General features: G+C 39.4%; 1 protein-coding gene across 1 annotated transcript; it reads left to right on the top strand.

Annotated features, from left to right (window-relative positions):
• The first annotated feature begins 37,121 nt into the window (after positions 1-37,121).
• On the top strand, positions 37,122-39,455 carry LOC132344553 (heat shock transcription factor, Y-linked-like). Its single transcript, XM_059884235.1, has 3 exons — positions 37,122-37,631; positions 38,062-38,639; positions 39,437-39,455. The coding sequence occupies exons 1-3, from the start codon at positions 37,122-37,124 to the stop codon at positions 39,453-39,455; spliced, it is 1,107 nt and encodes a 368-aa protein (XP_059740218.1).
• The last annotated feature ends 32,634 nt before the right edge of the window (positions 39,456-72,089 follow it).

The following is a 72,089-nucleotide window of genomic DNA, read 5'->3' as shown; positions in this document are numbered from 1 at the left end:
CTGGTGTTTTTGTTTCTGGGTTACTTCAGTCTGTATAATAGGCTCCAGTTCCATCCATCTCATTAGAACTGATTCAAATGTATTATTTTCAATGGCTGAGTAATACTCCATTGTGTATATGTACCACAGCTTTCTTATCCATTTGTCTGCTGATGGTCATGTAGGTTGCTTCCATGCCCTGGCTATTAGAGACAGTGCAGTGATGAACATTTGGGAACACATGTTTCTTTCAAGTCTGGTTTCCTTGGTGTGTATGCCCAGCAGTGGGATTGCTGGGTCATAAGGAAGTTCTATTTCCAGTTTTTTTAAGGAATCTCCACACTGTTCTTCATAGTGGCTATACTAGTTTGCATTCCCACCAACAGTGTAAGAGGGTTCTCTTTTCTCCACACCGTCTCCAGTATGTATTGCTTGCAGACTTTTGGATCGCAACCATTCTGACTGGCATGAAATGGTACCTCACTGTTGTTTTGATTTGCATTTCTCTGATAATGTGTGATGTTGAGTATCTTTTCATGTGTTTGCTAGCCATCTGTATGTCTTCTTTGGAAAAATGTCTATTTAGTTCTTTGGCCCATTATTTGATTAGGTCATTTATTTTTCTGAAATTGCGCTATAGGAATTGCTTCTATATTTTTGATATTAGTTGTTTTTCAGGTGCTTCATTTGCTATTATTTTTCCCATTCTGAAGGTTGTCTTTTCACCTTGCTTATAGTTTCCTTTGTTGTGCAGAAGCTTTTTTTTTCTACAGTTCTTCTGTGTATTCCTGCCACCTTTTCTTAATATCTACTGTTTTTGTTAGGTCCATAATATTTCTGTCCTTTATCGAGCGCATCTTTGCATGAAATGTTCCCTTGGTATCTCTAATTTTCTTGAAGAGATCTCTAGTCTTTCCCATTCTCTTGTTTTCCTTATTTATTTGCATTGATCGCTGAGGAAAGCTTTCTTATCTCTTCTTGCTATTCTTTGGAACTCTGCATTCAGATGTTTCTATCTTTCCTTTTCTCCTCTGCTTTTTGCTTCTCTTCTTTTCACAGCTATTTGTAAGGCCTACTCAGACAGCCATTTTGCTTTTCTGCAGTTCTTTTCTATGGGGATGGTCTTGATCCCTGTCTTCTGTACAGTGTCACGAACCTCTGTCCATAGTTCTTCAGGCACTCTATCTATCAGATCTACTCCATTAAATCTATTTCTCACTTCCACTGTATAATCATAAGTAATTTTGATATAGGTCATACCTGAATGATCTAGTGGTTTTCCTTACTTTCTTCAATTTAAGTCTGAATTTGGTAATAAGCAGTTCATGATCTGAGCCACAGTCAGCTCCTGGTCTTGTTTTTGTTGACAGTATAGAGCTTCTCCATCTTTGGCTACAAAGAATATCAATCTGATTTCGGTGTTGAACATTTGGTGATGTCTATGTGTAGAGTCTTCTCTTGTGTTGACGGAAGAAGGTGTTTGCTATGACCAGTGCATTTTCTTGGCAAAACTCTATTAGTCTTTGCCCTGCTTCATTCTGTATTCCAAGGCCAAATTTGCCTATTCCTCCAGGTGTTTCTTGACTTCCAACTTTTGCATTCCAGTCCCCTATAATGAAAAGGACATCTTTTTTGATTATTAGTTCTAAAAGGTCTCATAGGTCTTCATAGAACCGTTCAACCTCAGCTTCTTCAGCATTACTGATTGGGGCCTAGACTTGGATTACTGTGATATTGAATGGTTTGTCTTGGAAATGAACAGAGAACATTCTGTCGTTTTTGAGATTGCATCCAAGTACTGCATTTTTGGCTCTTTTGTTGACCATGATAGCTACTCCATTTCCTCTAAAGGATTCCTGCCCACCGTAGTAGATATAGTGGTCATCTGAGTTAAATTCACCCATTCCAATCCATTTTAGTTCGCTGATTCCTAGAATGTTGATGTTCACTCTTGCCATCTCTTGTTTGACCGCTTCCAATTTGCCTTGATTCATGGACCTGACATTCCAGGTTCCTATACAATATTGCTCTTTACAGCATTGTATCTTGCTTCTATCACCAGTCACATCCACAACTGGGTATTTTTTTTTTTTTTTGCTTTGGCTCCATCCCTTCATTCTTTCTGGAGTTAGTAATCCACTGATCTCTCCAGTAGCATATTGGGCCCCTACTGACCTGGGGAGTTTCTCTTTCATTATCCTATCAGTTTGCCTTTTCATACTGTTCATGGGTTTCTCAAAGAAAGAATACTGAAGTGGTTTGCCTTTCCCTTTTCCAGTGGACCACATTCTGTCAAACCTCTCCACCATGACCCGTCCATCTTGGGCGGCCCCATGGGCATGGCACAGAGCACCGGCAGTTGCAATGGCGCACAGAGCATGGCGGAGAGGGTACCCCACGTCCGAGGTCAGGGACAGCAGCCGAGAGTGCCAGGTTGCGAAGGTGCAGGGATAGATGAGACAAGCTACCCCACGTCTGAGGTCAGGGGCGGTGGCAGGGAGGAGCTACCCCATGTCCAAGGTCAGGGACGGTGGCCAAGATTCCAAGGCTGCAACAGCGCAGGAGCAGCCCAGAGGAGCTACCCCATGTCCGAGGTCAGGGCCAGCAGCTGAGAGAGCAAGGCTACAACAGCGCTGGAGCAGCCCATAGGAGCTACCCCACGTCTGAGGTCAGGGGCGATGGCTGGGAGGAGCTACCCCACGTCCGAGGTCAGGGGCTGTAGCCGAGAGAAGCTTACCCGTGTCAAAGGTCAGGGGCACAGCAGGGAGGAGCTAAACCGTGTCAGAGGTCAGGGGCTGTGGCGGACAGTGCAAGGCTGCGACAGCACAAGAGCAGCCAAGAGCAGCTACCCCACACCCAAAGTTGGGGCAGCAGCTGAGATGAGTAACCCCAGATCCAAGGAGCGGTGGCTGCATGGGCTCAGGAGGGCCTAGAGGAGCTATTCCATGTTCAATTTCAGGATAGGTGCCGTGAGGAGATACCCCTCATCCAAGGTAAGGAGCAATGGCTGCGCTTTGCTGGAGCAGCCGTGAAGAGATACCCCATGACCAAGGTAAGAGAAATCCAAAAAAGATGGTAGGTGTTGCAAGAGGGCATCAGAGGACAGATACACTGAAACCATAATCACATAAAACTGAAGGCTACATATTCACCTTAATTATAGTTTCCTCGTTGTACACAAGCTATAGAGCTTAATTAGGTTGCTTTTTTTTTTTAAATTTTGTTTTTATTTCCTTTACTCTAGGCAATGGGTCATAGAGGATCTTGCTGTGTCTTATTTTAGAGTGGTTATACCTATGTTTTACTCTAAGGGTTTCATATTTTCTGGTCTTACATTTACATCTGTAATCCATTTTGAGTTTATTTTGAACTTGATGTTAGATACTGTTCTAGTTTCTACACATAGCTGTCCAGTTTTCCCAGTAACACTTTTTGAAGAAAATATATTTTTTGGTTGCATATTTTTTCCTCCATTGTCAAAGATAATGGGTGCATGAATTTATCTTTGGATTTTATATTTTGTTCCATTGGTCTGTATTTCTATGTTTGTGCAAGTTTCATACTCTCTTGATATCTTTGTAGTGTAGTCTTATCAAAAAGTTTGACTCTTCTAGTTTCATTCTTCTTTCTCAAAATTGCTTTGTCTCTTCAAAGTCTTATGTGTTTCCATGCAAATCATAAAATAATTTGTTCTAGTTTTATGAAAAATATTGTAGGTATTGCATTGAATCTATTGATTGTTTTGGGTGGTATACTCATTTTAACTATATCAATTAATCCAATCTAAGAACATGGTATGTTTCTCCATCTATATGTGTTTTGCTTTCTTTCATCAATGCTTATTTTGTATCTCTCTGGGTAAGTGAAAGTTGCTTAGTCATGTCTGACTTTTTGCAATCCCATGGATCATACAGTGTATGGAATTTGTAATTCTTCAGGCCAGAATACTGGAATAGATAGCCTTTCCCTTCTCCAGAGGATCTTCTCAACCCAAGGCTCAAACACATTGTGTGCAGGTCTCACACATTGCAGGAGGATTCTTCACGTGCTTGGCCACAAGGGAAGCCCAAGAATACTACAGTGGGTAGCCTATCCCTTCTTCAGGGGATCTTCCTGACCCAGGAATTGAACAGGAGTCTCCGACATTGAAGGTAGCTTCTTTATCAATTGAGCTATCAGGGAAGCCCTTTGTCTTTTTATGCAAATTTATTTCTAGTTATTTTATTCCTTTCATTGCAATGATGAACAGGATTATTCCTTAATTTCTCTTTCTGAATTTTCATTGTTAGTGTATAGGAATATAAGGGTTTCTGTGTATTAATTTTATACCCTGCACATTTACTCTATTCATTGATTAACTCCAGTAATTTTCTGGTGGCATCTCTTGGGTTTTCTGTGTAAAGGATAATATCATGTGCAAATATAGAGAGTTTTACCTCTTCTTTTCCAATCAGGATTCTTTTTATATCTTTTTCTTCTTTGAAAAGTGTGGCTAGAATTTCCAAAACTAGTAGTGATGAGTATGGGCACCCTTGTCTTAATGCTGATTTTAAAGGAAATGTTATAAGTTTTTGATTATTGATAATAATGTTTGAAGTGGTTTTGTCATATTAGGCTTTCATTATGTTGAGGTATGTTCCATCTATGACTACTTTGGCAGAGTTTTTTTTTTTTTTTTCATAAAAATCTATGAATTTTATTGAATTCAAATTTGAATTTTCTTCTGTTTTGGAGAAGGCAATGACACCCCACTCCAGTACTCTTGCCTGGAAAATCCCATGGACAGAGGAGCCTGGAAGGCTGCAGTCCATGGCATTCCTAAGAGTCGGACACGACTGAGTGACTTCACTTTCACTTCTCACTTTGATGCATTGGAGAAGGAAACGGCAACCCACTCCAGTGTTCTTGCCTGGAGAATCCCAGGGACGGGGAAGCCTGGTGGGCTGCTGTCTATGGGGTCGCACGGAATCAGACATGACTGAAGTGACTTAGCAGCAGCAGCTGTTTAGCCTCCAAATTATTTGTGTTTCCTCTATGTTTTTCTCCTGCAGTTGATATCTGATCTAACAACATTGTGATCAGAAAATATGCTTGAAAATATTATAATTTTTTGAAGTTTACCAAGGTTAGACGTGACCTTGGATGTGATCTGTCTTAAGATAATGTTCCATTTGCACTTGAGAATAAGGAGAAAATGGTGAAATCTGTTCTTTTGGGGTGGGATGCCCTGTAGATATCAATTAGGTCAAACTCGTCTAATGTATCATCTAAAACATGAGTTTTCCTTATTGATTTTCTGTCCGGATGATCTGTCCATGTTATGAGTGAAGTATTAAAATCACCCAATACTATTGGTTAGTGTCTATTTCTGCTCTAATAGTTGTTGGCATTTGTCTCTTGTATTGAGGTGCTCCTACATGGGGTGCATATAGCTTCTTCTTGGATTGATACCTTGATTATTAGGTAATGCAACCTTCTTTGTCTCCTATAGTGGTCTTTGGTTAAAGCCCATTTATCTGATATGAGTATTGCTTCTCCCACTTTCTTTTGCTCTCCATTTTCACAAAATAGCTTTTTCCTGGTCATCACTTTCACTCTGTACGTGTCCCTAATTATGAGGTGGTTTTCTTGCAGGCAGTATATTCTTATATTCATTCAGCCAGTCTTTGTATTTTCATTGGAGCTTTTAGCCCATTTATGTTTAAGGTAGTTGTTGCTAGGTATGATCTTGTTACCATTTACTATATATTTTTGTGGATTTATTTTGTAAAGCTTTTCTGTTTCCAATCTAGATAAGATCCTTCAGCATTTCCTGAAGTGCTGGTTTGGTGGTTCTGAATTCTAATTGCTTTTGTTTGTCTGTTAAGCTTTTGACTCCTCTTTTGAATTAGAATGCTATCCTTGTTGAATAGAGTAATCTTGGCTGTAGGTTTTTGCCTTTCATCACTTTAAGTATATCTTGCCATTCCTTTCTAAGCTGAAGAGTTTCTAGGGTAAGATCAGCTGTTATGCTTATGGGGATTCCCGTCTATGTTATTTGTTGTTATTCCTTTGTTTCCTTGAATATTTGTTCATTGTGTGTATTTATTTGTTTGTTTTTATTTTGATTAATGTGTATTTTGATATGTTTTGTCTTGGATTTATCCCTGTGGAACACTCTGGGGTTTTTCATCTTAGATGTCTATTCCCTTTCCTATTTCAGGGAAGTTTTTAGCTATTTTCTCCTCAAATATTTTCTCATGCCCTTTCCTTTTGTCTTCTTTCTCCAAGAAACCTATGATTTAAATGTGGGGCATTTAACATTGTCCCAGAAGTCTCTGAGGCTGTCTTCATTTCTCTATTTTTTTTTCCTGTTCTGCTTCACTTATTTTCAACATTCTATCTTCCAGCTCACTTCGTCCTTCTTCTGCTTCAGTTACTCTACTGTTTTTGTTGTACAGAGTGATTTCTATCTCAGTTATTGCATTGTTCATTATTGATTGACTATTCATTACTTCTTCTAGGTCCTTTTAAAACACCCCTTTGATCTTCTCAATACATGTCTAAAGTCTATTTATCTGTAGCTCCATTTATTTCCAAGACTTTGACTATTATTATGCTGAATTGTTTTTCCTGTAGACTTCTTATCTCCTCCTCTTTCATTGATTTGTTGATTTTTATTGTGTTCCTTCACTTGCTGGATATGTCTCTGTCTTTTCATGTTGTTTAGATGGCTGTCTTTGAGGTCTATTTTCTGCAAACGGGAGGGTCATCATTGCTGTTAATTGGTTAGACTCCTCCCAGTGAATGTGGTGGGACCAGTGGATTGTGAAGGTTTTCTAGTTGAAGGAATTATTTTGTTGTTGTTATAGAAGATGGCTGTGGATCTCATTTTTTTCTGAGAGGCAATGCAGTGTTCATGAGAGAATTAGGGGGTTCTATTATGGCTTTGATTCCAGTTGAGCTATTTCAAATCCTAGAAGATGATGCTGTGGAAGTGATGCACTCACTATGCCAGGAAATTTGAAAATCTCAGCAGTGGCTCGGGACTGGAAAAGGTCAGTTTTCATTCCAATCTCAAAGAAAGGGAATGCCAAAGAATGCTCAAACTGCCCTACAGTTGCAGTCATCTCACATGCTAGCAAAGTAATGCTCAAAATTCTCCAAGCCACGCTTCAGCAATACATCAAGTGTTAACTTCCAGATGTTCAAGCTTGTTTTAGAAAATACAGAGGAACCAGAGATCAAATTCCCAACATCTGCTGGATCTTTGAAAAAAAAAAAAAAGCAAGTTCCAGGAAAACATCTACTTCTGCAAAAGCCTTTGACTGTGTGGATCAAAATGAACTGGAAAATTCTGAAAGAGATGGGAATACCAGACCACCGGACCTGCCTCTTGAGAAGCCTGTATGCAGGTCAGGAAGCAACAGTTAGGACTGGACATTGAATAACAGACCGGTTCCAAATAGGAAAAGGAGTACCTCAAGGCTACATATTGTCACACTGCTTATTTACCTTCTATGCAGAGAAATGCTGGGCTGGAAGAAACAAAAACTGGAATCAAGATTGCCAGGAGAAATGTCAATAACTTCAGATATGCAGATGAAACCACCCTTATGGCAGAAAGTGAAGAGAAACTGAACAATCTCTTGATGAAAATAAAAGAGGAAAGTGAAGAAGTAGGCTTAACGCTCTACATTAGGAAATCTGAAATCATGACGTCCTGCCCCATCACTTCATGGAAAATATATGCAGAAACAGAGGAAATGGTGGCAGACTTTATTTTGGGGAGGTGGGGGGCTGCAAAATCACTGCAGATAGTGACTACAGCCATGAAATTAAAAGATGCTTACTCCTCCTAGAGAGCATAAAACAAGACCAGGAGCTAACTGTGGCTCAGATCAGGAAATCCTTATTTCCACATATTGACTTAAATTGAAAAAAGTAAGGAAAACCATTAGACCATTCAGGAATTACCTATATCAAATCCCTTATGATTATACAGTGGAAGTGAGAAATAAATTTAAGGGACTAGGTCTGATAGAGTGCCTGATGAACCATGGATGGAGACAGGTATCAAGATCATCCCCAAGAAAAAGAAATGCAAAAACTCAAAATGGGTGCCTGAGAAAGCCTTACAAATAGCTGTGAAATGAAGAGAAGGGAAAGGCAAAGGAGAGAAGGAAAGATATAGCCATTTGAATATAGAGTTGCAAAGAATAGCAAGGAGAGATAAGAAAGCCTTCCTTAGTGATCAGTGCAAAGAAATAGAGGAAAGTAATAGCATGGGAAAGACTAGAGATCACGTCAAGAAAATTTGAGGTTCCAAGGGAATATTTCATGCAAAGATAGGCACAATAAGGACAGAAATGGTATGGACCCAACAGAAGCAGCAGATATTAAGAAGAGTTGGCAAAGATTACACAGAAAAACTGTCCATAAAAGATCTTCACAATCCAAATAATCATGATGATCTGATCTCTCACCTAGGTCCAGACATCTTGGAATGTGAAGTCAAGTGGGCCTTAAGAAGCATCACTATGAACAAAGTTAGTGGAAGTGATAGAATTGCAGTTGAGCTATTTAAAATCCTAAAAGATTATGCTATGGAAGTGCTGCACTCAATATGTCAGCAAATTTGAAAAACTCAGCAGTGGCTCGCGACTGTAAAAGGTTGGTTTTCATTCCAATCCCAAAGTAAGGCAATGCCAGAGAACGTTCAAACTACTGCACAATTGCATTCATCTCACATGCTAGTAAAGTAATGCTAAAAATTCTCCAAGCCATGCTTCAGCAATACATGAACCGTAAACTTCAAGATGTTCAAGCTGGTTTTCGAAAAGTCAGAGGAAACAGAGATCAAATGGCCAACATCCACTGGATCATCAATCAAGCAAGGGAGTTCCAGAAAAAGATCTACTTTTGCTTTATTGACTATTCCAAAGACTTTGACTGCGTGGATTACAATAAACGTTGGGAAATTCTGAAAGAGATGGGAATACCAGAGCAGCTGACCTGCCTCTTGAGAAGCCTCTATGCAGGCTAGAAAACAGCAGTTTGAACGGGACATGGAATGACTAGCTTCACATAGGATAAGGAATATGTCAAAGTTGTATATTGTCACTCTGCTTATTTAATTTCTATGCAGAGTACCTCATGAGAAACATTGTGCTGGATGAAGCACAAGCTGGAATCAAGTTTTCCAGGAGAAATAACCTCAGATATGCAGATGACACCACCCTTATGGCAGAAAGGGAAGAACTAAAGAGTCATTTAATTAAATCAAAAGAGGAGAGTGAAACGTTGGCTTAAAGCTGAAAACTAAGATCATGGCATCTGATCCCACCACTTTATGGCAAATTGAAGGGCAATCAATGTTTGACTTTCTTTTGAAGGGCTCCAGAATCACTGCAGATGGTGATTGAAGCCATGAAATTCAAAGATGCTTACTTCTGGGAAGGAAAGTTATGACCAACCTAGACAGCATACTAAAAAACAGAGACATTATCTTGCCGACAAAGGTCTGTCTAGTCAAAGGTATGGATTTTCTAGTAGTCATGTATGGATGTGAGAGTTGGACTATCATTTATGAAACGAGATGCCAGTCCAGGTTCGATGCACTATACTGGATGCTTGGAGCTACTGCACTGGGACGACCCAGAGGGATGGAATGGGGAGGGAGGAGGGAGGAGGGTTCAGGATGGGGAACACCTGTATACCACTGGTGGATTCATTTTGATATTTGACAAAACTAATACAATTATGTAAAGTTTAAAAATAAAATAAAATTTGAAAAAAAAAAAAAGTTGAGCATCAAAGAATTGATGCTTTTGAACTGTATTGTTGGAGAAGTCTCTTGAGAGGCCCTTGTACTTCAAGGAGATCCGACAAGTCCATCCTAAAGGAGATCAGTCCTGAGTATTCATTGGAAGAACTGATGCTGAAGCTGAAACTCCAATAATTTGGCCACCAGATGCAAAGAGTTGACTCATTTATAATGACCCTGATGCTGGGAGAGATTGAGGTCCAGAGGAGAAAGGTATAACAGAGGATGAGATGGTTGGATGGCATCACTGATTCAGTGGACATGAGTTGAGTAAACTTTGGGAGTTGGTGATTGACAGGGAGGCCTGGTGTGCTGCAGTCCATGGGGTTGCAAAGAGTCAGACACAACTGAGTGACTGAATTTAGAAGAGTGCCTTGTAATTTTCTTGAGTGTGTTCTTGTTTTGCTGGAAGATTAGCATGGGTTGTCTTGCACTGGAGCTGTCTGCTCTTGGATGGAGCTTGCTTTCAGTGTAGGCATATATCCTTTTGGATGGGATCTTGTCTACCACTCTTCCCTGGGGCCAGGGGTTCTATGATGATCCAAAGTTCTGGAGCTGAGCTACCTGCCTCTGGTTTTTGGTCCCCCTCTTGCAGTAACCTCAAGACTACACTTTCAACATTGCACAGAAGACAAAACCCCATGTTAGTGGTGAAATAACTCCACATCCTGGACAGTCAAAGAGATCCACAGCATTATGTATAGAAAAGAAGAGGGAAGAGCTAGATAGAGGTGATCAGGAGGAGAAAAGAAAGTCAAAAGGAAAGAGAGCAATTAAGCCTGTAATCAAATCCCTGAGTGAAAATGGATATTAAAAAATAGACTCTTAATACTACAAAATGCATAACAAATTCCAGAAAGCAAAAATTAAAAAACCTAGACTAGAATTTGAACTCCCAAATGTACAATATAAAATAAACTGAAACATAATTGAACACAAAAATTAGAAAAAATATTCTGGGGTCAGTTCAGTGTCAGGTTATCCCTTGTTCTAGCTTGCACTTTTTCTCAAAGTCCACAATTGTCCTTAAATGCAATTTTACTGCTTAATTTTAATCTGTTGCACCCGCCACTTCTTGAGTGGTTCCCCTGTCTTATCTTTACTTAGGCTGGCCTCCTCTGCTTGCAAGTCTCTTCAATGTCTAATCTGAGCCCTGATAGGAAGAGGTGACAATAGACCCTTATTCACGGTCATTTGCTCTGTTTTGCTGTGGAGAGGCAGGAACACTGCAAACAAATACCACTGGGATTTGTGGGTAGCCTTTGTTGTGAATGGACAGCACAGGGTCTGCCAAAGTCCAAGGTGATGTACACTTCTCAGATCCAGCCATTCAAGCTCCTGGGTGTCCCTTGAGGGCACAGTTACAGAAGGGCCATGGATCTCACGCACTTCCCAGGCCCAAGCTACCTAGGGTCCATCCTGTGCTAGGCGTGAAGTCCCAGGTTGGCCGTGTGTCTCCTGCACTTCCCAAGTCCAAGCTGCTCAGATTCCCAGGTGTTGTATGAAGGCCCAGCCCCAGTTGAACCATGTATCTCTTGCTCTTCCCAGGCCCAAGCAGTCCAGACTCCCCAGTTCTCTGTTTGGGGCACAGTCCCAGGTGGGTTCTTTGTCTCCTGCACTTCCAAGGCCCAAGCTGCTCATATTTCTGGGTGTTCTATGAATGCCCAGTCCCAGTTGAGCCATGCATCTCCTGCTATTCCCAGGCCAAAGTGGCCTGGTGTTCTGCCAGAGCATAGCCCCGGGTGGGCCCTTTATCTAATGCACTTTCCAGGTCCAAGCTTCTCAGGTTCCAGGATGTTCCAGAGTACACTCTTCCAGAGAGCCACTCAGGTTTTCAGGATAGCTGTGATGTCATAGTTCCTGGTGGACCATGTTTTTCGTGCACTGCTCAGGTTCATTCTGGTCAGTTTCTCAGATACTCCACAAGGATACAGTCCATGCATGGTGAGCTGTGCATCTCCTCAGAGGAGTTGCTCTCAGGTTATGACACTCTTGGCAGCCATAAACTGTCCCAGATCTCAGGAAGTCATGGTTAGTGGCTGCTCATGAATAGAGTCTGCTCACAGCTTGGCAGGAGATGCAGTCTCCTGGGCCTAAAAGGTTATGGCCTTCTGCCTCTGGTTGTCAACATTCTGAATCTTTGCCTCCTGGGAGGTCCATAAGGAAAGCTAGCGTGCTCTCCTTCAGTAAATACTAGGGCATCGTCTGTTCTGTAAGCAGGTCAGGGGTTGCAGTGTGGTCTTAGAGCCTTCCCGTGGGAACATTCCTTCTCTTTGTTTATTTTTCTCTCTCTGGCATTATGTGCTTCCGCCTGCTACATCACATTAGTTCTCTCAGAGTGTCTGTAGAGCATTCAAACCCCATCTTTATTCTAAGGACTGAAGATGCAGAGGGCGCCCCTGTACAAAGCCCCCACTCACTGTGGGTGGACACGAGACTGTGAGGCAATTCCCCACTAATAATTGCTTTTTTGGCTTGAATTCTGAGATGGTGGTGTGGGGTGGTTATACCACCCTCTGAGATTCCAAAGAGGCCCACTGAATCAACCTCTGAGAGGGTTTCCTGTGGTATGGAAACTTCTCCTTCTCTAAAAGCTTAAGATGGATAGTGCTGGATTCATGATCTCTGAGAAGAAGATTTAACTTCAGGACTAAGGACCAGGCTTGATCACTCAAGAGTTCTTGTATATCAGAGTTTTATTAAAGTAAGAAAAGGAACAGAGAAAGCTTCTGACATGGACATCAGAAGGGGGCCAGAGAATGCCCCTCCCCCCCCCCCCCCCCGCTAGTGTTAGCCAGGGAGTTACATACATTTTAATTTAGTTATTATAATACATCAAAAGCATGTCTGAAATTTGTGAAAATTTTACCAGACCTACTCCCACAATTTATATTTTAGGATAACAGGATTAGAAGTTAACAATAGAAAGATCCTGCCAGACCCACTCCCATAATATAGCTTCTAAAATATAAGGATTCGTCAGAAGGTTTTCAGGGAGGAGAAACTGTCCTCAAGCATGATACACTGTTGCTATATAATTCTAATTACAGAGTTTAAACTGAATTGTTTGCTGTGTAATCATCATTTCAAGGTTTAAAGAAAAAACAAAACAAAACATTTTCTGTGACTAAGACTAATGAATATAGAGAAAAACAAACAAGCAAGCAATTCTCCTCCTTGAGAATTCCAGAACCCTATCTCCTCCTCAAGAATCCAGATATTTTTCTCTTCTTTGGGTAGGCCAGACTTCTTATCAATCTGCATAGGAATTGACTCTCTCTCCCCAACACAAGTTCAGTTCAGTTTCTCAGTCGTGTCCAACTATTTGTAACCCCAAGGACTGTGACACACCAGACTCCTCTGTTCATCACGAACTTCCATAGCTTGCTCAAACTCATCTCCATTGAGTTAGTGATGGACTCAATCTCATCCTGTCTTCTGCTTCTCCTCCTGCCTTCAATCTTTCTCAACACTGGGGTCATTTGCAAGAGTCAGTTATTTGCATCAGGTGGCCAAATTCAGCTTTAGCATCAGTGCTTCCAATAAATATTCAGGACTGAATGTCTTACTGACTAATTTTATTCCCTGCTGTCCAAGGGACTCTCAAGAGTCTTCTCCAACACCACACTTCAAAAGCATCAATTTTTCAGGGCTCAGCTTTCTGTATAGTCCAACTCTCACATCCATATATGACTACTGGACAAATTATAGCTTGGACTAGAAAGACTTTTGTTGGCAAAGTAATATCTCTGTTTTTAAATATCCTGCCTAGGTTGGTCATAGCTTTTCTTCCAAGAAGCAAGTATCTTTTAATTTTATGCTGCAGCCACCATCTACAGTGATTTTGAAGCCAAGACAACAAAGTCTCTCAGCCTTTCCATTGTTTCCCCATCTGCGGCTGCTACTGTTGCTAAGTCACTTCAGTCGTGTCCGACTCTGTGTGACCCCATAGACGTCAGCCCACCAGGCTCCCCTGCCCCTTGGGTTCTCCAGGCAAGAACACTGGAGTAGGCTGCCATTTCCGTCTCCAATGCAGGAAAGTGAAAAGTGAAAGTGAAATCTCTCAATCATGGGGCCAGAAGCCATGATCTTCGTTTTTGAATGTTGAGCTTTAAGCTGGCTTTTGCACTCTCCTGTTTCACTTTCATCAAGAGGCTCTTTAGTCCCTCTTCACTTTCTGCTATATGGGTTTTGTCATCTATGTATCTCAGGTTATTGCTATTTCTCCCAGCAATTTTGATTCCAGCTTGTGCTTCATCCAGTCTGGCATTTCACATGATGTGCTCTTCATCTAATTTAAATAAGCAGGGTTACAATTCAGAACCAGTCCCTTGTTGCGTATCTGGTTCTAGAATCAGTCTCTATCCCTAAATCCTTTGTCTCTCTTTTCTTGTTTATCTCTTCTCCTCCCTCATTATGAGCAAATTTATTGGCCTTTCTGGTGTCCTCTGCCAGCATATAGAAATGGTTTAGTGAAAGTTACTCCATATCCTGACAATCCGTTGAGGTATTTACTGGGGAAAAATTGAACTCCTTCTCATATGTCACTGCCACCTTAGGACGAGTCTACCGAGTTTATATTCAAAGGTATGCATTCTGCCCCTGTTAAGCAAGTACTCTAAAGTAGGAATACTGTCAATGTAATACCATCGAGTACTATTGAGCTCACAGTGTGAAACATGCATGTAACGAAGCTACTGAGCTCACCCTCTGTAGTATGCATCCAGCAACTACTTGTGCCCCACTCTGTGACAATTATGCTGCAGCTCATGATCTGGCACTCATGAGTGATGAAGCACTACTTCTGATTATGCATGCAGCTACTACTGAGGTTGAAATCAGGACTTTGCATTCTGCTTTTACTGAGAATTGAATTAGAACAGGTATACTAATTAGCTTGCACTCTGGAACATACATTACAACTCTAGAGCATAAGTATCACAACCAAGTGTGCCTGCACTCTGGACCTGGGATGCCGTAACAACTGAAAATGCAAGAAGCTTTTCACAACTACTGACCCCTGATTTCAAACCACTGCTGCTGCTGCTACAAAGTCACTTCAGTAGTGTCCGACTCTGTGTGACCACATAGACAGCAGCCCACCAGGCTTCCGTATCCCTGGGATTCTCCAGACGAGAATACTGGAGGGGGTTGCCACTTCCTTCTCCAATGCATGTATGCATGCTAAGTCGCTTTAGTCTTGTCCGACTCCGTGCGAACCTATGGAGAGCAGCCCAGCAGGTTCCTCTGTCCATGGAATTCTCCAGGCAAGAATATTGGACTGGGTTGCGATTTCCTTCTCCGATTTCAAAGCACACATGCTACAAACAAGACTTTTGCACTCTGGAATATGCGCTTGTCAATACTGAGACCACCATCAGAGGACACACGCTAGAACTACTTAGTTTCTAATCTGGATCACCCTTTCTGCCACTATTGAGATTATTGACAAAATTTAGAACAAGTGCCTTGCTGTCACTGAGACTGCACAGTAGAGCATACATCCCATCACTCCTGAACCCGGGTTATTGAGAATATGGCCTGCCACTACTGAGCCTGTCCCTAAAACATGCCTGTTGTAAGTACACATACACTTTTGGTATATTACACTCTGGATTCTGCATCCCTGCACTACTGAAATTGCCTTCCAGAACAAGAGTTCATTGCCTGCTGAATTTTCACTCTAAACAATAAAAATCACAATAATTAGCTTGTTGCTTTATAGGTAAGTCAGGCCACTACTCAACCTGCGCTGTAGTTCAGGTGTGCCTAAACAATTACTGAACTTGCACTCTGATGTTTGTTTACTTCTGGACACACCTGAGCCAGCACTCTTATAGACATAGTGAGTTTGAACACTGGAGGACATGGTACACCTCTACTGAGCATGAGTTCAAGGGCAGGCATCCGGGCTGTGCAGAGAACATGCTCTAGTTTCACACATTCCACAGTAACTGAACTTGCAATTGGGAGTACAGCTCTCATGACTACAGAGTGCACACATTTTATCATGGGTTTTGCACTACTGCGGTTTACTCAGGAACATATCTCCCATCATGACTGTGTGTGCCTTCAAGAGCCAATGTTCTGACACTACAGAGACTATGCTGTAGAGTAAGAATGCCTGAGCTACACACCTGCACACTGAATCATGCATCCCGGCAGTATCAATCCTAGTACTATAGCACACCTGTCACTTCTGAGTCCTTACACTAAGCAGGCATGGCACAGCTAGTGAGCATGTGGCCTAGAGCATGTGTGTGGCCAATACTAATTTTGCACTCTGAAGCATGTGTCTTGCCACTTGTAAGCAGTTCAGCTACTGATTTTGCACCCTGTTACACTATTTAATCACTGCTGAGCCTGCCTTATAGACCATGAGTTCCACTACTACTAATCTTGCCCCATGGCCTGTGAGCTTAAAGTAGTGATCCCACACTCTGCAGCTGAAATTTGCCAATGACTTGGCTTGCCCGCTGTTGCATATTTCCCCAAACTCTTCTTCCTGTACTCTAGAGCATGTGTCCCAACTACTGAATTTGCACTCTGGAGGACCTATTCCAGGAAAGTGGAGGTTGCATTATAAAACACATATCCTACCCACGAGTGAACCGTCATTCTAGATCAACTGTGTCACCACTAGTGACTTTGAATTCTGAAGCATTAAAGTCACTTCCCTGAAGTATTGCTCTAGAAGGTGTGTGCAACCATCACTCCAGTGGCATTTTATACCAGCCATTATGCTGCTACCCATCCAGCACTCTAGACTGTATAAGTTGTGAGTAGTGTACCTGTGTTCCACAGCTACATCTATGGATGATCTTCCACAACTAGAGACTTGGTGTATACTTCATATTTCCTGCCTCAATTGATCATGTGTCACAACACACATATGCCACAACCCATGTGCTTGCACTGTTGAGGACTTATCTTCCCACTACTGAGCTTGTGTGGCAGAACAGGCATATCACATTTTCTCAGTTTGATCTCTGGATATGCATCCAAAAATAAAAACCCAGCGTTCAAGAGAATATGTCCCTCACTTACTGAGTGTGCACTCTTAAGCAAGTGTACTGCAACTCCTGAGACAACACTCTGAAGCACATGTAATGCAGGCATGCTTCATCTGCTGAACTTAGCTCTTCAGCATGCATCTCAACATTGAAGCACACTTTAGACACACCCCTGGTAATACAGAACCATGATCTAGAGCAAGTATGGTTCGAATACTGAATCTTTGCTTTAGAGAACTTGTTCTTTGTCTCCTGAGATTGTACTTTTGAGGATTCTCCCCACCAGTACTAAGACTGTATTCTAGAGCGGACATGACACAAATAGTAGGATGGCAGTTTGCAGCCTGCATACATCACTACTGTGTCTGAGCTCTAGCATAGAAGTACTGAAACTACTTAGCTTGCAATCTGGAGCATACATTCTGCCACTAGTGTGCTTGCATTTTAGAACAGGCTGTCTGAAGCTATCCCATTGGCAGTGGCAACATGCTTCCAGCCACTACTGAATGAATACTAGAGCACAGTTCCTACCATTACTGAGCATGTACTCTACCACAAGATGACTAAAACGTCTCAGTTGCATTGTGGAGCATACCTCTTTCCACAACTGAACTTGCATTCTACAGCAAATGTTACACAACGACTGATCTTGTGCTCTAGAATTGGCACACCATAAATAATTTTCGTAATATTTGAACCATGTGTCTGGCCAATAGTAAATCAATGCTTTAGATCAGCTGTGCTAAAATCACTGAGCTTGCCCTCAGGTGTATGTCTGAACTCACATTTTATAGCACACCTACTGCCACTGTGGATTCTGTGCTCTAAAACTATCTTGAGATGAGAGAACAAGATGGTGGAGCTGTAGGTAGATGTGGAATACATCTCTCTGTGGATACATCAGGCATACATCTTCAGACACAGACAAGTAATCAAAACATCAGCTGAAAGCAGACAGGAGTGCCTGACCAGTGGAAAAGAATATATAGAATCACGCAAAACTCAGTAGGATGAAAGAACTGGGGGGAAAATCATGAGTCTTATTAGGACTGAATCAGCCCTGAGTGGGTGAAGGAGGGGTCTAATCCCATATTGGGGGGCTTGTCTGAATCATAGAATAAACATTTAAAGCTGAGAGTGGAACAACTGATCTGTGGATAACTAGATGTAATGAGAATCAGTGAGTCCTTGCTACAGCTGTACATACCCCAGCCAAGGATATGTGTCCCCTGAAAGGCACAGTGGCTGGGAGCTGGAATTGAGGGATTCTGGAGCGATTCCTGGGCGAAGGCTGCTGTTTACTGTGGCGAGATGGAGAGAGGGGCTGTGAGGGAGGAAACTGTGCTAGGATATGCCTGTGGAGGAAAGCCAGGCAGCCAAGGAAGCAAGGCAATATCACTGAGTCACATGTATGGGGGTGGAGCAATCACCATAGCCTCTCTCTCTCCACATGATAGCATCAGCAGTTACTACAATAGTGAGGCTGACCCATCAAATGCTGAACACACTGAAATATAGAGCAGGACACCACCCAGGTGCTCCTTTAAGTGCCTGATGCACAAAACTAGAGTCGAACCCTACTCACGATGCTTCTTTAAGTGCCTGATGCACTGATCTACAGAGTAGGACCCCAGCCAGGGAGGTATCTCTATGTGCTGACACATTGAACAACAGGGAAGGATTCCAGGCAACAAAGCCTTCTAAGTGCCTCAATGGGTGGAACTAGGGAGAAAGACTGGCAAAAGAGGCCTTCTGATCGCCAGCTACAAGAAGCTCAAAAAAAGACTCTGATAGGGTCATAACTCCTGTGGTCTAGTCAGTTCTGTGTCCCTGAACCCTGTACACTTGGCACCACCAGGGTCCCTGAAAGCCAAGCACCTGCTCCACTTTCACAATTAACTCTTACTGGAGAAAAGCTGCCACAGGTGAAAACAAAACAAAACAAACAAAAAAAATCTTGCAACATTTTGCACTAGTTTGCTTCAGTCCTGTCTAACACTTTGTGGGACACATTTCACCACTACAGAGAACAAGCTCTAAAATACATATACTGGAACAACTGACCTTTTCCAGTCTTGTTGCCACTGCTGAATTTTCCAAATTTGCTGGCACATTGGATTCAGCACTTTCACAGAACTATCTTTTAGGATTTGAAATCGCTCAACTGGGGTTCCATATCTCCACTAGCTTTGTTTGTATTGATGCTTCCTAAGGCTGACTTGACTTCATGTTTCAGGATGTCTGGCTGTAGGTGAGTGATCACATCATCATGATTATCTGGATCATGAAGATTTTTTCTGTATAGTTCTTCAATCTTTTCTGTATAGATTCTCGCTACCTCTTCTTAATATCTTCTGCTTCTTTTAGGTCCATACAATTTCTGTCCTTTATTGTGTCCATCTTGGCATGAAATATTCCCTTGGTATCTCTAATTTCCTTGAAGAAATCGCTAGTCTTTCTCAACTATTTTTTTCCTCTATTTCTTTGCATTGATCACTGAGGAAGGCTTTTTTATCTCTCCTTGCTATTCTTTGGTAATCTGCAGTCATATGGGTATATCTTCCCTTTTCTCCTTTGCCTTTTGCTTCTCTTCTTTACTTAACTATTTGTAAGGCCTCCTCAGACAACCATTTTGCCTTTTGGCATTACTTTTCTTGGGGATGTTCTTGGTCACTGCCTCCTGTACAATTTCATGAACCTCCACCTGTAGTTCTTCAGGCACTCTATCAAATCTATTCCCTTAAATCTTTTGTCACGTCCACTGTATAATCATAAGGGATCTGATTTAGGTCATACCTGAATCATAAGTAGAGAGTGAAAAAGTTGGCTTAAAGCTCAACATTCAGGAAAAAAAAAAAAAAAAAGATCATGGCCTCCAGTCCCATCACTTCATGGGAAATTGATGGGGAAACTATGGAAACAGTGTCAGACTTTATTTTGGGGGGGGGGGGCTCCAAAATCACTGCAGAGGGTGATTGCAGCCATGAAATTAAAAGATGCTTACTCCTTGGAAGGAAAGTTATGACCAAACTTGATAGCATATTCAAAAGCAGAGATATTACTTTGCCAACAAAGGTCCATCTAGTCAAGGCTATGCTTTTTCCAGTAGTCATGTATGGATGTGAGACTTGGACTGTGAAGAAGGCTGAGCACCAAGGATGGATGCTTTTGAACTCTGGTGTTGGAGAAGACTCTTGAAAATCCCTTGGACTACAAGGAGATCCAACCAATCCATTCTGAGTGAGATCAGCCCTGGGATTTCTTTGGAGGGAATGATGCTGAAGCTGAAACTCCAGTACTTTGGCCACCTCATGTGAAGAGCTGACTCATTGGAAAAGACTCTGATGCTGGGAGGGATTGGGGGCAGGAGGAGAAGGGGACGACAGATGATGAGATGGCTGAATGGCATCACTGACTCGATAGACATAAGTCTGAGTGAACTCCGGGAGTTTGTGATGGACAGGAAGGCCTGGCATACTGCGATTCTTGGGGTCACAAAGAGTCGGACACAACTAAGCGACTGAACTGAACTGAATCATCTAGTGGTCTTCTCTACTTTCTTCAATTGAAGTCTAAGTCTATAACATTAGTCACACAAATACTGAGCTTCCACTCTGAACCTGCCTTCTTACAAGTATTTCCCAACATTTTAGAGCACTTTTGCTGCACCTATTTATCTTCACTCTGAAACACATATACCGTCACTCCTGAAACGACGCTCAAGTGCATGCATTTAACTCCTACTGAACCTCTGTTCCAGAGTAGGCATGCCGATCTACTAAGCTTGCATTCTGCCACATGCATCTTCCACTACTTAGACTATGATACTGAGGTCATGCTGCAAAAACATAGTTGCAATCTCAAGCTTATCTTCTTTGACTTTCAGCCTCTATACCAGCACACATGGTCTGCCCCTCCTACGTCCACTTTCTTTCTTTCTTTATTGTTTTGTTTTTTGGTTTATGCAACTTTAATGAAGAAAAATAAATCAATTACTAGCAGAGCTATTAGTTGGTCACTCATCCATTGACAACTTGCATCATTTATTCAGTGCTATATTAAACAGTGTATTGGAAGATAGATTAACTAATAGCTCCAAGCCTCCTAACAATTTAAATGAAAATTGCAAAATGTTTTGAGACCCTATTTTGGAATACAAAGGGTGTTTGACTTCCAATTTCCATTCTCTGTAGAACAAGAACAGGTCATTCCTTTATTGACATGCATAAAATACATCACATTTTCTGTTCTGCTGATGCTATAAATTCAATACCAATTCTCCAGCCATATCAGTTATGAGCATAAAGTATATCATGTAACCTCAAATCTCTAACAGTGGAAGGCTTAAACAAGAATGGATGCTGTTAGAATAATGCTGCTTCCTTTGATGTGACAACTCAGCATCCATCTCCCTCCCTCTCAGATGATTCTTGAGCATGTTAGAGCAGTGAGGAATGGTTTTAGTCTCATAAGCAAGTTAGAGTGAAGACATTGGCCACATAATACACATGCTCCATTTTTTTTTTTAATTCTGAATCTTGTGCAACTATTCTCTTGTAACTACTTTACAGTTTCTAAAAGCAGTTATTGTCCAAAGCTGGAAGAACTTAAGTCTTCTCAGATGAGCATGTGAATGAATAGAGGGAGGTAAACAAAAAATAAAATTAAAAATGATGAGGTCTGATAAGGGAGCAGCCAGATAAGAAAAAAAAAAAAACAAACAGTAATTTAAAGTTTATTCCAGCTATAATGCAGGTTAGTCTGACTTTAAGCATCACATGGCATACTTCTGAGTCCATTCCCGAGATACTCTGTTGTACTTATCTCTGTCTGTTTTATACATCCGTGCAATCTCTGGCACTAGGGGGTCATCTGGGTTTGGATCACATAGCAGTGAACAAATGGATAAAAGAACTTTAGAAATAATTAAAGCAGGAGACCACTGTGATCTTAGAATATCGAGACAAATGCTGCCATTACTGTTAATATTTGGATGATAAATTCTTGTTGTAAATGCAACCTTAGGTAGTTTGAAGGGGTAGTCTGTAGGAAAATGAATTGTCAAAAAGAATACACCGCCTTGATAAGGGCTGTCATTAGGTCCCATAATTGTGGCTTGCCAATGAAACATATCATCCCCAACTGGACCTGCAGAACATTGTGCTGGAGGGTCACGGGCCAAATCACTAAGTTCCTTATTAATCCATTTCAGCGCCAGAGTCTGTGCTTTTCATCTGGCTCCTCATTATCTCGGTGTGTGCTTGAAGGTCCCGCCAAACTCTTGATTATCCCGGTGGCTGGGAAGGATTGACTCTTCGTCTCACACCAGCTCTGCCATACACAGGCGCCTTCTTATTAAACAGATCGGAGGTTGGACTTGGAGAGCGGGGGCCGGAGGCGGGTCATGGGCAGGGGGGAAGGGCCCTAAGTCCACTTTCTTTTTTTTTTTTTTAATTTTATTTTATTGTTAAATTTTACATAAGTGTATTAGTTTTGCCAAATATCAAAATGAATCCACTACAGGTATACATGTATTCCCCATCCTGAACCCTCCTCCCTCCTCCCTCCCCATACCATCCCTCTGGGTCGTCCCAGTGCACTAGCCACAAGCATCCAGTATCGTGCATCGAACCTGGACTGGCATCTCATTTCTTACAGGATATTTTACATGTTTCAATGCCATTCTCCCAAATCTTCCCACCCTCTCCCTCTCCCACAAAGTCCATAAGACTGTTCTATACATCAGTGTCTCTTTTGCTGTCTCGTACACAGGGTTATTGTTATCATATTTCTAAATTCCATATATATGCATTAGTATACTGTATTGGTGTTTTTCCTTCTGGCTTACTTCACTCTGTATAATAGGCTTCAGTTTCATCCACCTCATTAGAACTGACTGAAATTTATTCTTTCTAATGGCTGAGTAATACTCCATTGTGTATATGTACCACAGCTTTCTTATCCATTCATCTGCTGATGGACACCTAGGTTGCTTCCATGTCCTGGCTATTATAAACAGTGCTGCCCCAATGTTCATCACAGCACTTTCTTGAGTAGGTATAAAACAACTGTTGAGGTTGTATTCTGGATCATGTCCATGCTATTTCTAAATGCATTTTTTTTTAATTTCTTCTAATTTCTTTTTACAAAAATGATTTATTTAATTGGAATAGAATTACTATGTATTACTGTGATGGTTTTTGACATATAGATCAACATGAACCAGCCACATGAAAATATGTATCTCCCTATCCTGAACACAACTCAAACCTTCCTTATTACCCCATGATTCTGGGTTCTTCCACAGCACAAGAGTTGGGTGCATCTTTCATATGCTGAACTTGCACTGATCATCTCTTTTATATATGGTAATATACCTGTTCCAATGCTATGTTCTCAAATCATCCCAGTCTAAGAGTCTGTTATTTATATGTGGATCTTCTTTACTAGCCTTCACGTGGGTAGGGTTATTGTTACTGTCTTCCTAAATCCAATTTATATGCATTAATGTGCAATATTTGCCTCTCTCTAACTTTTTTCACTCTGAACAATAGGCTGTAGGTTGAACTGCCTCATTAAAAGTGACACAAATATATGCCTTTCTGTAGCTGAGTAATATTTTGTTTGTATATATACCACAACTTCCTTATATATTCATCTGCTGATGCGCATCTAGATTACTTCCATGTCATAGCTATTGTAAAGGCAATTTCAATAAACATTGGGGTACATGTGTTATGTTCCATCCTAATTCCCTCTGGGTATATGCAAAGAAGTGGGGTTTCTGGGTCATATGACAGGTCTAGTCCAAGTTTCTCAAGGAATCTCCAAACTGTTCTGAATACAGGTTGTACCAGTTTGTGTTACGGGCAACAGTGTATTAGGGTAAACTTTTCTCCACAGCCTTTCCAGGATTTCTTGCTTGTAGAATTTCTGGTGATGGCCACTCTGAACAGTGTGAGATGACTGCTCATTACAATTTTAATTTTCATTTATCTAATGATGAATGATGTTAAGCATATTTCATGTGTTTATTAGACATCCATATGTCTTCTTTAAAGAAATGTCTATTTAGAGCTATTGGCCCCTTTTAATGATACTGTGAAAGTGCTGCACTCAATATGGCAGCATATTTGGAAAACTCAGCAGTGGCCAAAGGACTCGAAAAGGTCAGTTTTCATTCCAATCCCAAAGAAAGGCAATGCCAAAGAATTCTCACATCACCATGCAATTGCACTCATCTCACATGCTAGTAAAGAAATGCTCAAAATTCTCCAAGCCAGGCTTCAGCAATATGTGAATTGTGAACTTCCAGATGTTCAAGCTGGTTTTACAAAAGGCAGAGGAACCAGAGATCAAGTTGCCAACATCTGCTGGATCATTGAAAAAGCAAGAGAGTTCCAGAAATTCATCTGTTTCTGCTTTATTGTCTATGTGGAAGCCTTTGAGTGTGTGGATCACAATAAACTGTGGAAAATTCTGAAAGAGATGGGAATACCAGACCACCTGACCTGACTCTTGAGAAACCTATATGCAGGTCAGGAAGCAACAGTTAGAACTGTACATGGAACACATACTGGTTCCAAATAGGAAAAGGAGTATGTCTAGGCTGTATATTGTCACCCTGCTTGTTTAACTTATATGCAGAGTACATCATGAGAAACACAGGGCTGGAGGAAGCACAAGGTGGAATCAAGATTGCCAAGAGAAATATCAATAACCTCAGATATGCAGATGATACCATCCTTCTGGCAGAAAGTGAAGAGGAACTAAAATGACTCTTGATCAAAGTGAAAGAGGAGAGTGAAAAAGTTGGCTTCAAGCTCAACATTCAGAAAATGAAAATCATGGCAACTGGTCCCATCATGTCATGGGAAATAGATGGGGAAACAGTGTCAAACTTTATTTTTTTTGGGCTCCAAAATCACTGCAGTTGGTGTCTGCAGCCATGAAATTAAAAGACACTCCTTGGAAGGAACGTTGTGACCCACCTTAATAGCATATTCAAAAGCAGAGACATTACTTTGCCAACAATGGTCCATCTAGTCAGGGCTATGGTTTTTCCTGTAGTCATGTATGGATGTGAGAGTAGGACTGTGAAGAAAGCTGAGCATGGGAGGAGGAGCCAAGATGGCGGAGGAGTAGGACGGGGAGAACACTTTCTCCCCCAGAAATTCATCAAAAGAGCATTTAAACGTTGAGTAAATTCCACAAAACAACTTCTGAATGCCGGCAGAGGACATCAGGCACCCAGAAAAGCAACCCAACTCTTCGAAAGGAGGTAGGAAAAAATATTAAAGACAAAAAAAAGAGACAAAAGAGGGAGGGACGGAGCTCCGTCCCGGGAAGGGAATCTTAAAAAGAGAGAAGTTTCCAAACACCAGGAAACCTTCTCACTGCCGAATCTGTGCCGAGCTTTGGAAGCATAGAGGGCAACATAACAGGGAGAAAAATAAATAAACAATTAAAACTCGCAGATTTCGAGCCCTACGGTAACTCCCCCAGCGGAGAAGCAGCACAGACGCCTGCATCCGCCATTAGCAAGCGGGGGCTGGGCAGGGAGGTGCGGCGTGGGCTGCATCGCTGAGAGTAAGAATCTGACCTGAATACCCTGAGCGCTATCTGAGCGAAATAATTTGGGTTAGCAAACCAGACTGTGGGATATCTACCACGCGAAAAGCCAGTCCTAACCTAAAAACGTCAGGCCCGCGCACGGAACAAAGGACTGAACAGAGATAGCCGGCTGCAGACCTTCCCCCTCCGGTGACAGGCAGCCAGAGCCGGAAGGGGGCAATCGCAGCCCCAGAGAGACATTATCTATAAAACTGTAAGCTGGCTTCTTTGCTAACTAAAACTTCTTGGGGGTCTGGACGGTCAACATCTGCCTGAGAAGGTGCGCCGGTGTTACAACCAGAAAACCGAGTGGCAGGGAGGCGGTAAGTCGCAGCATTGGCGCTCGCCAAATACCTCATCACCTGAGCTGCTCGGACCTGGGAAGAGCACAAAACGCAGGCCCAACTGAGTCTGCGCCTCTGAGGACTACCCGAGTGCCTGAACCTGAGCGGCTTGGACCTGGGAGGTGCATGCAGCCCAGGGCCAGCCTCGGATTGTTCCCGGCGGAACAACCTAGAGCCCGAGCAGTGTGGACAGGGAGGCTACACGCGCCGTGAGTGGGGGCAGACCCAAGGTGGCTGAGGCACTGCGAGCCCACGCCAGTGTTATTTGTTTGCAGCATTCCTCCCTCCCTCCCCACAGCGCGACTGAACAAGTAAGCCTAAAAAAAAAAAAAAAAAAAAGTGTCCTCCACCGTCCCCTTTGTGTCAGGGCGGAAACCAGATACTGAAGAGACTAGCAAACAGAAGAAGATATAACAGAGGGAAACGCCTTGGAAGCTACAGGCAATAGACCAAAACCCGGTGGTTACTACGGACTACATAGGAAGGGGCCTATAGATCTTGAGAAATATAAGTCTGACCAAGGAACTAGCCAAAAATGAACTGAACACACAACACCACCAAGAAAGTCCTAGATATATTTTTATTATTTTTACGATCATTCTTTCTTTTTTTTTTAATTAAAAAAAATTTTTTTTAAGTCCTCTATTGTTCCTTTAATTTTCACTTTTATAACCTATTACTTTGCAAAAAAAAAAAAAAAAAAAGACCCTATTGTTTTCTACTTCAGCAAACTTCATATGTATATATTTTATAATTTTTTGACCTTGTTTTTTTTTTTTTTTTCTTTTCTTTAACATTGTATTTTTGAAATTCTAAACTCTACTCTAGATTTTTAATTTTTGCTTTTTGGTATTTGTTATCAATTTTGTACCTATAGTTTATTTTTATATAATTTCTGTGACTTCTTTTTTTCTTCTTCTTTGTTTCTTTCTCTTCTTCTTCTATATAACATTGTATATCTGAATAATATCAATTTTGTACCTGTATTTTCTTTATAATTTTTGTAACATTGTTTGTTTTCATTTGTCTGTTTTCTCTCTTTATTTTTCTTCTTCTTCTTCTTTTTTTTTTTTTTAACGTTGTATTTTTGAAATTCCAAACTCTACTCTAGATTTTTAATTTTTGCTTTTTGGTATTAGTTATCAATTTTGTACCTGTACTTTCTTTACAATTTTCGCGACCTTGTTTGTTTTTGTTTGTTCGTTTTTTCTCTCTTTCTTTTCCTTCTTCTTTTCTTTAACATCGTATTTTTGAAATTCCAAACTCTACTCTAGATTTTTAATTCTTGCTTTTATGTATTTGTTACCAATTTTGTACCTTTAAGAACCCAATCTTCAGGACCCATTTTTCACTAGGGAGCAAGAATACTGGCTTGACTGCTCTCTCTCCCTTTAGACTCTCCTTTTTCTCCACCAGGTCGCCTGTGTCTCCTCCCTAACCCCTCTACTCTACCCAACTCTATGAATTTCTGTGTGTTCCAGACGGTGGAGAACACTTAGGGAACTGATTACTGGCTGGATCTGTCTCCCTCCTTTTCATTCCCCCCTTTTATCCTTCTGGCCACCTCTTTCACCTTCCTCCTTCTCTTCTCTGTATGACTCCGTGAATATCTCTGAGTGGTCTAGTTGTGGAGTGCACATAAGGAAGTGACTACTGGCTACCCTACTCTCTCCATTATTGATTCACCTCATCTCATTTGGGTCACCTCTAACTCCCTCCTCCCTCTTCTCTTCTCCATGTAACCCTGTGAACCTCTCTGAGTGACCCTCATCGTAGAGAAACTTTTCATCTTTAATGTAAACGTTTTATCAATGGTGCTGTATAGAAGGAGAAGTTTTGAAACTACTGTAAAAATAAGACCGATAACCGGAAGCAGGAGACTTAAGTCCAAACCCTGACTCCAGGGAACTCCTGACTCCAAGGAACATTAATTGACAGGAGCTCATCAAATGCCTCCATACCGACACTGAAACCAAGCACCACACAAGGGCCAATAAGTCCCAGGGCAAGACATACCAAGCAAATTCTCCAGCAACAAAGGAACACAGCCCTGAGCTTCAAGATACAGGCTGCCCAAAGTCACCCCAAAACTATAGACATCTCATAACTCACTACTGGACATTTCATTGCACTCCAGAGAGAAGAAATACAGCTCCATCCACCAGAACACCGACACAAGCTTCCCCAACCAGGAAACCTTGACAAGCCACCTGTACAAACCCACACACAGTGAGGAAATGCCACAATAAAGAGAACTCCACAAACTGCCAGAATACATAAAGGACACCCCAAACTCAGCAATTTAAACAAGATGAAGAGACAGAGGAATAGCCAGCAGATAAAGGAACAGGATAAATGCCCAACAAACCAAACAAAAGAGGAAGAGATAGGGAATCTACCTGATAAAGAATTCCGAATAATGATAGTGAAATTGATCCAAAATCTTGAAACTAAAATGGAATCACAGATAAATAGCCTGGAGACAAGGATTGAAAAGATGCTAGAAGGTTTAACAAGGACCTAGAAGAAATAAAAAAGAGTCAATATATAATGAATAATGCAGTAAATGAAATTAAAAACACTCTGGAGGCAACAAATAGTAGAATAACAGAGGCAGAAGATAGGATTAGTGAATTAGAAGATAGAATGGTAGAAATAAATGAATCAGAGAGGATAAAAGAAAAACGAATTAAAAGAAATGAGGACAATCTCAGAGACCTCCAGGACAATATTAAACGCTACAACATTCGAATAATAGGGGTTCCAGAAGAAGAAGACAAAAAGAAAGACCATGAGAAAATACTTGAGGAGATAATAGTTGAAAACTTCCCTAAAATGGGGAAGGAAATAATCACCCAAGTCCAAGAATCCCAGAGAGTCCCAAACAGGATAAACCCAAGGAGAAACACCCAAGACACATATTAATCAAATTAACAAAGATCAAACACAAAGAACAAATATTAAAAGCAGCAAGGGAAAAACAACAAATAACACACAAGGGAATTCCCATAAGGATAACAGCTGATCTTTCAATAGAAACTCTTAAAGCCAGGAGGGAATGGCAAGACATACTTAAAATGATGAAAGAAAATAACCTACAGCCCAGATTATTGTACCCAGCAAGGACTCATTCAAGTATGAAGGAGAAATCAAAAGCTTTTCAGACAAGCAAAAGCTGAGAGAATTCTGCACCACCAAACCAGCTCTCCAACAAATACTAAAGGATATTCTCTAGACAAAAAACACAAAAACGGTGTATAAACTCGAACCCAAAACAATAAAGTAAATGGCAACGGGATCATACTTATCAGTAATTACCTTAAACGTAAATGGGTTGAATGCCCCAACCAAAAGACAAAGACTGGCTGAATGGATACAAAAACAAGACCCCTACATATGTTGTCTACAGGAGACCCACCTCAAAACAGGGGACACATACAGACTGAAAGTGAAGGGCTGGAAAAAGATTTTCCATGCAAATAGGGACCAAAAGAAAGCAGGAGAGGCAATACTCATATCAGATAAAATAGACTTTAAAACAAAGGCTGTGAAAAGAGACAAAGAAGGTCACTACATAATGATCAAAGGATCAATCCAAGAAGAAGATATAACAATTATAAATATATATGCACCCAACACGGGAGCACCACAGTACGTAAGACAAATGCTAACAAGTATGAAAGGAGAAATTAACAATAACACAATAATAGTGGGAGACTTTAATACCCCACTCACACCTATGGATAGATCAACTAAACAAAAAATTAACAAGGAAACACAAACTTTAAATGATACAATAGACCAGTTAGACCTAATTGATATCTATAGGACATTTCATCCGAAAACAATGAATTTCACATTTTTCTCAAGCGCACATGGAACCTTCTCCAGGATAGATCACATCCTGGGCCATAAAGCTAGCCTTGGTAAATTCAAAAAAATAGAAATCATCCCAAGCATTTTTTCTGACCACAATGCAGTAAGATTAGATCTCAATTACAGGAGAAAAACTATTAAAAATTCCAACATATGGAGGCTGAACAACACGCTGCTGAATAACCAACAAATAACAGAAGAAATCAAAAAAGAAATCAAAATTTGCATAGAAACGAATGAAAATGAAAACACAACAACCCAAAACCTGTGGGACACGGTAAAAGCAGTCCTAAGGGGAAAGTTCATAGCAATACAGGCACACCTCAAGAAACAAGAAAAAAGTCACATAAATAACCTAACTCTACACCTAAAGCAACTAGAAAAGGAAGAAATGAAGAACCCCAGGGTTAGTAGAAGGAAAGAATCTTAAAAATTAGAGCAGAAATAAATGCAAAAGAAACAAAAGAGACCATAGCAAAAATCAACAAAACCAAAAGCTGGTTCTTTGAAAGGATAAATAAAATTGACAAACCATTAGCCAGACTCATCAAGAAACAAAGGGAGAAAAATCAAATCAACAAAATTAGAAACGAAAATGGAGAGATCACAACAGACAACACAGAAATACAAAGGATCATAAGAGACTACTATCAACAATTATATGCCAATAAAATGGACAACGTGGAAGAAATGGACAAATTCTTAGAAAAGTACAACTTTCCAAAACTAGACCAGGAAGAAATAGAAAATCTTAACAGACCCATCACAAGCACGGAAATTGAAACTGTAATCAAAAATCTTCCAGCAAACAAAAGCCCCGGTCCAGATGGCTTCACAGCTGAATTCTACCAAAAATTTAGAGAAGAGCTGACACCTATCCTGCTCAAACTCTTCCAAAAAATTGCAGAGGAAGGTAAACTTCCAAACTCATTCTATGAGGCCACCATCACCCTAATACCAAAACCTGACAAAGATCCCACAAAAAAAGAAAACTACAGGCCAATATCACTGATGAACATAGATGCAAAAATCCTTAACAAAATTCTAGCAATCAGAATCCAACAACACATTAAAAAGATCATACACCATGATCAAGAGGGCTTTATCCCAGGGATGCAAGGATTCTTCAATATCCACAAATCAATCAATGTAATACACCACATTAACAAATTGAAAAATAAAAACCATATGATTATCTCAATAGATGCAGAGAAAGCCTTTGACAAAATTCAACATCCATTTATGATAAAAACTCTCCAGAAAGCAGGAATAGAAGGAACATACCTCAACATAATAAAAGCTATATATGACAAACCCACAGCAAACATTATCCTCAATGGTGAAAAATTGAAAGCATTTCCTCTAAAGTCAGGAACAAGACAAGGGTGCCCACTTTCACCATTACTATTCAACATAGTTTTGGAAGTTTTAGCCACAGCAATCAGAGCAGAAAAAGAAATAAAAGGAATCCAAATTGGAAAAGAAGAAGTAAAACTCTCACTATTTGCAGATGACATGATCCTCTACATAGAAAACCCTAAAGACTCCACCAGAAAATTACTAGAACTAATCAATGATTATAGTAAAGTTGCAGGATATAAAATCAACACACAGAAATCCCTTGCATTCCTATACACTAATAATGAGAAAACAGAGAGAGAAATTAAGGAAACAATTCCATTCACCATTGCAACGGAAAGAATAAAATACTTAGGAATATATCTACCTAAAGAAACTAAAGACCTATATATAAAAAACTATAAAACACTGGTGAAAGAAATCAAAGAGGACACTAATAGATGGAGAAATATACCATGTTCATGGATTGGAAGAATCAATATAGTGAAAATGAGTATACTACCCAAAGCAATTTATAGATTCAACGCAATCCCTATCAAGCTACCAACAGTATTCTTCACAGAGCTGGAACAAATAATTTCACAATTTGTATGGAAAAACAAAAAACCTTGAATAGCCAAAGCGATCTTGAGAAAGAAGAATGGAACTGGAGGAATCAACCTACCTGACTTCAGGCTCTACTACAAAGCCACAGTTATCAAGACAGTATGGTACTGGCACAAAGACAGATATATAGATCAATGGAATAAAATAGAAAGCCCAGAGATAAATCCACGCACATATGGACACCTTATCTTTGACAAAGGAGGCAAGAATATACAATGGATTAAAGGCAATCTCTTTAACAAGTGGTGCTGGGAAATCTGGTCAACCACGTGTAAAAGAATGAAACTAGACCACTTTCTAACACCATACACAAAAATAAACTCAAAATGGATTAAAGATCTAAACGTAAGACCAGAAACTATAAAACTCCTAGAGGAGAACATAGGCAAAACACTCTCTGACATACATCACAGCAGGATCCTCTATGACCCACCTCCCAGAATATTGGAAATAAAAGCAAAAATAAACAAATGGGACCTAATTAACCTTAAAAGCTTCTGCACATCAAAGGAAACTATTAGCAAGGTGAAAAGACAGCCTTCAGAATGGGAGAAAATAGTAGCAAATGAAGCAACTGACAAACAACTCATCTCAAAAATATACAAGCAACTCCTACAGCTCAACTCCAGAAAAATAAATGACCCAATCAAAAAATGGGCCAAAGAACTAAATAGACATTTCTCCAAAGAAGACATACAGATGGCTAACAAACACATGAAAAGATGCTCAACATCACTCATTATCAGAGAAATGCAAATCAAAACCACTATGAGATACCATTTCACACCAGTCAGAATGGCTGCGATCCAAAAGTCTACAAATAATAAGTGCTGGAGAGGGTGTGGAGAAAAGGGAACCCTCTTACACTGTTGCTGGGAATGCAAACTAGTACAGCCACTATGGAGAACAGTGTGGAGATTCCTTAAAAAACTGGAAATAGAACTGCCTTATGATCCAGCAATCCCACTGCTGGGCATACACACTGAGGAAACCAGAAGGGAAAAAGACACGTGTACCCCAATGTTCATCGCAGCACTGTTTATAATAGCCAGGACATGGAAGCAACCTAGATGTCCATCAGCAGATGAATGGATAAGAAAGCTGTGGTACATATACACAATGGAGTATTACTCAGCCATTAAAAAGAATACATTTGAATCAGTTCTAATGAGGTGGATGAAACTGGAGCCTATTATACAGAGTGAAGTAAGCCAGAAGGAAAAACATAAATACAGTATACTAACGCATATATATGGAATTTAGAAAGATGGTAACAATAACCCGGTGTACGAGACAGCAAAAGAGACACTGATGTATAGAACAGTCTTATGGACTCTGTGGGAGAGGGAGAGGGTGGGAAGAGTTGGGAGAGTGACATTGAAACATGTAGAATATCATGCAAGAAACGAGTTGACAGTCCAGGTTCGATGCGCGATACTGGATGCTTGGGGCTGGAGCACTGGGACGACCCAGAGGGATGGTGTGGGGAGGGAGGAGGGTTCAGGATGGGGAACACATGTATGCCTGTGGCGGATTCATTTTGATATTTGGCAAAACTAATACAATTATGTAAATTTTAAAAATAAAATAAAATTAAAAAAAAAAGAAAAAGAAAGCTGAGCATGGAAGAATTGATGCTTTTGAACTGTAGTGCTGGAAAAGACTCTTGATGTAAGAGATCCATCCAGTCCATCCTACAGGAGTTTAGTCCTGGGTGTTCCTTGGAAGGAATGATGCTAAAGCTGAAACTCCAGTACTTTGGCCACCTCCTGTGATGATTTGACTCACTGGTAAAGACTCTGATGCTGGGAGGGATTGAGGTCAGGAGGAGAAGAGGACGAGAGAGGATGAGATGGTGGTTGGCATCACCGAGTCGATGGATGTGAGTTTGTTGAACTCCAGGAGTTGGAGATGGATAGGGAGGCCTGTCGTGCTGCAATTCATGGGGTCGCAAAGAGTCGGACATGACTGAACAACTGAACTGAACTGAACTGAAGCAACTGACAAAGAATTAATGTCAAAAATATACAAGCAACTCCTGAAGCTCAATTCCAGGAAAATAAACGACTCAATGAAAAAATTGGCCAAAGAACTAAACAGACATTTCTTCAAAGAAGACATACAGATAGCTAACAAACACATGAAAAGATGCTCAACATCACTCATTATCAGAGAAATGAAAATCAAAACCACAATGAGGTACCTTTTCATGCCAGTCAAATTGGTTGTGCTCCAAAAGTCTACAAGCAATAAATGCTGGATAAGGTGTGGAGAAAAAGGAACCCTCTTACACTGTTGGTGGGAATGCAAACTAGTACAGCCACTATGGAGAACACTGTTTAGATTCTTTAAAAAAAAAAAAAAAAAAAAAAACCAACCTTCAAATAGAACTGCCATAAGACCCAACAATCCCACTGCTGTGCATACACACCAAGGAAACCAGAATTGAAAGAGACATGTGTACCCTGATGTTCATCACAGCACTGTTTCTAATAGCCAGGACATGGAAGCAACCTAGATGTCCATTAGTGGATGAATGGATAAGAAAGCTGTGGGATATATACATAATGGAGTATTACTCAACCATTAAAAGGAATACATTTCAGTCAGTTCTAATGGGGTGGATGAAACTGGAGCCTATTATACAGAATGAAGTTAGCCAGAAAGAAAAACACCAATAGAATAAACTAACACATATATGTGGAATTTAGAAAGATGATAACGATAACCATGTATGTGAGAATGCAAAAAAGACACAGATGTATAAAACAGTCTTTTGAGCTCTGGGAGACGGCTAGGGTGGTATGATTTGGGAGAATGGCACTGACACATGTATAATAACATAGGTCACCAAACTGGCAGTCCAGGTTCAATGCATGATACAGGATGCTTTGGGGCTGGTGCACTGGGATAACCAGGAGGGATGATATGAGGAGGGAGGTGGCACACATGTATACCTGTGGCAGATTCATATTTATGTATGGCAAAACCAGTACAATATTGTAAAGCAATTAGACTCCAATTAAAATACATATATTTATATTGAAAATAAATAAAATAAAATTGTGTCCAATGTGAGGAGAGCAACAGCGTTCTTTGAACAATATATCTAAGTAAATGAGAGTTGTGATTTTATGCGTTCAAGGTGTCCCCATAAGTATGAGCCCTACCTCTTATTACAGAAAGAATTGTGGAAGATGAGCGAGATTAAAGGAGAGCTTTTCAGCAACAGGATCTGAATTGTTCAGCCAGAAAATTATTAAGTAATGTAAGGCTTCCCAAACAGTTTATTTAAGATCTTGGGAGCAAGCAATGAGTTTGGCCACCTAAATAGTGTTGCATAAAATTATATTTTGACATATATACACCTGTGTGTATGAGTGTGTGTATAAAAAAGGTGCAATGGCTTTTAACTCCTGTTAGATTTAATAGAAATGGAAAAAAATTAAAACCCAAATGAAGAATGATTAAAAAGTCGACTCGGTTGTTGAATATATGTAAGCGGAAATACTTCAAAATATGTTTTCTTGGCTGAATGTAAAATATGAGGACTCTTTTATATCACTCACCTCTCTGCTTTTAATAAAGATCTACCAATTTTCAAATTTTTTGTCCAGTTTTGACAAAAATAGACAGATATAGACTTATATATACATATATATCATATATAAAATATAGAAGTATATTTTCATAAGAGAAAATATTGATGCCAAGCTTAGATTTCAGAATTATTTCCAACTCCAGGCTCCATCTCAACAGGAAATAGCCAAAGTTGTTGCTGATTGAAACACTCCAAGAGCTGGAAAACCTGAAAAAGACATCGAACCTGCAACTGAGATTTTCTGTCACATTTATGATTGAGTTCTAAGTCCAACACTTTATTTCCTTTCGTGTTCTAAGCAGTCCCTTCTTAAGACTGAAAAGTATGAAAACCGAGAGAAAGAGGTAGGAGATTGTAGACCTCCTGGTGTTCAATTTCACACCAGTCAGAATGGGTGCGATCCAAAAGTCCACAAGCAATCAATGTTGGAGAGGATGTGGAGAAAAGGGAACCCTCTTACACTGTTGCTGGGAATGCAAAGTAGTACAGCCACTATGGAGAACAGTGTGGAGATTCCTTAAAAAACTGGAAATAGAACTGCCTTATAATCCAGCAATCCCACTGCTGGGCATACACACTGAGAAAACCAGAATTGAAAGAGACACGTGTACCCCAATGTTCATCGCAGCACTGTTTCTAGTAGCCAGGACATGGAAGCAACCTAGATGTCCATCAGCAGATGAATGAATGAGAAAGCTGTGGTGCATATATACAATGGAGTGTTACTCAGCCATTAAAAAGAATAAATTTCAATCAGTTCTAATGAGGTGGATGAAACTGGAACCTATTATACAGAGTGAAGTAAGCCAGAAAGAAAAACACCAATACAGTATACTAACACATATATATGGAATTTAAAAGATGGTAACAATAACTCTGTATATGAGACAGCAAAAGAGACACTGATGTATAGAACAGTCTTTTGGACTCTTGGGAGAGGTAGAGGGTGAGATGATTTGGTAGAATGACATTGAAGCATGTATAATATCATGTATGAACGAGTCACCAGTTCAGGTTCGATGCACGATACTGGATGTTTGGGGCTGGTGTGCTGGGACGACCCAGAGGGATGGTATGGGGAGGGAGGAGGGAGGAGGTTTCAGGATGGGGAACACATGTATACCTGTGGCGGATTCATGTTGATGTATGGCAAAACCAGGACAATATTGTAAAGTTAAAAAATCAAATAAAAAATAATAAAATAAAATACACACAAAACAATTAAAAAAAAGTAATTTTAAACAGTGAGGCTAGAAAAGACAGAATCTAAGGATAATAATCAAGTGATAGAGAATAATAATGATTTAGCCATTAGTCAAATTCAAGGGTCTTTAGTTCCTCCTCAAGGGCCATCAATAACATCCTGAGCATTATCCTATGAACAGTTTTAGAGATGCCAAAGCCCCAGCCAGGCTGAAAGTTAAGTACAGAGACCACAGAGTAGTTGAAACCAGACAGTTAAAAGATTTTATTGCAGAGGCCAGTAGACCAATTTTGCTTGGGTAACAGTACTGAATATGAAAAATGTGTGTATAGAAGGGTGATAAATCACTTGTATTTCAGAAACCAAGTAGATTTATTGATGTGATTTTTCTGTGTAAAAATTCTTTAGGAATGAGATTTTGCATGCTTCATGGTTTTGGTTACTATTTCTGTAAGCAGGCTGTATTTTTAAGTTGATGCTGAAGTAAAGCCTAGCTGAACATCACCTTTCAATGGCTAGGAGACCAGTGATTTTGTGATGTCACAGCTACCCTTTGATTGCTAGGAGACAAGTGATTTTGTGATGTCACAGCCTTTTGACTTTGAGGACCTCTGCGATGGTCTAGAGAGTTTCTCTCTGTTGGCCAGCCAAGCAATTTTTGAAGTAGTGGTCAGTAAAATCAGACAAATGAGAAAAGGATCTGAAGAAAGATTTCTCTGAGATGGCACATATACCTTCAGAAATTCAAGATGGGCCTCCTAAGGATGAATCAACTGATTCAGAAACCTCCATTAGGTCTTTGTATGATTATACACTTACTAGGGACTCAGTTTTGAGATCTATGATTGAAGAATATGCTTTTCAGGCTTTGTCTGAGGATCTTGTGATAAAAAGGCCATGCTACAAATATTCTGTATCTGAAACAGATGAGGTGACTAATTTTCTTTCACTCACCTTTCCACAAAAACTTTGGAATATAGTTGAAAGTGATCAGTTTGAATCTATTTGGTGGGATGAGAGAGGCACATGTATAGTGATCCACGAAGAACTCTTTAAGAAAGAAGTCTTGGAAAGAAAGGCACCTTTCAGAATATTTGAAACCAAGAGTATGAAGAGTTTAATTCGACAGCTTAACCTTTATGGATTTAGTAAAAAGCGACAAACTTTTCAAAGATCTGCTTCACTACCTGTCTTTCTGGAAGAAGAAAACAACATCTCTCTTTTGAGTAAGGTATTCCAACATTTTCACTTATTGGCAATACGTAAGATGAAATCATGTGACCTAGAAAGCACATTTACATATGTAGCTAAAACCGAATTTAAACTTGAGCTAACAAATCGTTAAAAAGTTTTATTTTTTGAAGTTGAGAACAGCTGGATATGTTAAAATATTGGATGTTTGACAAACTTTCCTAGCACTGTGAAACCAGATATAAGTCCTGAAGCAACTTAAAGTGGTATTTACTGTATATATAAAATATATTTTTCATTGAGGATCATATTCTTTCTAACATGTTACCTGTTAAACTACTAATGGAGGTGTTTTATTTGATGCTATTTAGTTGGTTTCATTAAAGGAATACATTTTTATAACTTAGCTTTGCTTGTCAGTTTTACCTTGGTTTATAAAGAAACTAAATAATGTAATCCTTTGATTTTAGTTACAGACCTACTATAATCCAAATTTCAAAAGAGGTCATCCTCAACTTTTATTAAGAGTGCAAAGAAGAGTTGGGATTAATAATGTGTCTCAAATATCTTCATTAGTGCAAGATAACAAGAAGCATGTTAAAGCAAGTGTCAACGAAGATGATCGTAACTCTGAATTTATTCCAGAAATTAGTAGAGAGAGCGCATTTTCAGCCTCCACACGTTTACCTGTGCCTTTCATACAAAAGCCTCATACCATCCAGATTGTCACTTATACAAATGCCCTATCTCCATGTGACTTACCTAACCACCCATCACCAATATCGGTTAGACAAACAGAACAGATTTTGGTAAATCAACCTGCTGTTTTAAAAAAGTTGAGCATTTTTAATTGGCATTCACATAGCAGCTACACTCAAGTAAATGGCCCCATTGAGGACTTTGCTACTACAACTACATCTACTTCTCAGAACCACATTGTATCCCCATTACAGAGCACTTATTCTGGACTGATGGTGGAGCCTTCTAAATTTCCAGTCAGGCATAGCGATATGTCAGGCCATGACAATCCTTTTCCTAACCTGCAAGAGACAGGCAACTCGTGGTTCTCAGTGCCAACAAGCACTTACACATCTGCTTCCTCTCTTTCAAGTCAACTCATCAACAATCACCATTATATGGAAACCATGCTAATTAAAACTGACCTACCAAATACGTGTCAGATTATGGAGCCTAAGGAAGATTGAACGTTACTTTGGGAGATGTCAACAAATACCTACCATTCCTGTATTTGAACAATAAATTTACATGTTCATCTTCATAGTTTCATTTTCAATTTTTAAACAAAGAAGAGAAAATGAGGCTTTAGTTCATTGGTTTACTATTTTACTGCATGGTATTCCAAACTCTTCAGTTCAAGAAAGCATTCGTTATGCATCCTAGGTAAATGACACCTGATATAATATTTGTAAGCAAGAAAATGAGAAGCAAGGGAAAAGAGGTAATGGATGTAAAGTGATTTCTGAAATCATCCCTGCTGAAATGAAGGGGTGTCTAAATTAGGATGGTATGGGTGAAGAAAGAGATGCAAATAAAATTAGATAAATAAAAATACACAGTATGATCTTCAGCACATTCACATATTATATTCTATTAGTTACTGGTAGAGTCTTAAAGATTAGACAGCAGATTGTTTTCATTATAGAAATTAATTTTGTCCCTGAAAATATAGATATTGTAGTACATCCAAAATCATGATCACAATTATACCATCACTGTGATAGAAAAGATAGCATGATATAATCAGTGACTGGCCCATGGTCAGCACACGTTGTGTACTTTACAAGTAGTATTCTATAGGGTCATATTTGCGCTGCTGTCCTTAAGGTACGTCTTCATTTCCTGACACCAAGATTCCACCCTATAATTTCAAATGCATGTTTAGATGTTGCTTATCTGTCCCCATAGAGACAGAATAAATTCCTGGTCATTACTGCAGCACATCAGCATGGTTACAAAGTTCTTGGAAGACATGATATCTGTTTTCCTTAGTCATTTCATTATCTTTCTCTTCTGAAGCTACAATCACAAATTATTTTCAGTCATGCTAAGCCCTCAGAGAGGGCAATGACACCACGCTCCAGTACTCTTGCCTGGAAAATCCTATGGTCAGAGGAGCCAGGTAGGCTGCAGTCCATGGGGTCGCTAAGAGTTGGACACGACTCAGCGACTTCACTTTCACTTTTCACTTTCATGCATTGGAGAAGAAAATGGCAACCCACTCCAGTGTCCTTGCCTGGAGAATCCCAGGGATGTGGGGGCCTGTTGGGCTGCCGTCTATGGGGTCGCCTAGAGTCAAACACAACTGAAGTGACTTACCTAACCTTACCTTACCTTATGCTAAGCCCCTTCTAACAACTTTGTCTCAACTATTTCTTGCGGTTGGAAGGAACTACTGTTTGCCCTCCTACGAAGGAGAGTACAGATATCTTCAATGTGTTTTGGGTCTACCCTCTTTATGTATCTTTCACAACAGCTGAAACATAGAGCCTGAAAATGACACATTTTAAGTGCTTACTGAATTATCAATAAAGAAATGTAATAACCAATCAAATGCTCTACACATTACTCAACAACATTCTATAACCTGCACTACTATCATAATTCACCTTTCCTATTGACTGAGAAAATTTTCCAAGTTGATAAATATTTATTTTATTTACATGGATGTAAGAATTCTCAGGAGGCATGTATTCCGATGTTTGGAAGAATATTTCACGTTTTGATGTGACTTTTTGTGTGTGTGTTGTTTTGTTGTGTCAGTCAAAGTCTTTGGCATAGTCAAATAAGAGTAGCTGCTTTCCTGGAGTTCTCTTGCCTTTTGGAGGACCCAACGGGTGTTGACAATTGAATCTCGGGTTCCTCTGCCCTTTATAAATCCAGCTTGAACATCTGGGAGCTCATGGTTCACATTCTGTTGAAGCCTGGCTTGGGGAATTCTGAGCAGTTCTGGGCAAGTGTGTCAGACATGTGCAATTAAGTGGTAGTTTGGACATTCTTTGGATTGCCTTTCTTTGTGGTTGGAATGAAAACTGACCATTTCCAGTCCTCTGGCCACTGCTGAGTCTCCCAAATTTGCTGGCATATGGAGGGCAGCACACTCATATCATCATCTTTTAGAATTTGAAATATCTCAACTGAATTCCATCACCTCCACAAGCTTTGTTTGTCGTTATGCTTCCTAAGTCCCACTAGACTTCACATTCCAGGACATCGGGTCCTCAGGTGAACAATCACACCATCGTGCTTAACTGGGTCATGAAGATCTTTTGTGCACATTTCATCCATGTATTCTTCCCACCTCTTCTTAACAGTTTCTGTTTTGGCTACATCCATACCATTTCTGTCCTTTATTGTGCCCATGATTGCATGACATTTTCCCTTGGTATCTGTGATTTTCTTGAAGAGATCAGTAGACTTTCCAGTTCTATTGATTTGCTTTATTTATTGACATTGATAACTGAGGGTGGTTTTACCTCTCCTTGCAATTCTTTGGGGATCTTCATCCAAATGTGTAAAATTTTCTTTTCTTTTCTTTTTATGTGCTATCCAGATTTATTATTATATAAATACAGATTGAGAGGGAGCAGTTAACATTTATTTTCTATTTGAACACATGTTCCAAATTGATTAAAACAATGAATCAAAATATTTTGCATTTTAAAATAAAATAAAAACATTTATAGGTGTTGCAAAATTGTCCTTTAACACGGCTGGCAGGAAGAATGATGAAAACATTCCAGAAATAGTGTCAATAGTTACACAACACTGTGAATGTTCATTTTTCCCTCTAAGGTTTGCTTTATTTTATTTTATTTTTTAATTTTACAATATCATATTAGTTTTGCCATATATCAAAATGAATCTTCCACAGATATACATGTGTTCCCCATCCTGAAACCTCCTCCCTCCTCCATCCCCATACCATCCCTCTGGGTCATCCCAGTGCACCAGCCCCAAGCATCCAGTATTGTGCATGGAACCTGGACTGGTGACTCATTTCATATATGATATTATACATGTTTCAATGCCATTCTCCCAAATCATCCCACCCTCTCCCTCTCCCACAGAGTCCAAAAGACAGTTATATACATCTGTGTCTCTTTTGCTGTCTCCTCTCAGTGAACTCCGGGAATTGGTGATGGACAGAGAGGCCTGCCATGCTGCAATTCATGGAGTCACAAAGAGTTGGACATGACTGAGTGACTGATCTGATCTGATCTGATACAGGGTTATTGTTTTCTTTTTCCCCTTTTTGTTTAGCTTCGCTCCTCTTCTCAGCTCTTTGTGAGGCCTCGTAACTTTACCATTTTTCATTTCTTTTTCATGTGGATGGTCTTGATCACTTTTTCCTATACGATATCACTAACCTCCATCCATAGGTCTTCAGGCACTCATCTGTCAGATAGAATCCCCTGCATCTATTTATCAATTCCACTGTCTAATCATAAGGGTTTTGATTTTACATGTGTAAAGTATATTATTCCCTATTTCTTATAGGGAAATCTTCACCCAGATTTTTATCAAAGAAATACAGAAAACTCTATATGGTATTCAGGATATACATGAAATATAGCTGTTTGATGTTTGCGGTTTAGCTCAGATCTTAATTTCTGAATGACGGGAAATTCTCTTTCATGTGTACAAATCTGGAAAATGTTTCACTTGTGAACAATTGAGAATTCATATTTCATATGAGAACATTTCTCCCCAGATTGTCAAATGGGAAATACACAGAATTCCGAATCTCATATCAGAATACCTTCCAAACATTCTTGATGAAAAGATAGAGAATTTCAGAGCCCAAGCATGAAAATCTGTGGGAAAATTCTATATTTCTTGTAGGAAAATTAACACAGGTTTTTCAAATGGTAAATAGACAGTATTCAATATTTCATGAAGGAAAGACCTCACAAATATTTTCAAATGACAAATATGAAAAAATTCATGTTTCATGTGACCATGTGTGGATATGTGAAACAGACATTTTTGTATTTCCTGTCAAAGAATCTGCATCCATATTTTCATAACTCTAATGTAAAAAAATTCTACATTTTCTGCAGAATATTTCGTGTCCATACATTCATGTATGATGTACAGAGAATTCGTACTTTACGTTGGAAAATCTTTCTCCAGATTTGTATATGTGAATAATGGAGAATTTCATGTTTCACACCCTGAAATCTTTATCTAGGTTTTCATATGTGAAACTGAGAATTTCATCTTTTATGTAGGACTATCTCATTTCAGATGTCTATATTTGAAACAGATAATACTTTCATCAACAGGCGCCTTAATTATTATATTTCTTCTGTCATTTTGGTGTTGTCACTGGGATAACTAAGGTTATTCATATCTCCCACATAAATTCGGTTTCTAACTTGAGATTCATCTAGATTTTTATTTTTTCATGGTGTTCTCTGCACAGAAGTTAAATAATCAGGACAACAATATATAGCTTTGACTTGTTCCTTTCCCAATTTTGAATTAGTTCATTGTCCCCTGTCCAATTCTAACTGCTGCACCTTTACTAGCACACACGATTCCCAGGAGACATATAAGGTATTCTTGTATTCTTATCTCTAATAATTTTACAAAATTATGTTTCTTTCTTTCTTTCTTTCTTTTTTTTTGGTTTGTGTGTGATCCACAGTGTCCAAGTCATTAGCAGAGACAGTTAAGCAGATATAGATGATTGTATGCTATCTCCTTGCTTATTCTGTGATACAAACATCAATTCATGTGTACCTCTTATAATTAAATAACTAACTACACATTCCTGTTTTGTTTTTTTTTTTTTCAATTTTATTTTTTGGTCATTGCTGTCGTTTTCTCTCTTTTTTCAAGTAGTCAAGTACCAACTGGTAATTTCCTATGAACTTGCCATCTTATTATACAATAATTAAATTATGCCCATGGAAGTCTCACCTTTGATATCTACTGAATGGAATTGCGCTTTGAGATCTGAAGTTAGACATTTGTACGCTGGGAAAATGTCAGGAACGTTCAAAAAATAGCTAGAGATATTCAAGTGCTGCCTTTTTGAGCCCAATTTTGCTATTATATTTTATGTGGAAAGTTCTGCATTTCTTCATGCTGATGACAATTCCTCATTAAGAGAAATTTCCAAGGGGGAAAGAAAAAAAGACAACACAATATGCTTGATTGCATATTGAAAGTCAAAGTAGTACCAGTTACGTGTGTAGGTAAGCAATGTCCCATCAAACAGATTGATTCATGGCAACTAATGTTTCATGTTTTTCTGTCAAGGAAAAAAATAATAATTGAGCTTTCCAGGAAAAACTGAGAAGTTCCAAGAAGGCAGAAATGTAGGCAGATGTGAAATGCAACTCTCTCAATAAATGGATCACAAATAATACTTCTGCAAGGACAATAGTTCTCCCACAGCATCAAATAGCAGAAGACCCTGCTCACCAGAGTGTCCCATGTGGGTTCCAGACATACCTGAGTGAAAAGGAATTAAGAAGGGATTTAGAGGGATCCTGGGAGAGGACTGCTGTTGACTATGTGGAAATGGCCTGATGGAGCAGGTACGAGTCATTGTGTAGCAGGGAATACCTTTTGAGAATTCCCAAACTGCCAAAGCGACTGTACTGTGTCACACTCAGGAGGCAGAGATACCTTGGTAGCGCCTCACCTTCCCACCTGTTAACACCTACTATAAGGCAATAGAGAAAGACCAGCAGAAGTACCACTCATGCTCCTGCAAACACAGGCTAGAAAAGGATCCCATTCAGGCAAAACCTCTTCTGTCTATGGCTGCTGGCTCCTATTCATAACTAGCACCACCATGTTTCCAGAATTCCAAGCAGCTGTACCTTAACCTTCTGTGCTCATCATGGCAGACCCCAGTGCACCACAAGTGTCTCAAGTCAGACACATTTGGTGACCACATGTGAGGAAGGATGAAATTTACACCTGAGGCCCAGGGACAGAGCCATTAAGAAAGAGGATTATGAATCTTCCATCCAGTTGTGCATGCTGCAGATTAAATACACAGGATTAATGATGCAGACCCTGTGTCTACGGATTACATCCAAAGCTGAGAAGAGGTCAAAAAAAAAAAAAAAAAAAAATGCCCAGGCTCAGGCAGCTATAAGAACGCACAGGAATTATAGCAGTTTTGAGTCTGAGGTGCCCTTAGAGATATCCAGAATCCAGTTCTCTCCATCTTTGGAGAACTTCCCAAAGAGGTGTAATTGTCCTCTTGCCCATGTTGAGCACTAGGACACTCACAGATGAGACACAAGGAAATATGTATTATTCTTTTGATGCATTGAATTGTTGTGTTGTTTGTGCACTATTTTTCTCAGTTGTATGCTTCTTTGTTACTACACATTGATTTGATCTTGAAGATTATTTCAACTACATTTTTATTTTTTGTATAGCTATTTCTACTTTTACTTTGGTTTCCTATTTTCTGTGCCTTTAGTTGCTGTTGCATCACTTCATTCTTTAACATGGGTATGCATTTCTATATTAACTGTGGTTTTCTGTTATTCTGTGGGGGCTGTCCTGCTCTTCTTGTCAGATTTGCTTTCTTTATTTTTCAGTTGGCACTCTACTCTGGTGGTGTTTTTTGCCTTGAGATTTACTTGATTGGCTCTCATTATGAATCTGTTGTCTTCTCTGTAGTGTTTATTGCTTGTGGCACCTTTTACTTATTTATTTACCATTTATCTATGTTACTTTTTTAATCTCCTCAATCTATCACTATGGTATTGTAGTTCTCTGGGCATAAGTTGGGCCTGATATTTTCTGCTGTCATCATCTGAGAGGGTAACAGGCAGGAAGGCTGGGGTCTCCAAATGAAGGATTTGGCCTGAAAGTATCAGACATTTTTATCTCTCTTAAGTAGCAGGAGGAAACAAACTAGCAATATTTTTTTTTTCTGTCTTTATACAAATTTAAAAGGAGGTTTCTCTTAAAATGTTATATTGCCAGAATGACACCTGGTTTCATCTGAAGTTAACTATTCTCAAACCTTGAGATAACCAATGCATTTTTCTTATGGAAATGTTTGTCTTAAACTATGCTAATGTACTATGCTTTTACCCCAAACTCTGTTCTTAAGTCAGTTCCTCCTAATGGCTCAGAACCTACTTGACAAACCAGTATGTCATACTCGGATAATATTTCCCTAATCTATGTAAATGAATCATTTGTATGATAATCTATCCTTCTTCAAGACAATCATTTTATGGCCCGGGATGAATCATCTGATGCCAAGATTATCCCAAAATGCATCTTATGTGTGAGGGGGCCTGGTACCACTCTGAGTTTTAAAACATTCCTTTCTTTCATTAACAGACTACTAGTGACTATATAATATCCAGCTGAAGACTAGCAGGAGGGTACTCTTTCTGCCCCATTCTGATGCCTATATGAGAAGTTTTCTCTATCTCATTGATATTTTAATAAAATTTTATTATACAAAGCTCTGAGTGATCCAGCCTTATCTCTGGCCCCAGATTGAATTCCTCTCCTCTGGAGGCCAAGAATCCCAGCTCTTTGCATTCCATTACAACCTTTCACACTGAGACCAGGATCATGGGACACTAGAGAATTCCTGTCTACACTGATTATTAACTGGTGACAGTCTCGTTGAAGGCCTCTTTCTTAATGTCAGATGTACGGCACCCAACTGCCTACACAACCCAGGGCTGATGCCTCACACTACACAACAAGCAAGACAGAAAAACGCAACCAATCTTCAGCAAATAGACTGCCTAATGTCAGACTAATTCTATAGACATCTACAAATGACATGAACAGATATGGTATCACCATTAGAGACGGAAGACTCAACTGCAGATTCAAGAACATAGTTGTCAGTCTCTCCAACTGCAAAGCCCACACTAGACACTCAACTAATTTTATCAACTTGGAGTGGAGACGAGGAGCAATAACTATTATGCAGAAGTTTGGGAAGAAATGATGAGGAACGCAGTAGGGAAATGTGAAGTCAGAGAAATATGTTGTAGGCAAAGGAATGTGGTAAAAACTCAAAACATAACGAAAGAAAAAGTAGGCAGGCTCCTTGAAAATAACTTGGATGTTGTGGTAGTAAAGGTGATAAAACATTCTAGAAATGGAATGGGGAAAAGACAATAAACATTTCTATAGGGACTAGAAAAATGAATAAGTAACAGACACTCAACAACACACACACACAAAAAGACTTTGGCCTCCTATATGCTAATACACACTGTTGTACAGCAGAAGCCAACACAACACTGGAAAGAAACTATCCTCCAATTTAGAAATAAAGTTTAAAATGAAACACAAGTGTTCAAAGGCACACGAGACCAGACAAAGTTAATTGATACGTATAGTACATTTCACTGAAGCAGAGCAGAATACACACTTTTTCTAAAGTGAAAATAAAATATCTTCAAGATATATCACAAAATGGATCTCAAATCAAGCCTTGATAAATTTGAGATAGTGGTAATGGTATTAATCTTTTTTTTTTTTTTTTTAACCACAATGTTATGATTTACATAGCAGAATTTGCAGGTGAGGACTGTGAGAAACATGAATCCATGTAGATGAATAAATACAACTGTACATGGCCAAGAGATCACTCATGAAATGTGAGAGAAAATGAAAGAAAAATCTTAGAAGAAAATAATATTTAAAACATGATTATCCAAAAGTTATGGAGCATGCTAAAGCAGTAAAAGAGTGAAGTTGATAAATTGTACACATCTCAAGTAATCAACATAACCTACAATCTAAAGCATTTAGAGAAAGAAGAAAAATCAGGCAAAATTCCCCAAAGTGAATAGAAGGGGAAAAAATGATAAAAATCAAAGCAGAAATTTAAAAAAAAAGAAATGATTAAAAAAAAAAATAGCCAAAATCAGTATCACTAAAAAGGGTCTCTTGGAGAGGAGAAGTAAAATAGACAAATCATGATACAGACTTATCAAGACAAAGAGGACAACAAATCCATCAATTTGACATGACAAAGGATGACATTATGACTGATATAACAGAAATAACAAAGAGTCATAAGGGACTACAGCAAACAACTATAAGTCAATAAAATTTAGAATTTGAGCCATGGACAAATACTAAGAAATTCAGCTAAATTTTTTTTAGCTGAAAAAAAAAAAAAAAACAGAAAATATGAACAGAGCAATTACAAGCACTAAGATTGAAACTGTGATGAAAAAATTTCTAGTTGGCAAACTTAAACTCCAGAAAGCTTCACAGGGAAATTTTATGAACCAGTCAGAGAACTGCTGGCACATGCACTTCTGAAACGCTTCCAAAACTCTAGAGTGGAAGGAAAACCCAGAAGTCATCTTACAAGTTCACCATCACCCTGATATCAACCCCGAGATAACACAGAAAAAGAAAGTTAGAGACTAATATCTCATAGATGAACAGAGGCAAACATCCTTACCAAAATATGAGCAAAAAATTCCACCAATACCATAAAAGGATTGGACACCATAATTAAGTGTGGGGTTTATTCAAGATATGGAAACATTCTTCAATAGTTGCATATCAATGTATAGTCAAGGTTTAAAACCATATGATTACCTCAATAGTTGGTGAAAGTTTTTGAAATAATTCAACAAGTGTTTGTGATAGAAGCTCTTCAAAAACTGAACATAGAAAAAACGACCTCAACTTAACAAAGGCACACAGATCAAAAGTACAACAACATATCACCTCACACCATTCCAAATGGCCATCATTTAAAAAAAACACAACAACAGGGGAATGCCCTGTTGGTCCAGTGGCTAAGACACCATGATCCCTATGCAGGGGTCCCAGGTTTGATCCCTGGTCATGGAATTGAATTCCACACAGAGCGATTGAGGTTTGTGGCAACCAAATAAAGAAGTAATAAATATATGTGTGTGCATATTAATGCATTTAAGTGGAATCCAGAAAACAGATGCTGAGTAAACCATTTGGAGTGTAGGAAGAGATGCAGTCATGGAAAACAGACTTGTGGACACAGTGCAGGAAGGACATACCAAGTATGTAGTAGATAGCTATTGCTATGCAGTGCTCTAGTGGAATTGGTTTTGGAGTGGGAGAGGAGGCCCAAGTGGGAGATCGGAGGACTGCTCAAAAGGGAGGCTCACCTGTATTTACTAATAACTGATTTATTTTGCTGGGCAGCAGACACTAACACAACATTGTAAGGAAAGAAAACCAGTCTTTGTCTAATTTGTGCTAGTGACAAGTAAAGCATCACTGCATGCCAATTAAAATGTGTACCCAGGATGGCTTTAGTATGCATAGGCAAAGAAAAAGCAAAAAAAAAAAAAAAAAAAAAAAGAGACAAACTTAAATGCAGAGCTATGTTGGGCAGAATAAATTCAGACTCTACACTTGTGTCCCTTCACTTCCCTAATTTTCCATTGTTTCCAAAAGTAAAGAACGGCTTTCTAAAAGTAAAGTAAACATATATGGTTATATATTTTCATAAACTGATGTCACCGGTTTATGAAACCATGAATACCCTCAAGTTTAATTTTATTTTTTAAATTTAATTTTATTTTTTAACTTTACAATATTGTATTGGCTTTGCCATATATCAAAATGAATCCACCACAGGTATACATGTATTCCCCATCCTGAACCCTCCTCCCACCTCCCTCCCCATACCATCCCTCTGGGTCGTCCCAGTGCACCAGCCCCAAGTAATAGCTGACCTTTGACTTTCAAAACTTTGGGAAGTAGGAATTAGTAAACATAGGTTAACAGTGAGGTGCTGCACAAGAATCCCTTATATTGCAGTTCTAGAATGTGTGCTACCTAATGGGAAAAATGCATAGTTCAAACGTGGAGAATTATGTTTTCTTCATCAAGCCTTTCATTCTAAGAAGGATTTAATCATGAGAAGCGACTTCTCAAGTATCGCAAAAAGACTGCTCTAACGAAGGATAGGAGGATCCAAGTTTTACAGAAATTTTGGTACAATGATCAGGTATGGAGAATGTCTGAATATTATGGTTAACGAAAGAAAAACTGGACACCTCAAGTGAATGGATTTAAATATTTTCTACCTATGGTAGATGCAAGAATCTGGGCTCCTTGAAATAATTCCTTTGATAATCACCTTAACTAGGGCTAGTATCTATTCTTTCTGTCTCAAGTCAGTTCTTCAGGCCATGCCAGCTTCAAGTGCAGTAACTAAGGACTTGATAGTGGGCAAACTGATTTCATCAAGAGTTCCCCCAGGTTTTACGTTTATGGATAGATTCAAGGGCTTATGACTTGATGCCTGCAGCATCATTTGTTTACTGATATGGCTGGCAAATTTCTTGGTTCACAGTGTGCTCTATTCTCTACAACCTCAGAAAGATACTGTCTCTAGAAAGATTCTTACACTCTCAAAGAAGTTGACTGTGGGCTTCTGCCTGAATAGGACATTAGTTCAGTTCAGTTCAATTCAGTCGCTCAGTCATGTCCAACTCTTTGCGACCCCATGAATCGCAGCACGCCAGGCCTCCCTGTCCATCACCATCTCTCACGTTCATCGAGTCGGTGATGCTATCCATCCATCTTATCACCTGTCACCCCATTCTCCTCCTGCCTCCAATCCCTCCCAGCATCAGAGTCAGAGGACCTAAAGTAATGTGAAAATACCTAATACAGGTTTAGTATAAATGCCAAAAAGACAGGAGACTGAAAGCAAACTATAAATCTGAGGAACATGACCCAAAACACTTCAAGATCAAAGAAGGGTAAAAAAAAATATATATATATTTAAAATTATGTACCTACACTGATATGTTCAAATAGGCATATAAACACATACTGTGTGTGTGTGTGTGTGTGTGTATGTCATATTTTCAATTGTACCTGAACTTTCTTTGGAATATTCTCAAAAATATGCTTCACATTAAGGCATAAAACAAGTCTTAGTATTTTACATAATACCAAGTATATTCTCTGAAAACCAAGATGTGAAGCTAAAATTTAAAAATGGAATATGTGTTTGCAAATTTGTCAATGTATGAAAAATTATACAAGATATTCCTAAAGAACCAATATTTCAAAGGGTAAGTCACAAGTGAAATTATATAATTCTCTGACATGAATGTAAGTGAAACCACTTTTAGCAAATCATTAGATCCTGCAAAAGGACATACCTGCAGTTATATACCTCCTGCAAAATATATACTGCTACCTGTAGACAGCAAAATTATATACCCAAACTTTCAACATATACATATGCATGTATATGTGTAGCCATATATAAGCTAATGGTTGCCCAGGTAGTATTAGTACTAAGGAACCTGTCTTCTAACATAGAGGTCATAAGACAGGCAGGTTCGATCTGAGTTGGGAAGATCTCCTGGAACTAAGGATGGCAACCCATTCCTACTTTTTCACCTTGAGAATCCCATGCATTGAGGATACATTATGGTGACAGTCTGTGTGATACAGAGTGTCAGACAGGAATGTAGTGACGTAACACATGAAATATCACTTGAACGGGTATGTATGTATGTATTACACTTGTTCCTTTCATATATTACCAATGACATGCTCAACAACAACAACAACAACAAAACAGTTAATTTACTCATTTCATTTCAGTCACAGGCCCGTGTCCGAATCTTTGTCACCCCATGAATCACACCACACCAGGCCTCCCTGTCCATTACTAACTCCTGGAGTTCAGGCAAACATATGTTCATCCAGACGATGATGCCATCCAGCCATCTCATCCTCTGTCGTTCCCTTCTCCTCCTGATCCAAATCCCTCCCATCATCAGAGATTTTTATTTGTCAACTCTATGAGTGAGGTGGCCAAAATACTGGAATTTCAGCTTTAGCATCAGTCTTTCCAAAGAACACCCAAGACTGGTCTCCTTAAGGATGGACTGGTGGGATCTGCTTGCAGTCCAAGGGACTCTCAAGAGTCTCCTCCAACACCAGAGTTCAAAAGCATCAATTTTTTGGTACTCAGCTTTCTTCACAGTCCAACTCTCATATCAATATATGACCACTGGAAAAAAACATAGCCTTGACTAGATGGACTTTCGTTGGCAAAATAATGTCTCTGCTTTTTAAAATGAGATCTAAGTTGGACATAACTTTCCCTCCAAGGAGTAAATGTCTTTTAATTTCATGGCTACAATCACCATCTGCAGTGATTCTGGAGCTCCAAAAATAAAGCCTGACATAGTTTCCACTGTTTTCCCATCTATTTCCCATGATGTGATGGGACCAGATGCCATGATCTTCGTTGCAGAATGTTGTGCTTTAAGCCCAGTTTTTCACTTTCCTGTTTCACTTTCATCAAGAGGCTTGACACTTCCTCTTCATTTTCTGCCATAAGTGTGGTGTTATCTGCATATCTGAAGTTATTGACATTTCTCCTGGCAATCTGGACTCCAGCTTCTGCTTCTTCCAGCCTAGAGTTTCTCATGATGTACTCTGCATTCATACCAAATAAGCAGGGTGGCAATATACAACCTTGACGTCCTCCTCTTTCTATTTGGAACCCATCTGTTGTTCCGTGTCCATTTCTAATTGTTGCTTCCTGACTTGCATATAGGTTTCTCCAGAGGCAGGCCAGGTGGTCTGGTATTTCCATCTCTTTCAGAATCTTCCACAGTTTATAGTGATCCACACAATCCAAGCTTTGGCATAGTCAATAAAGCAGAAATAGGTGTTTTTTGGTTTGTTTGTTTTTAATTTTCTGGAACCTTCTTGCTTTTTCAATGATCCAAGATTGTTGGCATTTGGATCTCTGGTTCCTCTGCATTTTCTAAAACTAGTTTGAACATCTGGAAGTTCACGGTTCCTGTATTAATGAAACCTGGCTTGGAGAACTTTGAGCATTACTTCACTAGAACGTGAGATGAGTGTAATTGTGTGGTAATCTGAGCATTATTGGGCACTGTGTTTCTTTGGGGTTGGAATGAAAACCGATCTTTTTCAGTCCCATGGCCACTGCTATGTTTTCCAATTTGCTGGCATATTGAGTTCAGCACTTTCACAGCATCATCTTTCAGGATGTGTAATAGCTCAGCTAGAATTCCATAACCTCCACTAGCTTTATTCGGAGTGATTCTTTCTATGGCCCATTTGACTTGACATTCCAGGATGTCTGGCTCTAGGTGAGCGATCACACCATCGTGAATATCTGGGTCTTGAAGATCTATTTTGTACAGTTCTAGTCTGTATTCCTGCCACTTGTCTTAATATTTTCTGAGTCTTTTAGGTCCGTAAAATTTCTGTCCTCTATAGAACCCATCTTTGCATGAAATGTTCCTTCAGTATCGCTAATTTTCTTGAGGGGATGGTCTTTCCCATTCTTTTGCTTTCCTCTATTTCTTTGCATTGATCGCTGAGGAAGGCTTTCTTATCTCTCCTTGCTACTCTTGAGAACACTGCATTCAGATGCTTATATCACTCCTTTTCTCCTTTCTTTTTCACTTCTCTTCTTTTCACAGCTATTTTTAAGGCCTCCAGAGACACCTATTTTGCTGTTTTGCATTTCTTTTCCATGAGGATAGTCGTGATACCTGTCTCCTGTACAATGTCACAAACCTCTGTCCATAGTTCATCATGCACTCTATCCGATCTAGTCCCTTAAATTTATTTCTCACTTCTACTATATAATCATAAAGGATTGGATTTAGGTCATACCTCAAAAAGTTGACTTAAAAGCCAACATTCAGAAAACTAAGATCATGGCATCGGTTTTCATCACTTCATGGGAAATAGATGGGAAAACAGTGGAAACAGAGTCATACTTCATTTGGGGGGGGGGGGAGGGTGCTGCAAAATCACCGCAGATGGTGATTGCAGCCATGAAATTAAAAGACGCTTACTCCTTGGAAGGAAAGTTATGGCCATCCTCGATAGCATATTCAAAAGCAGAAACATTACTTTGCCAACAAAGGACCGTCTAGTCAAAACTGTGGTTTTTCCAGTAGTTATGTATGGATGTGAGAGCTGTGCTGTGAAGAAAGCTTAGCGCCAAAGAATTGACACTTTTGAACTGTGGCATTGGAGAAGACTCCTGAGAGTCACATAGACTGCAAGGAGTCCAATCAGTCCATTCTAAAGGAGATCAGACCTTGGTGTTCTTTGGAAGGAATGATGCTAAAGCTGAAACTCCAGTAATTTGGCCATCTCATTCGAGAGTTGACTCTGGAAACTACTGAAGCTGAGATAAATTGGGGGCACAAAGAAAAGGGGACGACAGAGGATGAGATGGCTGGATGGCATCACTGACTCAATGGATGTGAGTTTGAGTGAACTCTGGGAGTTTTTGATGGACAGGGAGGCCTGGTGTGCTGCAATCCATGGGGTCACAAAGAGTCGGACATGACTGAGCGACTGAACTGAATGCATGCAAAATTAAACAACACATTCTGAAGGGCTCGATGAGGTGAAGAATAACTCACAGGGGAAATGGGAACATATTCTAAGGTGATTTAAAATGAAAACCCAATGTAGAAAGTCATCAGATACAGCAGAAGAAGAACCCATATATATTTAAGGTTACATAAAAAGAAAGCTCTTCAATTCTGGGGAGAAGGTAATGCCTTCTTTAAAAGCTGGGAAAAAAATCTAATTTCACAGAAAGAAGAAAGAGGAAATGAACAAATATTAGTATGGTTTTAAGTTAATAGAAAAAGAATACAGAAAATTGAACATGAAACAAAGATAGTAAAAAGAATATTAGGTAAACTAAAAAACGAAAAGAGCAGATTTAGTTACTGAAATGAGAATGAATAAGATGCCATTGCTACTAAACATACTAAAAAAGGAGGAATTTGGGTATTTACAAAAGGAATATCTGTCAATAAAAGTCTCAAACTATGTGAAGCAGTCAAATTGCTAGAATAACAGAGTGACTAAAACAATTTTATATACTGGGGGGGGGGGGTGGGAAACGAACAGATTAATAAAAAAAAAGAAGAAGAAGAAGTTGAATTGGTTATCCCATTGTTTGTAAATAAGCCCTTAGGACCAGTTTCTTTTAAACCTGTACTATTCAGGTCGGTAGGTGCCCAATATGCTATTGGAGATGAGTGGAGAAAGAACTCCAGAAAGAATGAAGACATGGAGCCAATGCAAAAACAATACCCAGTTGTGCATGTGACTGGTGACAGAAGCAAGGTCCGATGCATCAAAGAGCAATATTGCATAGAAACCTGGAATATGGGGTCCATGAATGAAGGCAAATTGGAAGTTGTTAAACAGGAGATGGCAAGAGTGATCATCGACATTCTAGGAATCAGCAAATTAAAATGGACTGGAATGGGTGAATGTAACTCAGATGACCATGATATCTACTACTGTGGGCAGGAATCCCTTAGAAGAAATGGAGTAGCCATCATGGTCAACAAAAGAGTCCAAAATGCAGTACTTGGATGCAATCTCAAAAACGACAGAATGATTTCTGTTTGTCCAAGGCAAACCATTCAAAATCACAGTAACCCAAGCCTATGCACCAGCCAGAAATGCTGAAGACGCTGAAGTTGAATGGTTCTATGAAGAACCACAAGACCTTTTAGAACTAACAACCGAAAAGAAATTCTTTTCATTATAAGGGACTGGAATGCAAAAGTAGGAAGTCAAGAAACACCTGTGATAACAGGCAAATTTAGCCTTTAATACAGAATAAAGCAGGGAAAAGGCTATCAGAGTTTGGTTTTCCCTACTTTCTTGAATTTAAGTCTGAATTAGGTAATAAGGAGTTCATGATCTGAGCCACAGTCAGCTCCTGATCTTGTTTTTGCTGACTGTATAGAGCTTCTCCATCTCTGACTGGAAAGAATAGAATCAATTTGATTTTGGTGTTGACCATCTGGTGATGTTCATGTTAGAGTCTTCACTTGTGTTGTTGAAAGAGGGTGTTTGCTATGACCAGTGCATTCTCCTGGCCAAACTCTGTTAGCCTAGCGTAGTTCTAGATATTTTAATTGCTGTTGTTCATTCATTGAGTCATGTCCAACCCTTTGTGACTGTAGCACAGCAGGCCTCCCTCTCTTTCAGTGTTTCCCATAGTTTGCTCAAACACATGTCCATTGAACTGGTGATGCCCTCCAAACATCTCATCCTCTATCAGCACCTTCTCCTCCTGTCCTCAGTCTTTCCCAGTGTCATGGTGTTTTCCAGAGTTGGTTCTTTGAATTAGTTTAGCAAAATCCTCGACTTTCAGCTTCAGTATGAGTGCTTCAGATGTGTATCCAGGGTTGGTTTCCTTGTGGATTGATTGGCGGGATCTGTTTGCAGTTCAAGGGACCCCTAAGAGTTTTCTCCAACATCACTGTTTGAAGGCATCAGTTCTCGAGCTCTCAGCCTTCTTTAGATTCCAATTCTCACACATTTACATGACTAATGGATAAACAATAGGGGTTGTGACTGAGGAGACCTTTGTTAATAAGCTCATCTTTCTTCTTTTTAATACAAGGTCAAGGTTTTTCCATAGTTTTTTCTCCAAGAAGAAAGTGTCTCTTCATTTCATGCCTGCAGTCACCATTCACAGTGATTTTGGAGCCCAAGAAAATTAAGTTTATCACTTATTCCATGTTTTCCCCTTCTATTTGCCAAGTCGTGATGGGACCAGACACCTTGTGTTGTTCATTTGACTATTGAGTTCTCAGCGAGGTTTCTACACTCCTCATTCATCCTTAGCAAGACCCTCTTTAGCTCCTCTTCACCTTCTCTTTTTACAGTGTTTCTATCTGTCTTTCTAAGTTTGTTGAAGTTTATCCCAGAAACATTGATTCTAGTTTATTATCCACCCAGCCTGGCCTTTTGAATAGTATAGTCTGCATATATTTCACATAAGAAGACTGATAATATGCAGTCTTGTCACTCACCTTTCCCAGGTTTATACTGATCAATTTTTCCATGTCTTGTTCCAACTCTTACATCTTGAACGGCATACACATTTCTCATGTGACAGGTTAGAAGGTCCATGATTCCTGTCTCTTTCAAAGTGTTCACAGTTTACTGTGATATACACAGTCAATGTCTTTAGTGGAGTCACTGAAGCAGAAGTAAATGATTTTCTGAAATTCCTGGTTCCCTCTAGGATCCAATGAATGTTTCCAAATTGTTCTCTGGTTCATGTATTGTTTCCAAGTCGAGCTTTCCCCTTGAAAGTTCTTAGTTTATGTACTGTTGTAGAATTTTGAGTTTTATCCAGCTAACATGTGAAAGGAGCAACCGTGCATGCTTGTTTGAATATTCTTTGGCCTTACCTACCTTTGGTGTGAATGAAAACTGTCCTTTTCCAAACTCATGTCCACTGATGAGTTTTGCAAATCTGATGACATATGAACTCAGTGTCCCAGTTTCACCACATCATTAAGAGTTTAGCAGTTTCATGTTAATGACTGCTTAAAATTTTTGCTTAAACCATTTGATTTCTCCTTCATATCTGAATAAGATCCGTGTTGGTGTTGGTTTTGGCTTGTTCATAATTTTGAGAATGTTCTACCATGCTCTACTGGCCTGAAGAGTTTCTATTGAAAGTTCAGCTGCTATCTTTATGGGGATCTGACAGTATATTTATGTCTTTACTCTCGCTGCTCTTAATGTTTGTTTTTTTGTGTTTAAATTTTCAGTGTTTGGTTAAAATATTGTTGTGGGATATTTCACTTTGGGTTCATCCTGTTTGTTGGGACATGCTGTGTTGGGACTCAAGGAGCTATTTCCTTGCCCATTTAATGGAGGTTTTCAACTTTTATCTCTTGAAGAATTTTCTCAAGCACCCAAACACCTTTTTTTTTTTTTTTCTTTTTCCTTTCCTTTCTTTTTTCTTTTCTTTCTTTTTTTTTTTTTTGTGGTCTTTTCCATGTGGATATCCTCACAGTATGGCATTTAATACTGTCTAAGAATTATCAGAGCTTTTAATGTTTTCCTTCTCTAAAAAAATATGTATTTACACATGCCACTGTGTTTTCTTTATTCCCTCCTTTCTCAGTTCGGTTCAGTTCAGTCAGTTGTGTCTGACCCCATGAATCACAGCATTTCAGGCCTCCCTATCCATCACCAACTCCTGGAGTTCACTCAAACTCATGTCCATCGAGTCAGTGATGCCATCCAGCCATGTCATCCTCTGTTATCACCTACTCCTCCTGCCCCTAATCCCTCCCAGCATCAGAGTCTTTTCCAATGAGTCAACTCTTCGCACGAGGTGGCCAAAGTATTGGAATTTCAGCTTTAGCATCAGTCCTTTCAATGAACACCCAAGATTGATCTCCTTTAGAATGAACTGGTTGGATCTCATTGCAGTCCAAGGGAGTCTCAAGAGTCATTTGAACACCACAGTTCAAAAACATCGATTTTTTGGTGCTCAGCTTTGTTCACAGCCCAACTCTCACATCCATACATGACCACTTTAAAAACCATAGCCTTGACTAGTCGGACATTTGTTGGCAAAGTAATGTCTCTGCTTTTGAATATGTTATCTAGGTGGTGCACAATTTTCCTTCCAAGGAGTAAGCATCTTTTAATTTCATGGCTGCAAATCACCAACTGTATTGATTTTCCAGCCCTCCAAAAAATAGAGTCTGACACTGTTTCCACTGTTTCCCCATGTATTTTCCATCTCATTAGAACTGATTATGGATGAAACTGGAACCTATTATACAGAGTGAAGTAAGCCAGAAAGAAAAACACCAATAGAGTATACTAACACATATATATGGAATTTAGAAAGATGGTAACAATAACCCTGTGTACGAGACAGCAAAAGAGACACAGATGTATAGAACAGTCTTTTGGACTCTGTGGGAGAGGGAGTGGGTGGGATGATTTGGGAAAATGGCATTGAAACCTGTATAATATCATGTATGAAACGAGTCGCCAGTCCAGGTTCGATGCATGGTACTGGATGCTTGGGGCTGGTGCACTGGGATGACCCAGAGGGAGGGTAGGGGAGGAAGGAGGGAGGAGGGTTCAGGATGGGGAACTCAGGTATACCTGTGGTGGATTCATTTTGATATTTGGCAAAACTAATACAATATTGTAAAGTTTAAAATAAATAAATAAAGCTCAACATTCAGAAAACTGAGAAAAAAAATGTACTTTTTAATGGCTGAGTAATACTCCATTGTGTATATGTACCACAGCTTTCTTATCCATTCATCTGCTGATGGGCATCTAGGTTGCTTCTGTGTCCTGGCTATTATAAACAGTGTTGCTATGAACATTGGGGTACACGTGTCTCTTTCAATTCTGGTTTCCTGGGTGTGTATGCCTAGCAGTGGGATTGCTGGATCATAAGGCAGTTCTATTTCCAGCTTTTTAAGGAATCTCCACACTGTTCTCCACAGTGGCTGTACTAGTTTGCATTCCCACCAACAGTGTAAGGGGGTTCCCTTTTCTCTACACCCTCTCCAGCATTTATTGCTTGTAGACTTTTGGATCACAGCCATTCTGACTGGCATGAAATGGTACCTCATTATGGTTTTGATTTGCATTTTTCGGATAATGAGTGATGTTGAGCATCTTTTCATGTGTTTGTTAGCCATTTGTATGTCTTCTTTGGAGAAATGTCTATTTAGTTCTTTGGGCCATTTTTTGATTGGGCCGTTTATTTTTCTGGAATTAGCTGTAGGAGTTGCTTGTATATTTTTGAGATTAGTTGTTTGTCAGTTGCTTCATTTGCTATTATTTTCTCCCATTCTGAAGGCTGTCTTTTCACCTTGCTTATAGTTTCCTTTGTTGTGCAGAATATTTTAAGTTTAATTAGGCCCCTCAAAATGGATTAAAGATCTAAACGTAAGACCAGAAACTATAAAACTCCTAGAGGAGAACATAGGCAAAACATTCTCCGACATACATCACGGCAGGATCCTCTATGACCCACCTCCCGGAATATTGGAAATAAAAGCAAAAATAAGCAAATGGGACCTTATTAAACTTAAAAGCTTCATTTGGTTTAGATTGCAGTGGTTTTGGTCCCCTTTCTGCAGGCCGCAGCATTTTGGATCCAGTTTGTGGTGGAATCTGATCTTTGTGGGTGGGACTGAACCTGTAAGTTTTCAAGCTTTAATGTTTGGGATATTGTGTGCCTGTGGTCTGTCAGGTGGTGCTGAATCACTTCTCTATGAAATGCAATGAATTGTCCTGTAATGTGCATTGTGTTGTCTGTGGGTTTGGTACAGCTTCAGGTAGTACCTTTTATAATGTTCATTTTTGTGTTGCTGCTTTGCTGGAGAATAGGTGTGAGTTGTCTTGCACTGAAATTGCTGGTTTCAGCTTGGGGCTTCATTTCCATGTAGGCATGGAACCTTTTGACTTTGCTTCTTTTTTAAAGTTCATTGGTGTCAGGAGTTCAACAATGATCTAAAGCTCTGGATTAACTTCATGGCCTCTGCGTTTTGGTGCTGAGTTACAGTCACATTAAGAATTCTGCATCCTCAGAACAGAGGAGAAAACCCAAGGTTGATGGTGAAGCAATTTTCCATAATCAAAAACAGTTAAAGGAATTGACAGAGTTATATGGATCAGAGCAAACTGAGGAGGGAGATAAAGGTTTCTAGGAGGAGTAAAGGGAGAGTAAAAAGGCAAGAGTGCAATCAACTGGGAATTAAATTAATAAGTGAAAATAGATTCCAAATACAGAATTCCTAAAGGATAAACATTTATTAATAAAAAGTTTCAAAATCAAAGATTAAGAACCTAGAATAGTATTTAAACTCCTATGATTACTGGAGAAAATTTAGAAGTCAAAATAATTATCAAACATTTATATTGTGGTATATAGAAATGAAATTAAAGGGAATGATAAGGAACAAAAGAGTGTTTAATTAAAAAACATGAAAACAGTAAAGAATAATCTACCAATTTCTCTAGAGAAATTGTTGTGAGTTTAGTGGTGCCAGATCAGTGTCAGACAATCTGTTTTTCCTGCTTCTACTTGTTGTCCAATACTATTGCTGTCCTTGAATTGCACAGTTTCTACATTAGCTTCAGAGTTTCAATCTGTAGCTTCTGTCACTTCTGGGCTAGTTCACCCTTCTTTGCTTATTTTTACTTCCTCATTTTGCAATTCTCTTCTGTGACATGCTTACACAAGACTAGTTTGCACCATAACACAAGGGGACAGCAGGCCCTTATTTGTATCAGTGGTACAATGATGAGGAGGAGCACACTGAAAAAAAAAAAAAAAAAAAAACACCTGTAGAATATGTGGGTGAGGGTGCTTAAGGTGGATGGAGCACAGTGGGCTTGCCACTGTCATAGGTGACATGTACTTCCTCAGTCCACCCAGCTCAGGTTCCTGGGTAATCTGCGATGGCACTGCCCAAAGTGTTCCCTGTGTTTCATGCACATCCCAAGTCTAAGCCACTCAGGCTCCTAGGTGATCTTCAAGGGCACTGAACTCAGTTGGCTATGTGCATTGTTTCCTTCCCTGTTCCAAACTGCTCAGGCATCTGGATGGCAGGAAAGGCACCTCCAGGGTAGGTCATGCATCTTATGTACCTGTCAACCACTCAGTTTGTCTGTAGCATAAGGGAGTCAGAGAAGGCAAGGTTCAGAAAAAGAATGAGACCAGCACTTTACAGGAACAGATCACCTTTAATAAGGTGAGAAAGGGCAGCAGTCAGATTAGTGAGCTGCTGCACTAACCCAAGACAAGAGTAAATATATATATAGGCATATATTTGGAAAGCCACTGTCTTAAGTGGGCCTGTTCTTCTCCGAGGTTGTTTGGAATAGTTATCTCATAAATGGCTGGGGCAAGGAAATGTGGAGATCAGCCAAAGGCTGATAGGATGATATGGGAGAAGGAACAATACAAATCCCATTTAGAGAAAGCAAATGAACAGTATATACTTTAGTGCTTTTTCAGTTTTATTATTTTATGTCCATTATTGGGAAGAAAGCTAAGAGTTTAAACAGCAGGTTTTATTCATTGAATATATATATAAATATATGTTTCATACTTGACAGTATAGATGCAGCCTACTCAGAAATCACGATCACTATCATAACATGACTGATATATTCAAAGATTACACCAAAGTCAGCAAAAGTTAGGCATTTTACAAGTAGTATTATAAAAGGTCATTCTTGCTCTACTCTCTTTATATTATGCCTTTATTTTCTCCCACCAAGACACCACCTATATTTCTTAGTGGATATTTTGATGTTGCTTTCCTGCTCCTCCAAAGACAGACTTAAATCCTTGTGGCGAATGCAGCATCTCAGCATGGTAATCAGTTCTTGGAAGACATATGTTGTGTTTCCCTTCGTAGCTTCATTATCTATGTTTTTATTGAATTTCTAGAGATACATTAGGCAAAATATTTTCAGTCATAATAAGCCACTTTTCACAATTTTTCCTAAGCATTGTTTGGGATTGGAAAGAAACTGTCTTCCTTCCTACCAAGTTAATCACAGATATTCAATTCTTCTATGTGTTTCATGTCTACACAAGTTTCCTTATGTATCTTGCACATCAGCTAAGACATAGTGCCTGCCAAATGATGTATTTTAAGTACTTACTGAATTAACAATGAAAAGATGCTAAATAAATTAGCAATCAAAAGCCATATAAGTTACTCAAAAACATCCGAGAGTCTCCACTCTTACCATAATTGACATTTTTTATTTACTGACAATTTAGTAAAGTGGTGTGTTTTCTTTATAATGCAATGCTTAGGTTTGTCATAACTTTTACATCCAAAAGCAAGTGACATTTAATTTGATAACTGCAGTCACCATTCCTAGTAATTTTGAAGCTCAAGAAAATTAAGCTTGTCACTGTTTCCACATGTTTACCCCTTCTATTTTGCAAGTAGTGATTGGACCAGATGCCCTTATCTTTGTTTTTATGAATGTAGAGTTTTCAGCACGGTTTTTCACTCTAATCATTCACCCTCATGAAAAGGCTCTTTATTTCCTCTTCACTTTCTCTTTGTTTTTGCGTTAACATCTATATATGTGAGTGTTTTGCTGTTTCTCCCAGCCACTTTGATGCCAGCTTTTGATTCACTCAACTGGTATTTAAATAGTATATTCTGCATATGATTCACGTAAGCAAGTGACAGTAAAGAGATTTGTCACTCTTCTTTCACTTTTGAAGTGGTCAATTTGTCCATGCCCGATCCAATTCTTGCGTCTTGACTCATTTAAGGGTGATTCCAACTTTTATTTCCTCAAGATTTTCCATGTACCCCAACCCTTTTAGTTTTGGTGTTCTCCATCTAGACACCTACATTTCTCATTGTGGGGCATCTATCACTGCTACATCAGACCTTTTCCTGCTTTCCTTCTTTCTTTCATTTTTTTTCCCCGCACCACACTCTGTTTCATTTATATCCTCCTTTCTCAGTTAAGTTCAGTTGGTCCTTCATCACCGACTCTTTGCAACCCCATGAATCGCAGCACACCAGGGCTACCTGTTCACTGAGTTCACTCACGCTCATGTCTATTGATTCGGTGATGCCATCCAGCCTTCCATCCTCTGTAGTCCCATTCTCGTCTTGACCCCATTCCCTCCGAGCATCTGGGTCTTTCTCAATGAGTCAACACTTTGCATGAGTGAGCAAAGTATTGGAATTTCAGCTTTAGCATCAGTCCTTCCAATGAACACCCAGGACTGATCTCCTTTAGGATGGACAGGCTGGATTTCCTTGCAGTACAAGGGACTCTCAAAAATTTTATCCATCACCGCAGTTCAAAAGCATCAATTCTTCAGCACTCAGCTTTCTTCACAGTCCAACTCTCACATTCATACATGATCACTAGAAAAACCAGATCCTTGACTAGACAAACTTTGTTGGCAATGTAATGCCACTGATTTTTAATATGCTATCTAGGTTGGGCATAACTTCCCTTCCAAGGGGTAAGCGTGTTTAAATTTCAAGGCTGCAATCACCATCTGCAGTGGTTTTGGAGCCGCAAAAAAGTAAAGTCTGACAATCTTTCCACTGTTTCCCCATCTATTTCCCATGAAGTGATGGGACCAGATGCCATGGTCTTCGTTTTCAGAATGTTGAGCTTTAAGCCAAATTTTCCAGTCTTCTCTTTGACTTTCATCAAGAGACTTTTTAGTTCCTCTTCACTTTCTGCAATAAGGTTGGTGTCATCTGCAAATCTGAGGTTATTGATATTTCTCCCGGTAATCTGAATTCCAGCTTGTGCTTCTTTCAGCCCAGCGTTTCTCATGATGTACTCTGCCTACAAGTTAAATAAGCAGGTGATAATACAAAGCCTGATGTCCTCCTTTTCATATACAAAACCAGTCTGTTGTTCCATGCCTAGGTCTAACTGTTGCTTCCTGACCTGCATATAGGTTCATCCAAGGCAGGTCAGGTGGTCTGGTATACCCGTCTCTTTCAGAATCTTCCACGGTTTATTGTGATTCACACAGTCAAAGGATTTGGCATAGTCAATAAAGCAGAAATAGGTGTTTATCTGGAACTCTCTTGCTTTTTTGATGATCCATCGGATATTGGCAATGCGATCTCTGGTTCCTCTGCCTTTCCTAAAACCAGCTTGAACATCTGGAAGTTCACAGTTCACATATTGCTGAAGCCTGGCTTGGAGAATTTTGAGCATTGCTTTACTAGCGTGTGAAATAAGTGCAACTGTGAAGAAGTTCGAGCATTCATTGTCATTGCCTTTCTTTGGAATTGGAGTGAAAACTGACCTTTTCCAGTCCTGTGGCCACTGCTGAGTTTTCCACATTTGCTGGCATATTGAGTGCAGCACTTTCACAGCATTATCTTTCAACATTTGAGATAGTTCAACTGGAATTCTATCACCTCCACTAGCTTTGTTCATAGTGAGGCTTTCTAAGGCCCTCTCGATTTCACATTCCAAGATGTTTGGCTCTAGGTGAGTGATCACACCATTGTGATTATCTGGGTCTTGAAAGTCATTTTTGTACAATTTCCCTGTGTATTCTTGCCACCTCTCCATAATATCTTCTGCTTCTGTTTGATCCTTACCATTTCTTGCCTTTATTGAACCCATCTTTGCATGAAATATTCCCTTTGTATCTAATTTTCTTGAAGAGAACTCTAGTCTTTCCCATTATGTTGTTTTCTTCTATTTCTTTGAATTGATCTCTGAGGAAGGCTTTCTTATCTCTGTTTGCTATTCTTTTGGATCTCTGCTTTCAGATACATATATCTTTTCTTTGCTTTGCTTTTTGCTTCTCTTTTTTTCACAGCTATTTGTAAGGCCTCCTCAGGCAGCCATTTTGCATTTTTGCATTTCGTGTCTACACGGATGGTCTTAGTCCCTGTCTCCTGTACAGTGTCATAAATACCCATCCATTGGTCATCAGGAACTTTGTCTATTAGATCTAGTCCCTTAAATCTATATTTCACTGTATAATGATAAGGGATTTGACTTAGGTCATACCTGAATGGTCTAGTGGTTTTCCCTACTTTCTTTAATTCAAGTCTGAATTTGGCAATAAAGGAGTTCATGATCTGAGCTACAGTCAGCTCCTGGTCTTGTTTTTGCTGACTTTATAGAGTTTCTCCATCTTTGGCTGCAAAGGTAGAATTAATCTGATTTTGGTGATTTTGGTGTTGACCATCTTCTCTTGTGTTGTTTGAAGAGGGTGTTTGCTATGACCAGTGTGTTCTCTTGGAAAAACTCTATTAGCCTTTGCCCTGCTTCATTCAGTATTCCAAGGCCAAATGTGCCTGTTACTCCAAGTATTTCTTGACTTCCTACCTTTACATTCCAATCCCCTTTAATGAAAAGGACATCTTTTTTGGATATTAGTTCTAAAAGGTCTTGCAGGTCTTCACAGTACCATTCAACTTCAGCTTCTTCAGCATTTCTCATTGGGGCAAAGGCTTGGATTACCGTGATATTGAATGGTTTGCCTTGGAAACGAACAGAGATCATTCTTTCATCTTTGAGATTGCATCTAAGTACTGCATGTAAGACTCTTTTGTTGACCATGCTGGCTCCTCCATTTCTTCTAAGGTATTCCCGTTCACAGTAGTAGATATAATGGTCATCTGAGTTAAATTCACCCATTCCAGTCCCTTTTAGTTCGCTGATACCTAGAATGTTGACGTTCACTTTTATCATCTCCGGTTTGATCACTTCCAGTTTGCCTTGATTCATGGAACTGACATTCCAATTTCCTATGTAATATTGCTCTTTACAGCATCAGACCTTGCCTCTATTACCAGTCACACCCATATCTGGATATTAGTTTTGCTTTGTCTTCATCCCTTCTTTCTTTCTGCAGTTATGTCTCCACTGATCTCCAGTAGCATATTGGATACCTACCAACCGACCCGGGGATTTCCTCTTTCAGTATCCTATCATGTGTTTCATACTGTTCATGGTGTTCTCAAGACAAGAATACTGATGTAGTTTGCCATTCCCTTCTCCATAGACCACATTCTTTCAGAACTCTCCACCATTACTCGCCCATCCTGGGTGGCACCACAGGGCATGGCTTACTTTCATTGAGTTAGACAAGGCTGCAGTCCATGTGACAAGATTGGCTAGGTTTTTGAGATTATGGTTTCAGCGTGTCTGAAATCTGATGCCCTCATAAGTGAAATCTGATCCTAAAAATTGTATTCCTAAAGTTACAACATTGATAACCATTTTTGGAAAGCAAAAGTTAAGAACCAAGAATAAAAATTAGACTCATTTAAATAGTACAAGAAAAGAAAACGGAGATCGAATTCATTCTTATATATATAACAAGTGTTTAAAACACAGACGTGTTGTTTTTATTTGAAAGGTAATAAGAGTTAACAGAAATAAAAGTTTAGGGTATTAAAAAGGCCTAGCATTGTTAAAAGTTACAGAAATCATATAGAAATAGATCTCAGAATTAAAAAAAAAAAAATTGCTTTTTGGTGTCAGTACAGTGTCAGATAGTCCCTAGTTGAAGCTTGTACTTGTTGTCAAATTCTACTATTGTACCTCAGTTGAACATTAATTGAATTAATTGGCATTAATTGAAGATTTATGCTGTTGAACCTATCACTTCTGGGTTGGTTTATGCTCCTTTGTTTATATTTCCTTCTTTTATTTGAAAGCCTCTCCATATCTGGCTTTCAACATGAAACGAGGGTGTGGTAGCCTCTTATTTGACCTCACTTGCTTGGTGTTTCGGCGGTGAGGTGGGACACTGAAAACAAATACCTCTGGGATATGTGGGTGCTTGAGGTGGATTGACCACATTGGGCTTGCCACTGACAAATGTGACATGTTCTTCCTGGGTCCACACGCTCAGCCTCCCTGTTGATACGTGAGGGCATGGTCCCAAGTGGGTCGTGTGTTTCATGCACTTCCCAGCCAGTCAGGCACTTAGGTGCTCAGCAAGGGCAATGACCATGATTGGCTCGGTGCTTTTTGCTCTTCACAAGTCAAAAATCTCAGGTGGCTGGTTGGAGGACAAGACACAGTCCTAGGTGGCCCATGCCTTATGCAGCTCTCTGGTCTCAACCACACAGTTTGCTACCTGTGCCAGAGCCCACAGCCTCAGGTGTTCCATGTGTCTCTTCAGGGTAGCTGACCCCAGGCTGTCATGATCCCGGCCTATGTGAACTGTCCATGAACTCAGGAATTCATCATTAGCAAATTTTAACCAGCTTAGAGCTTGGTAGGGGATGTCTGTAGGACCAAGTTACTAGTAACCTATTTGCTTCTGCCTCTGGCAGTCATATACATTCCTCTCTACCTCCATGGAGGAAAGGGTCTTCAATGGAAGCTGGCTTGGTCTTCTTTGGTATTTTCTAGTTTTCTGGTCTGTGAGTGTGCCATGGTTCACTATGTAGACTTAGAGCCTTCTTGTAGGAAAAGTCCTTTCTAAAATGGCTGTCTCTAGTTTTCCCATGGTTTATGTTCTTTGTCACATTAGCTCCATCAGATTGTCCTCAGGGCACTAAATCCTGGTTCTAACAATACTGTGTTTGATACACCACAGGTCTCCTCCCAGACCTCATGTATGACTGTGGACAGAAGAATCTGAGTGACTTTTTGGCTAGTAATTGCATTTATTGGCATAATCTGTGTTTTTGTTCTTTTTCCCCTGGTTCTGTTTTTTTCTTTTTCCTCCCACTGACACTTTTGAGAGAGGGTTTCCTATCTTGTTTTAATTTTCCTCCTTTACGACTCCCTCTCCAAGGGGAGTCTCGTTCCCTAAAACCTTTTCTTCATGTCCATCTCTTATTTTGTCCTACCTCCTTTTTAAGAGATGGATTTTCATTTCTTGGTTTCTAGGGACCATCAACATCGTTCAAGTTGATTTCTGGAAGGTGGTCCATGTGCAGTCGATCCTTTGATGGATTTGTGGAGGAGAAAGTGGACTGTGCCTCCTATTCCTCTAACATTATGAGACCTCCACCATGACCCTGGAAGATCCATTTTATTAACTGAAATCTTGTTGTTATTCAGTCACAAAGCCATGTCTTACTCTCTGTGACCCCTTGGACTGCACACAAGGGCTTTCTGCCCTCTGCATCACCCAGGGTCTGCCTGAAATCATATCCATTGAATGGGTGAAGCTATACAACCTTCTCCTTCGTTCTCACCCATGTCTCCTCCTGATTTCATTGTTTCCTAAGAATCAGGTTTGTTTTTTTTTTTCCACTGAGTCATTTCTTTGCTCAGGTGGTCAAAGCTTTGAAGACTCATCTTCAGCATCAGTGATTCTAATTCTTCTTCAGAGTTGATTTCCTTTATGTTTGACTGGATTTATGTCCTTGCAATTCAATGGATACACACAAGTCATTCCTAGCAGAGCAGTTTGGTGTTCTCACATCTGTACATGTCTACTGGAAAGACCATAGATGTGACTCAAAGTGCCTCCATTGATCAAGTCATGTCTTCACTTTTTAACATGCTTTCTAAATTTGTGAGAGCTTTTCTTCCAGGAAGAAATTGTCTTCTAATTTTATAGCTTCCATCACCATCTGCAGTGAATTTAGAGCCAAAAGAGGTAATCTGTCACTGCTTCTGTCTTTTCCACTTCCATTTCCCATGAAAGTGTGGGACCAGATGTCATGATCTTACTTTGTGTAATACTGAGAAGGAAATGGCCACCCACTCCAGTGTTCTTGCCTGGATAATCCCAGGGATTGGTGAGCCTGGTGGGTTGCCATCTCTGGGGTCACACAGAGTCGGACACAACTGAAGCAACTTAGCAGCAGCAGCAGAGAATTCAAATGTACTGTTTACCCTAAGTTTTCCTATGAACACTGAGAATTACTGTATTCTCGTACCTTTGTTTTCCCTCAATGTTTTGAATAAGAAATTGTTTTCTGAGAATATTCTATGATAGTTACTTATTATATATTATACTGCTGGTTTTAAGTTGCCTGTTAGAGAATTTGTGCCATACTTCTGTGACAACTGGGTAAAATATTGCAAAATACACAGCCTATAATATATTTTTCCATTAACATAATATATTGAGACTGTTTTTGTTATCTTGTTAGATTTTCTCTAATGTGGCTACCTCAAAAATACAAAGGAGGACAAGGAACAAGATAAATGATGTGGATGGGGGCAGGAAGCTGAACCCCTGTGGCATGAAGCAAGATAAATTTTGATCATCAGTGATTTCTATTGAAATATTTGTTACCAGAAGTTGAAAGTGATGAAAGAAAACTTTACATACTGAATTGTGGAGAAGTAATTTTGATGTACACCTCATATAATTTCAGTGTTCAGCTAGTCAGAAGAGCCTGTCTATGATCTATGCACAATGCCCTTGGCATCTCTTTTAGCCATTAAGTGGGTAGCTGTTTATCCTAAATCCAGCTAGTTGACCATTGTGCATGTGGTTCCAACATGTTCCTATGCTATTACAGACTTGAATGTTTAAAATTGTATCCAATGTGGGAGAACAACAGCTTTCTTCAAACAATATCTCTAAGCAAATGAGAGTAACAATTGTATGGCCTCAAGGTTTCCTCATATGTAAGAACGCCATCTCTTATTACAGAAACAATAGTGGAAGACGAACTAGATTAAAGGAGAGCCTTTCAGCAACAGTATCTAAAGCATTCAGCCAGTAATTTATTAAGCAATGTTGGGCTTCCCAAACAGTTCATTTAAGATCTTGGGAGCAAGCAAAGTGTTTGGCCACCTGAATAATGTTGCCTAAAATTTTATTTTGACATATCCACATACATACCCATGTGTGTATGAGTTTGGGTATAAAAAAATCACATTGACTTTTAATTCCCATTAGGTATAACAACATGGAAAAATTAAAACCCAAATGCAGAATGACTCAAGACTCTACTCAGTTATTGAATATATGTAAGTGGAAATACTTCAAAATATGTTTTATTGGCTACATCTAACATATAAGGACTCTTTTAAACCACTCCCCTCTCTCCTTTTAATAAATACCTACCAATTTTCAAAAGTTTGCCCAGGTTTAATGAAAAAATACTCAGATATAGAAAAAATGTATATATATTTATATATATATGAGAAGGTGACGGCACCCCACTCCACTACTCTTGCCTGGCCAATCCCATGGATGGAGGAGCCTGGTAGGCTGCAGTCCATGGTGTCACAAATAGATCGGTACAACTGAGTGACTTCCCTTTCACTTTTCACTTTCATGCATTGGAGAAGGACATAGCAACCCACTCGAATGTTCTTGCCTGGAGAATCTTGGGACAGAGGAGCCTGGTGGGCTGCCGTCTGTGGGGTCACACAGAGTTGGACACGTCTGAAGTGACAGCAGATATACCTATTTATATGCATATTTATGTATATAGATATACAAATATCTATATAAAATAGATATGTTTCCATTGCAGAAAATGTTGATACCAACCTTAGATCTCAGAATTTTTTCCAACTCCATGCTCCAGGTCAACAGGAAATAGCAAAAGTTGTTGCTGACTCAAACAGTTCAAGAGCTGGGAAGCCTGTAGACCTCCTCATTTTCCAAGAGTAATTTTAATCAGAGAAGCTAGAAAAGCCAGAAATTAAGGAAAATAATCAAGCAACTGAAGATAGTAATGATACTTTCACTTTTAACTTTCATGCATTGGAGAAGGAAATGGCAACCCATTCCAGTGTTCTTCCCTGGAGAATCCCAGAGACAGGGGAGCCTGGTGGGCTGCCGTCTATGGGGTCACACAGAGTCGGACACGACTGAGGTGATGTAGCAGACGTAGCAGAAAGGTCTTTAGTTCCTCCTCAAAGGCCATAGATAACATTCTGAGCAATACACTGTGAACAGTTTTAGAAATGTTAAAGCTCCAACCAGGCTGAAATGTACGTACATAGACCACAGAGTAGTTGGAAGCAGACGGTCGATGATGTTGACTCCCAATATCCTCAGTAACAGGCCATTAGTACAATGCCCCAAAACTGATCACAGGTGTGTGATCAGTCATTAAAATCCTTCCCCTGAAAGTATTTGTGAATTTGGGTCTTTGAAGCACCAAAGACTGCTAGGAAACCTTGCTCAGTCCTACAATAAACACATGCTTTCACTGTAACTCAGTCAGTTGATTGATTTTACTTCACAGTAGCGAGTAGATCCAAGTTTGCATGCGTAACAGTAATGAATATTAAGAATGTGTGTCTAGAAGGATGATAAATCGCTTTTAGTTCAGATTTCAAGTAGATTTATTGATATGATTTTTCTGTGTAAAAATTCTTTAGGAATGAGGTTTTGCAGCCTTCATGGCTTTGGTTAGTATTTCTGTAAGCAGTGTGTATTTTAAGTTGATGCTGAAGTAAGCACTGGTTGAACATTATCCTTCAATTGCTCGAAGACCAGTGACTTTGTGATGTCACAGTTACCCTTCAACTGCTAGGTGACTTTGAGGACCTCTGTGATGGTCTAGAGAGGTCTGTAGGCCAGCCAAGCAGCATTTGAAGTTGCAGTGTGTAAAATCAGACAAATGAGAAAAATATCTGAAGAAAGACTTTCTTTGAGATGGCACATATTTCTTCAGAAATTCAAGATGGGACTCCTAAGGATGAATCAACTGGTTCAGAAACCTCCGTTAGATCTTCTTTGTATGATTATACACTTACTAGGGACTCAGTTTTGAGATCTATGACTGAAGAATATGCTTTTCAGGCTTTGTCTGAGGATCTTGTGATAAAAAGGCTATGCTACACAAATTCTGTCTCTGAAACAGATGAGCTGAATGATTTTCTTTCACATTTCCACAAAACTTTGGAGTATAGTTGCAAATTATCAGCTGGAATCTTTTAGGTAGGATGAGAGTGGTGTATGTACAGTGATCAGTGAAGAACTTTTTAAAAAGGTCTTGAAAAGAAAGGAGCCTTTCAGAATATTTGAAACCAACAGTATGAAAAGTTTAGTTTGACAGGTTAACCTTTATGGGTTTAATAAAAAGCAACAAGCTTTTCAAAGATCTGCTTCACAAGCGGACTTTCTGGAAGAAAACATCTCTCTTTTGAGCAAGGTATTCCAAAAATTTCACTTATTAGCAATACATAAGATTAAATCATGTGACCTAGAGAGCATGTTCACATATGTAGCTAAAACGAT

This window comes from Bos taurus, chromosome Y, assembly GCF_002263795.3.
Source record: "Bos taurus isolate L1 Dominette 01449 registration number 42190680 breed Hereford chromosome Y, ARS-UCD2.0, whole genome shotgun sequence".
Lineage (NCBI taxonomy): Eukaryota > Metazoa > Chordata > Mammalia > Artiodactyla > Bovidae > Bos > Bos taurus.
Note: the sequence above shows the minus strand (reverse complement) of the source record. Positions and strands in the feature narration are given on the sequence as shown.

Bases quoted from the DNA above. Each gene is read 5' to 3' on its own strand.
- LOC132344553 (XM_059884235.1), top strand. From the start codon at position 37,122: ATGGCACATATACCTTCAGAAATTCAAGATGGGCCTCCTAAGGATGAA. The intron at 37,632-38,061 runs GTATTCCAACAT...CTTTGATTTTAG, and splicing joins ACATCTCTCTTTTGAGTAAG to TTACAGACCTACTATAATCC.